We start from the raw sequence: 60,948 nt of genomic DNA on the forward strand, positions 1-60,948 counted from the left end.
TTATTAGAATGTTTATTTCGCCAAATTTTTACATAATAGTTACAAAACATGAATGATTTGGCACAGCCAGCAAAGTTAAACTTGTGCGCTAGCTGTGAGTTCATAAAGCAAACAGTACGAAATAGCCTATAGCAATACTGAAAAAAGGAAAAAAATATATACCTATGTAATAAATATTATAGTAATACTTCTTGTAAATAATACATGTCTTCTTATAAATAATACAATGATAAGAATTGAATAATTTCGTGTTAAAATCAATTATACAGATGATAACCAAAAACAAGTCATACAGCCTACATTTAAATCTTCTAAATGCAAACTAATGAAGAAGAATACAATAAAAAATGAAATTTTCAGTTGTGAGCACATCCCAGTGCTTAATCAATTTTCATAAATAATACAAAAAATAGAAAGACATTCAAAACTCAAAAGAATCATGAATAGATTTCTTAACATTTAGGCATTGTAAAATATATATTCTGCTTAACCCATACATTTATTTCCTTGATAAGTGCTTTAGTAATTTTTGAATTAATTAGTTTTATCGGAATTTTGTTTGAAAATATATTGCAAAGATAGGTGAATTGATGTCGACAAACTACTAGTTTTATTAAGTTGATATTGAAATTATTTAATGCTAATGAACGAGTTTGGTACGGTATATTTCTAATTTCTAGATTACTTCTATTCTTATTTAAGTGCAAAACAATCCTAGTTACATACATCTGTCTTAGTGTGGGAACACTTAATTCTTCAAAAAGTTTCTTGCTTGGGTATCGTCTTGGTTTACCCAGTGCTGCCCTTATAAGATGCTTTTGTAGTGTGAAGACTTTATTAAAGTGACAATCATATGCACCACCCCAAGCTTCAATCGCATATTGAAACAGCGAGTGGGCATACGCAAAATAAATTGATCTTTTTACATCCAGGTCTTTCAATTGATTTACTTTGTAGAAACTATAAATAAGAAATTTAAGTTTAGAAGATAGGTAATTCATATGAGTATCCCATTTCAAATATCTATCCACCATCACTCCCAAATATTTTATAGAATTAACTTTTTCAATTTGTTGGCACAAACAGTTCAACCCATCATTCAAGCAGTGAGGGTCAGAGTGCATTTTCAAATGCAATGAGTCCTCAGGTTGACCTGCTAGTGTCGGAGAAAAGGTGATATACTTTGTTTTTTTCAAGTTAACAGTTAGAATATGATTATCCATCCAATTCTTCATAATTTTTAAACCCTCATTAGCAGATTGGTATACTTGGTGCCAGGATTCACCCGAAAAAACTAAGGCTGTATCATCAGCAAATGAAATTTGGGTACAATGTGGCACAATGTGAAAAGCCTTTCCCGCAACTCCGCGGACGATCCGGACCCCAGGAGGACAGCTAGTGCCCGGCCAGTAGGACTTAGGAAAGTCCAGAGTGCTGGCCGCCGCAGCGTGCTGGTCCAGTGCGGGATCGCAAGAGGACGTCTAGGAAGGCCAGGAAAAGCCTTTCCCGCAACTCCGCGGACGATCCGGACCCCAGGAGGACAGCTAGTGCCCGGCCAGTAGGACTTAGGAAAGTCCAGAGTGCTGGCCGCCGCAGCGTGCTGGTCCAGTGCGGGATCGCAAGAGGACGTCTAGGAAGGCCAGGAAAAGCCTTTCCCGCAACTCCGCGGACGATCCGGACCCCAGGAGGACAGCTAGTGCCCGGCCAGTAGGACTTAGGAAAGTCCAGAGTGCTGGCCGCCGCAGCGTGCTGGTCCAGTGCGGGATCGCAAGAGGACGTCTAGGAAGGCCAGGAAAAGCCTTTCCCGCAACTCCGCGGCCGATCCGGACCCCGGGAGGACAGCTAGTGCCCGGCCAGTAGGACTTAGGAAAGTCCAGAGTGCTGGCCGCCGCAGCGCACCGGTCCAGTGCGGGATCACAAGAGGACCTCTGGGAAGGCCAGGGAAAGCCTTTACCAGAGCCCCGCAACCAACCCGGACCCCGGGAAGACACCCGGTGCCCGAGGACTAGGACTCAGTCCCGACACGAAGCCCTTTCTCACGACTAACACTGCAAGGTTCCTGTTCCCTTCTTTCCGCGACCAACCCTGTTTGGCAGTGCGAAAGCACGGCCCCTCTTTCCTAAAAGAGGGAAACATTCCTCCAAAGCACTCAAAGCCCTGTTTCAACCCCCAACCCGAGCGAGGGTGGTTGACGGACGCCCCACCGAGACTCCCGTCCCCTGCCGCGGCCCTCCCCAGTCGCCGACTGAGTTTAGCCGGCCCAGAGCGACACTGGGAACTCTGATAGAGACAGGTGTGGGCAAAAATCTACTCAGAAGATTGGCACACGAACGTGGGGCCCAAGGCAGGAGGAGAAAAACAGCAATGAGTGCAGAGGAGAAATGTAGTCGCGCCGGAGAAGACCAGGAGGCGCGAGAGGAAAACAGCGATCCAGGAGTGACCTGGATCTACAAACTCCACCGGAAAGAAGCAGTGGACCTAGCAGCAGCAGCAGGGCTACCTACAACAGGTACGATGGCGGAGCTGAGGAAGGTTCTTGTGGACCATCACAGGAAGACGGCAGAGGAAGCCAGCAACCTGAACCAGGCTAGCAATGGAGCTAGCACAAGTTACCACGAGGCGGAAGGAGCAACGTCTCTGTGGCCTCCTGTAGAGGAGGATCATCAGGAGTCTTCCAGACTCGGGAAGCTGCCCGAGGAGGCCTCACCAGCCTCCGATGGCGAATCATGCCATTCATGGGTGTATCGATTGCGGAACAGAGACGCGGTCGAATTACTCCTAGACTCGGTGCCCACAGACGGCACCTGTTCCGAGTTGCGGAGGGCGTTAGCGGAGCAGCGGCAGCGATGCCTCACGATGCTACCGCTGCCTCCCGCTGAAGAGGCGGTGATACAGCCAGCGCCACCGAGGTCAATGTCGGCGCATGTGGACGCTGGCCCACTGTATCACGCGAGACCTGCATTAGTGCGACCAGAGGAGTCGTCGGCGCACCAGTACAGGCCACGACAGGCACCGCACTCACCGGTCCGGGCTGCAGCCCACCATACACCATTTATGGACCCAGGGACGGTGTGCGATAAGGTGCGAGGATGGAGGTTGTCATATGATGGCAACGGAGACGCTCCTAGCTTCCTAGAGCGTCTCGAGGAGTTACAACAAGCCTACGGGCTGACAGGGGAGCAGCTGTTCCCGGCGCTACCAGAAATGCTAGCGGGAAGGTGTTCCTTGTGGATGCGGAACCGAAGAGGGTTCTGGCGGCATTGGAACGACTTCGTAATGGACTTTCGGTCCCGTTATTATCCAGCAACCTATGAGGAGGATCTGGATGCTCAAATCCTGGGTCGACGGCAGCGTGAAGGCGAGGCTATCGATGACTACGTAGAAGAACTTCAGACTCTCATGAGGAGAAGAGGAGATTGTTCAATCAATCACCAGCTACAGAGGCTGTACAAGAATCTTCTACCCCGGTACAAGCTGTACATTAGGGAAGCTGAAATCTATACCGTGGACGATCTACTCAAGCTGGCCAGGCAGTATGAGAGGATAAAGTCAGAGGAGAAGAGTGCTCAACAGCGGCAGAGGACTGTGAAACAGGAAGAGGTTCGTAAACCTGTGAAAGCACGCCCCGAGCCAGAGCCTACAACTTCACAACGGCGAGTGGAGCCGACTCCAGTAGGACCTACCTGCTGGCATTGCAAGAAAGAGGGTCACTGGAGGTCGGAATGCCCTGAGATTTCTCTCTGCGTGGGCTGTAGAAAACCTCGTCCCGGTTGCACCTGTGAGAAGGATCAGAAGAGGGCGACAGACAAAGCCGCAGTGGTGAGAACTAGGAACCAACTCCAATTGGAACCGGAGTCGCAGTTCGACAACAGACTGTATACCACAGTCGAGGTAGCTGGCCACCAGTATCGAGCTCTACTCGATACAGGAGCTGAATCCAACTACTTAAGCTTGGCAACGTTTGCGAGCTTAGAGGCAGCTGGATGTGCAAGGAGAACTGCGACAGAGAGAGGCGCGATTCTGGCGAATGGAACCGCGGCGCGGCTATATGGAAAGGTGGAGATCAACCTGAAAATCAGCCAAGAAATTCTTCCCACAGTGATGACGATCATGGAAGGATTATCCCCCGAATTTTTATTCGGCATGGAGTTCCTGCAGGAGCACAGGGTGAAAATCGACACCCGCGCACGCACGGCGGAATGGGAGCCTCAACTCAGGGAGAAGAGTGCTACAACTACCCAGAAAGCTGCGAAGGCCAGAGGAAGAGAGGTGAAGTCCGGTGCAGCCCCGATAGAGAGGCAAGGAAGGTGTCCACAGCCTCAGGAGACACGCGTCTTCATGCTAGTACGTGTCCGAGATGTCTGGCTGAATGCACTGGTCGACACCGGGGCCGAGTCGTCCTATGTCTCTGGAGAGGCAGCAAGGCGACTGAAGGAGTCTGGCGATTGCCAGGTGAAACCAATTAGTCATCAACCGATCTTGGTGACTGGAGAAAAGCTTCCCGTAGTGGAGGAGCTGAAGCTGACTGCCGAGGTGTGTAGTAGACGAGTCTACTGGAGAGTGGCAGTGATCAAAGAGTTAGAATCCGAAATGATTTTGGGATTAAGTCATTTAAGAGCGATTCAAGCAAAACTCGATTTGAGGCAGAGGAGGATGATATTACCTCCGGCTTTAGTGGGACAGGTGGCAGCAGTCGCTTCAGAAAGGGAGGAGTTCGAGAAATTCCTGGAGACGGAGCTGATAAAATTCAGAGATGTGCCAGGTGCGACTCACCTCCTGGTTCATAGAATCAGGCTGAAGGAAGGAGCTGAGCCGTTCCGACAACGTCCGTATCCTCGTAACCCGCTTATGCAAGCGGTGATAAACGAGGAGGTGGACAGTATGCTCGATCAGCGGGTCATTGAGCCGAGCAGTAGCCCATGGAGTTCACCAATCGTCTTGGTGAAGAAGGCTAATGGAAAGATGCGGTTTTGTATCGATTTCCGGCAGATTAATGCACTCACTGAACGAGATGCATATCCTTTGCCGAATATGACAGGCATTTTGGATAGATTGAGGAATGCCAAGTACATTTCTTCAATCGACTTGAAGAGCGGTTACTGGCAAGTACCGTTGGAGGAGCAGAGTAAGCAGCTTACAGCGTTTACTGTTCCTGGAAGAGGGCTGTTCCAGTTCCGGATGATGCCCTTTGGTCTACACTCGGCTGGAGCTACATTTCAGCGCCTCCTGGACCGAGTAATTGGGCCGGAATTGGAGCCTTGTGCTTTTGCTTACCTAGACGACGTCATCGTTCTAGGAGAAACGATGGAGGCTCACATGCTGAACCTAGCTAGAGTGTTCAGTAGGCTGAGAGAAGCTGGCTTGATAATCAATCAAGAGAAATGTCAGTTCTTGAAGCGAGAGCTACGCTACCTGGGACACATAGTGACGGAGCAAGGACTCAGGACTGATCCTGAGACGGTGAGAGCGGTAAACGAGTTCCCAACTCCGCAGCGGCTCAGGATGCTCCGGAGTTTTCTGGGGTTGGCGTCCTGGTATAGGAGGTTTGTCCCGAATTTTTCGGACCTTGCAACACCTCTTCACCGGTTGCTGAAGGTAGGAGTGAAGTGGCACTGGGGACCAGAAGAGGAGAGAGCTTTCCAGGAGATAAAGAGGGCTCTCACTAGATCTCCAGTGCTCACATATCCTCACTTTGAACTACCGTTCACGCTCCAGACAGATGCCTCTGAGTATGGACTAGGGTCTGTGCTTACTCAGGAGGTCGATGGAGAGGAGAAGGTCATCGCCTACGCAAGCAGAGGGCTCAAGGGGGCCGAGCTGAGGTATTCTACCACCGAAAAGGAGTGCCTGGCTGTGATTTTCGCCCTGAGAAAATTCAAGCCGTACATAGAGGGGTATGAGACTACAGTGATTACTGATCACCAGGCTCTAAAGTGGCTTAGAGCTATCCCTAACCCGACAGGAAGGCTAGCAAGGTGGGCCTTAGAGATGCAGCAATATAACTTGGTCATCAAGTATCGAAGAGGGAAGCTAAACGTGGTCCCGGATGCTCTCTCACGAGCGTTGCCAGGAGGCGACGTGCCGGCAAGTCCACAAGAAGGTCAGGAGGAGCCCACAGGAGCGGTAGCCGCCATCGTCATGGAAGACGACAGATGGATAAGGAGGATGAAGAACAATCTACTCCATCATCCACAGAAATACCCCGACTATATGGTAAGGGGTGAGGCGTTGTATCGTCACATATGGGCCCGTCAACAACCTCCTGATGCGCCGGAGAGTGATGGCTGGAAGCTATGTATTCCGAGAGGTGCTAGGAGGGAGATACTTCAGCAGAGCCACGATGCCCCGACAGCGGGCCATCAAGGAGTATTCCGGACTTATCACCGGATAGCCTGTCGCTATTATTGGCCGGGCCTGTATGCGGACGTCGCGAAGTATGTGAGGCGCTGTGAGACGTGCATGAAGCATAAGGTGGAGCAGCGGCCTCCATACGGACAGATGAACAGCCAGAGGAAAGTGGTGCGACCCTGGGAGACTGTTAGCACCGATATTGTAGGTCCGCTACCTCGCTCGAAAAGGGGGAATAAATACCTGGTGGTATTTCAGGACCAGTTCACGAAGTGGACGGAAGCTCGGCCGCTAGCTCAGGCAGACAGCAATGCCGTAGCGCGAGCTTTGAGGGAGCTAGTCGTCACCAAATTTGGGGTGCCGAAGCTGCTTATATGTGACAATGGAACACAGTATACAAGTAGACTTTTTAAGTCATACTGTAAGGAGAATGGCATCACATTATTCTATACCCCACCCTACACACCGAGCTGCAACCCTACGGAGAGGGTTAATAGAGTCATGAAGACTATGATACAGCTCTATGTGGGCGAGCACCATGCGGATTGGGATCGCTATGTGGAGGAATTTTGTTTCGCCATGAATACAGCGGTGCATGTAGGCACTAAGTATACTCCTGCCTTCCTCAACTTCGGAAGAGAGTTGAGAGCACCAGGAGATGCTTGTGGTGAGGAGGAAGACGATCCTCAACAGCAGCAGTAAGGTGAGTGACCAGGAGGAGAAATAATACCTAAAATTTGGAGGAAAATATATTTGGAAATATAGCCCGTTTATTTATGGGGTTTGAGATAATTGATAGCATTGGAATAGTTGAAACTAGCCTGATATTGGAGCATGAAATAATTATTTCTCGATTCAGAGAAATATGTGAACATTAGGCCTATATTTAAAGGTAGCATTCATAACAATTTTCTTTCGAGTAAATGGTCCTGTTTTAACAGAGTCGAAATTAAGCTGAATGGCAACTCAACCATCCTAGTTCAATTAAAACAGATAAGCGGTTCCTAGGCTTTTTCTGTAAAGTCGAAAAATTATTGTTGCTTTTATTTTCATCTCCAACTATATCGCCATCTTATTGTCTCAGAGCTCTTAATCCAATTCCCCTTGCCAAGCACGGGTCAAAGAGATGGAATTTGAATTATTTCATTTATCATGTTGTCGTCCACAATTTGTGAACTGTATAACGATAATTAACATTGGAGGAAATTAATTGTCAGATTTTTTCTGAATAATATTATTTGTCCATGAGGTTTTGGATTGAATATTTATTTTGATCATAAAATAAAGCCGGCGATAATTGCTTGGGTCCGTGGTAATAAATGTATTACGTTACAGAAAATAACAGGAGTTATTTTTCTGTGGATAGAAGTATATTATGTAGCAACCGATTATTCATGGTATTTGAATAAGTTGCGTGTGATTAGGCAACCGATTATTCATGGAATTTGAATAAGTTGTGTGTGATTCGGCAACCGATTATTCATGGTATTTGAATAAGTTGCATGTAATTAGGCAACCGATTATTCATGGCATTTGAATAAGTTGCATGTGATTGTAAGTCATAGTGTACTACAATCGTTTTTGTTGGTTTCAAATTTTGATCAATCTCTCTCCAATATTTTATTGAAAATGAAAATATCCATAAAGTGATTTTACTGAAATAAAATCTTCATTATTTCATTATTTCAAATTCATCTCGTTTTGAAAGAAACTGGAGCTGTATTGGTATTACAGTAGTCTATGCTTTATTGTGCTATTGTTTTAATTGTGATTTAGTCACGTTCAGTAGACAGGTCCGAGTTTCCCACGGCCTGTGCTTGTAGACATTTTCTATGGCTATATTTCTATCTTCAATAATATAATTCTAATAAGGAATTTTATGAGAAAAGGCTTGTCATCATCTCATATAGGAATTGGCATTGAGAAACAACATTTTTCCTATTATACCGTTCTGCCAGTTAAATCTGAATTTCAGTGCTACGTGCCTGTTGAGCGGTCGACGCATAGCGATAAGATAAAATAATCAATTTATTTTGTCTACTAAACAGATTATTCTCGTCCGATCCTGCATTGTTTTTCATTTTATGCAATCTAATAATTCCCGTTTATTCCTGTTTTTCCCCGTTTATGGTTGCTTCTCAAACTTCACTTAGTCAGTCCGTTGTAAGCTACCGTGTAGGCAACATCGGGTGACAGGCTACAGTAAAGCGACCTTATTACTAGTGACTTTTTGATTTGCATCTTTATTTCTTTCAACGTTTTTCACTTCAAATAACATCTCCGAATTCTAGTTCTTTTTTTTTGGTGCTTTTCCTGGAGTTGTGAGACTTGTGTTTTTTTTATTATTATCTCCAAACTTGGTCAACGCCATCACCAACTGCTCTCTTTTAACATCACTCATCACCACCTCTTATCTTTCTCCCTGTCTACGCCTTCGAGTCCTCTCAACTACCACTTTTTTTTAAAAAAAAGAGGAGAAAATGCCGTCGTTCCGGGCCTGCTTTACGGATCAGGTGCTGCGGGAAATGGAGCGGCTGTCGGTGACAGAGAAGGCGAGGTTCACGCCTTTTCAGGCGTTGCGCACCCGACACGCGAACCGAACCCCTGAAGGACTTCGGGAGGTGTTGAGGAACCTAAAGAGAGACACTCTCCTCGGGTTTCCTCTGATTCGGGGGGGAGGTATTGCCCTGGCAGTGGTGAACAGGAAAGAGGCTACTACCACCATCTTAGACCCCGGCCACAAGACATCGGCAGACGATCATGAAGCCATCCATGCCATCATGGCTAAATATTGCCAGGTGAAGAGAATGCGCTGCGTCACCAGATGGGAGGTGCAGGTTTTCCAACACAACCGGGAAGGCCTCACCCGGTGGCAATCGGAGCGTATTATAGGTCAACAGCTACTCCGGCTCCTCCAGCAGCGGACTCCGCCGGTGGATAGCATGGTAGAGGCTGCCTCCAGGGAGCTGTTCGAGGAGTTCCCCGCTCTGCGGACGAGCCGCGACCGCAACATTGTAGTCACGGTGACTCAGCCTGCTCACCAACCTCTTCCTAGTCCAGTTCGGGCCGACACTCCACTGCCATCGTCCTCTACAGTCGCTGATACCCCTATGGAGGTCCCGGAGGTCCCCACGGAGGATGAGGACACCTTACTCGAGGGAGGAGGCGGGGGCTTCTCAATCTCACCCGCATACGGGACCTCTGAGGAGGCTGTCCGCCCCGCGACCCCTCCTTTTGCCGTAACGACAACTGCGACCCCGACTGCCCCTACCCCCGTTTGGGTACGAGAAAGAGGACTCACTGAGGCTTGGGGAGCAGCCTCCACCGAACCCCGCGAACTTCCAGGGGGTCCCAGCTGTTTCCCGGTTACCAGCAGCCAGCCATCGTCACCTCCCCGTCCCGCCGCTGCCGTCCACCCAGCCGAATCCGAGGTCTTCGAACTCTCCTCGGAGGAAGAAGAGGAAGACTCATCATTGCCGCCGGCAGTTCGCCTGTCTACCACCGACTGCGGACGAGGCCTCGCCCTAATCACCATTGGGGATCGGCCTACGGTGAGGAAGGTTACCCACCAATCTTTCCGCCCCGGAAGGCGCCCTCGCGCCGGCCGTCCGAGGATCCGAGTGCGCCTCCCGGACGGTCAACGGGCTTGGGTCAAGCCGTAGGTGAGTAGTCACGGCGAAGCAAGGCAGTGTGAAAACACGGCCATGCAGGGCGAAAGCCCGGCACATGCAGTGCGCAAGCACGGCGAAGCAAGGCAGTGTGAAAACACGGCCATGCAGGGCGAAAGCCCGGCACATGCAGTGCGCAAGCACGGCGAAGCAAGGCAGTGTGAAAACACGGCCATGCAGGGCGAAAGCCCGGCACATGCAGTGCGCAAGCACGGCGAAGCAAGGCAGTGTGAAAACACGGCCATGCAGGGCGAAAGCCGGCACATGCAGTGCGCAAGCACGGCGAAGCAAGGCAGTGTGAAAACACGGCCATGCAGGGCGAAAGCCCGGCACATGCAGTGCGCAAGCACGGCGAAGCAAGGCAGTGTGAAAACACGGCCATGCAGGGCGAAAGCCCGGCACATGCAGTGCGCAAGCACGGCGAAGCAAGGCAGTGTGAAAACACGGCCATGCAGGGCGAAAGCCCGGCACATGCAGTGCGCAAGCACGGCGTCCTCGGCAGTGTGGAAACACGGCAACTCTGCAGTGCGGGAGCACGGCGTCCTTTTCGCGATGCGAAAGCATAGCGTTCCTGGCAGTGTGGAAACACGGCGCCCCGGGCAGTGCGAAAGCACGGCGTTCCTTTTGCAGTGCGCAAGCACCGCGTCCTTATTTTTGCAGTGCGAGAGCACGGCGACTCATTGCAGTGCGGAAGCACGGCGTTTCCCTTGCAATGTTATTTAGGTTCTCAGAACCTGTCTGAGGTGTTGTTCACCTCGTTTTTTGTGTTACCCGCCCCTCCTGGCAGTGCGAGAGCACCGCGATTCTCATCTGCAGTGCGGAAGCACGGCGTCCTCGGCAGTGTGGAAACACGGCAACTCTGCAGTGCGGGAGCACGGCGTCCTTTTCGCGATGCGAAAGCATAGCGTTCCTGGCAGTGTGGAAACACGGCGCCCCGGGCAGTGCGAAAGCACGGCGTTCCTTTTGCAGTGCGCAAGCACCGCGTCCTTATTTTTGCAGTGCGAGAGCACGGCGACTCATTGCAGTGCGGAAGCACGGCGTTTCCCTTGCAATGTTATTTAGGTTCTCAGAACCTGTCTGAGGTGTTGTTCACCTCGTTTTTTTGTGTTACCCGCCCTTCCTGGCAGTGCGAGAGCACCGCGACTCTCATCTGCAGTGCGGAAGCACGGCGTCCCCGGCAGTGTGGAAACACGGCAACTCTGCAGTGCGGGAGCACGGCGTCCTTTTCGCGATGCGGAAGCATAGCGTTCCTGGCAGTGCGGAAGCACGGCGCTCCGGGCAGTGCGAAAGCACGGCATTCCTTTGGCAGTGCGAAAGCACCGCGTCCTTATTTTTGCAGTGCGAAAGCACGGCGCTTCTTGCAGTGCGAAAGCACGGCGTCCCCCATCGCAGTGCGCAAGCACGGCATGCAGGGCGAAAGCCCGGCCCGCAGGGCGAAAGCCCGGCACATGCAGTGCGCAAGCACGGCGAAGCAAGGCAGTGTGAAAACACGGCATGCAGGGCGAAAGCCCGCACATGCAGTGCGCAAGCACGGCATGCAGGGCGAAAGCCGGCACATGCAGTGCGCAAGCACGGCATGCAGGGCGAAAGCCCGCACATGCAGTGCGCAAGCACCGCGTCCTTATTTTTGCAGTGCGAGAGCACCGCGATGTGTTTCTGTGTTTTTGTGTTTCTGTGTTTTTTGTGTTTCTGTGTTTTTTGTGTGTTTTGTGTACCCTGTGTTGTCCCTCCTGGCAGTGCGAGAGCACGGCGCTCTTACCTGCAGTGCGACAGCACGGCGTCCTTCTGCAGTGTGAAAACACGGCGACTCGGCAGTGCGAAAGCACGGCGTCCATTTATGTACAGTGCGAAGCACGACACTTCCCGGCAGTGTCCTGCAAGTGTGACACGGCGCTCCCCGGCAGTGCGAAAGCACGGCGCTCTCACCTGCAGTGCGGAAGCACGGCGTCCTGGGCAGTGCGGAAGCACGGCGACTCGGCAGTGCGAAAGCACCGCGTCCTTATTTTTGCAGTGCGAGAGCACGGCGACTCTTTGCAGTGCGGAAGCACGGCGTTTCCCTTGCAATGCTACTTAGGTTCTCAGAACCTGTCTGAGGTGTGTTCACCTCGTTTTTTTTTGTGTTACCCGCCCTTCCTGGCAGTGCGAGAGCACGGCGCTCTCATCTGCAGTGCGGAAGCACGGCGTCCTGGGCAGTGCGGAAGCACGGCGTCCTCGGCAGTGTGGAAACACGGCAACTCTGCAGTGCGGGAGCACGGCGTCCTTTTCGCGATGCGAAAGCATGGTGTTCCTGGCAGTGCGGAAGCACGGCGCCCCGGGCAGTGCGAAAGCACGGCATTCCTTTTGCAGTGCGAAAGCACCGCGTCCTTATTTTTGCAGTGCGAAAGCACGGCGTTTCTTGCAGTGCGAAAGCACGGCGTCCCCCCATCGCAGTGCGGAAGCACGGCGGCCTCTTGCAGTGTGCAAACACGGCGTCCCCCATCGCAGTGCGGAAGCACGGCGGCCTCTTGCAGTGTGCAAACACGGCGTCCCCCATTGCAGTGCGGAAGCACGGCGGTCTTTTGCAGTGCGAAAGCACGGCGTCTCTTGCAGTGCGAAAGCACGGCATCCCCCATCGCAGTGCGGAAGCACGGCGGCCTCTTGCAGTGTGCAAACACGGCGTCCCCCATTGCAGTGCGGAAGCACGGCGGTCCTTTGCAGTGCGAAAGCACGGCGTTTCTTGCAGTGCGAAAGCACGGCGTCCCCCATCGCAGTGCGGAAGCACGGCGGCCTCTTGCAGTGTGCAAACACGGCGGTCTCTTGCAGTGTGCGAACACGGCGTCTCAACGCAGTGCGAAAGCACGGCGCAGATCTTCAAGATCTTCTCTGAAGCTAGGCCTAGGATCTGGCCGGGTAGCTTGCTCATTTCTTCGGATGGTGCCGACGCATCACCACCGGTTGGCGAGGAACCAACCTGGCGCCCAGTTTATGTTCGGTCTATGTTGACCGGCGGAGAGGCGGCAGAATGTACTCAGGCATTTGGGACCTTCTGTCTGCCGTTTACCCCTTCCATCCTCACCCCCCCCTCTCCTCCCCCTCTCTTTTCCCCCCCTTCCCTTAGTAGGAACAGTGTGTCACGATGTATATCGTAACTAGAGAAAGGCATTGAATTTAGGGCTCATTTATTCGACGCTCGGCTATCTTACATAGAATCTGAGGGGTCAACGTTCAAGCCAGCCACTGGCCTACCGCTCAGCGTTGCTGCGCATCCTCTCTCCCCTCCCTCTCGGTCACTGAGGGAGGCTCGAGAAAGGCCAGCAAGAGGCAGTGGAGTTCGGAGAGCCAAGTCGAGCGGTCGAGAGAGGTGAGAAGGAAGCAGCGAGCAGCTAGCAACGTCACAGTACACCCGTACTACGTGAACTCCGATTTCTTCAGCGACCGGGAGTTGTGTCGAGGCTAAAGTTGATTAGCCTCTCACACAGTGAACTCCACTGCTCTACACTCGTTTGGGGCGAGTGTTAAACGACACTTAACCTGTTTGGACGACGGGTTGCCAGTTTCGACCAACGACAACACGTCAGGTTTGGTCGAAACCTGACTCCCCATTGGTAGGCCACCAGTGGGGCATCGAGGCGAGATAGGACATCCAGGAAGGTCAGGAAAGACCTTTCCCGCAACTCCGCGGACGATCCGGACCCCAGGAGGACAGCTAGTGCCCGGCCAGTAGGACTTAGGAAGTCCAGAGTGCTGGCCGCCGCAGCGTGCTGGTCCAGTGCGGGATCGCAAGAGGACGTCTAGGAAGGCCAGGAAAAGCCTTTCCGCAACTCCGCGGACGATCCGGACCCCGGAGGACAGCTAGTGCCCGCCAGTAGGACTTAGGAAAGTCCAGAGTGCTGGCCGCCGCAGCGTGCTGGTCCAGTGCGGGATCGCAAGAGGACGTCTAGGAAGGCCAGGAAAAGCCTTTCCCGCAACTCCGCGGACGATCCGGACCCCAGGAGGACAGCTAGTGCCCGGCCAGTAGGACTTAGGAAAGTCCAGAGTGCTGGCCGCCGCAGCGCGCTGGTCCAGTGCGGGATCGCAAGAGGACGTCTAGGAAGGCCAGGAAAAGCCTTTCCCGCAACTCCGCGGACGATCCGGACCCCAGGAGGACAGCTAGTGCCCGGCCAGTAGGACTTAGGAAAGTCCAGAGTGCTGGCCGCCGCAGCGTGCTGGTCCAGTGCGGGATCGCAAGAGGACGTCTAGGAAGGCCAGGAAAAGCCTTTCCCGCAACTCCGCGGACGATCCGGACCCCAGGAGGACAGCTAGTGCCCGGCCAGTAGGACTTAGGAAAGTCCAGAGTGCTGGCCGCCGCAGCGCGCTGGTCCAGTGCGGGATCGCAAGAGGACGTCTAGGAAGGCCAGGAAAAGCCTTTCCCGCAACTCCGCGGACGATCCGGACCCCAGGAGGACAGCTAGTGCCCGGCCAGTAGGACTTAGGAAGTCCAGAGTGCTGGCCGCCGCAGCGTGCTGGTCCAGTGCGGGATCGCAAGAGGACGTCTAGGAAGGCCAGGAAAAGCCTTTCCCGCAACTCCGCGGACGATCCGGACCCCAGGTGGACAGCTAGTGCCCGGCCAGTAGGACTTAGGAAAGTCCAGAGTGCTGGCCGCCGCAGCGTGCTGATCCAGTGCGGGATCGCAAGAGGACGTCTAGGAAGGCCAGGAAAAGCCTTTCCCGCAACTCCGCGGACGATCCGGACCCCGGGAGGACAGCTAGTGCCCGGCCAGTAGGACTTAGGAAAGTCCAGAGTGCTGGCCGCCGCAGCGCACCGGTCCAGTGCGGGATCACAAGAGGACCTCTGGGAAGGCCAGGGAAAGCCTTTACCAGAGCCCCGCAACCAACCCGGACCCCGGGAAGACACCCGGTGCCCGAGGACTAGGACTCAGTCCCGACACGAAGCCCTTTTCTCACAACTAACACTGCAAGGTTCCTGTTCCCTTCTTTCCGCGACCAACCCTGTTTGGCAGTGCGAAAGCACGGCCCCTCTTTCCTAAAAGAGGGAAACATTCCTCCAAAGCACTCAAAGCCCTGTTTCAACCCCCAACCCGAGCGAGGGTGGTTGACGGACGCCCCACCGAGACTCCCGTCCCCTGCCGCGGCCCTCCCCAGTCGCCGACTGAGTTTAGCCGGCCCAGAGCGACACTGGGAACTCTGATAGAGACAGGTGTGGGCAAAAATCTACTCAGAAACCTAAAAAGGAATTGAAAGAATTTTTTGCTAATGAATATACTATTATATAAAATATTTTGAAGGTTGAGGTTAGGTATATACATTCAGTGATCGGCGACCTAACGATCGACCGAATCGAGCCACGTAGAATCTGACCAAACCCCTTGGCAGAGATCTATTGCAGCAAAACGGTATGTGATTTGAAAGAATAAATGGTCACGTGGCTAACTATTAGGAAGCATGAAATAAATATTAGTATATAGAATATTAACTAGCATGTAGAGAGCATATTTAAAAAACCTAATAAAAATAATTAAGTGTATTCAGGAAATAGGAGGTTAACAAGCGCATGAATACTGAAACAATTTGCACCAATAGCACAATGGCAGTTAATAGGCGGCAATAGTATGCCAATTCAAAAATATTTATATATATTTCTATAAATGTTTGGGATTTATGTTAAATTATTGTATAGTCTATGTTATAGAGATGGCCCGAAGGCAAAGAAATTATTAAACACACAACCTAAGTAATAATTTGATATTTTTGTACGATCTATTTGAACCTTAAATGGCGGAGGACTAGGATATTCAAATTTTATGTTAATTTGAAAGTCGGAAATAAGAATTGAAAAATTGAGGAAGGAGAACCGAGACTCGCCAGCCAAATGCCACCATGAGAGGACCCTAAATATTTTAGAGCGTAATACCTTGCTATAACTTGTAAAAGCTAAAGTTAGATTGAATTATTTAATTTCTTAAAGGACTTTGTGATGCTCTTATAAAGCAGAAGTCATTTTCAATTTCAAATAATTTTGTAACCCCTTGGAAGAGACGATTCCGGCTACCATATTCCAGGACCACCAGGAGTTGGATCGACATCGGCGGCTTATAAGAAGATTTCAACACGTGAGTGAGAAATATTGAATTAGTGATGGGCGCCCTTAGTGCTTCGAATTTATCTAATAATCAAAGCTAGCTCGTCGAAAGGGTTTTCTTATGAATTAAGAATTTAATAAAAAAATACTTGCGCAAGTAAATATAGTATTAAAGGTATTTTATTAAAGGAGTAAATGAATCAGTACATTTCTGAAAATTCTATTGAATCAAAGAAGTATAAGTCTAGGCTATTAAACATATGCATATGATCATTAATTTTTGCAATAATTTGCGATAATTTGTTGTAGCTCTAATTCACTAGATGAATTGCTCTACTTATTCCATCAGGTGCCGAATCTTGCACCCTGAGATAAAATATATATTCAATACAAAGAAATCTACTAGATACTAGAGAATTTTATATATATATTTGGATTATTAGTTGCCAATTTATCAAGTTGATCTTAAGGAACCTATTTTTAATTGAATTGTCCAAGTCGACAAGTATTAGCAAGCTTATATCGCAGCTACATGCAAAAGGATGCATATGATTTAAAATAAAGGCACATGGTAATGTTTCGTGCTATAAATCTAGAGTATAATGTTTAGCCTGTGATATTTTACTGATTTCAATTATTGTTCTATTTTTATATTATATATTTTTATTGCTCTTTATATTTTTTTGCCTTGATCTTTTTTGCATTATTTGTTAATATATGTATCAAATTGTTTATGGTGTGCAATTTATTTTAATTCCTCAACACTATAGTATGAGTATCATATTTATATATATTTATTTTTTTTAATGAATTACAAGAGTTATAGGGGAAGCTCATATCTGGCCTATAAAGATTTTTGAGACTGTAGACTATTCTATTGAAAAACCACGACCTAATTTTTATAATTATATATCAATATTTCATGCTCTACTGACTGATGCCAAGCAGGAGGCTAATCGTTATTTAAATATAAAGAATAACGTGACAGTGTGTGTGTGTGTGTGTGTGTGTGTGTGTGTGTGTGTGTGTGTGGTGTGTGTGTGTGTGTGTGTGTGGTGTGTGTGTGTGTTGTGTGTGTGTGTGTGTGTGTGTGTGTGTGTGTGTGTGTGTGTGTGTGGTGGTGTGTGTGTGTGTGTGTGTGTGTGTGTGTGTGTGTGTGTGTGTGTGTGGTGTGTTGTGTGTGTGTGGTGTGTGTGTGTGTGTGTGTGTGTGTGTGTGTGTGTGTGTGTGTGTGTGTGTGTGTGTGTGTGAGTGTATGTGCGTCTGTGTACACGATATCTCATCTCCCAATTAATGGAATGACTTGATATTCGGCTTAAGGTCCTTACAATGTAAGGATCCGACACGAACAATTTCGATCAAATGCAATTCAAGATGGCTTCTAAAATGGCGAAAATATTGTCAAAAGCAGGGGTTTTCGCGATTTTCTCGAAAACGGCTCCTACGATTTTGATTAAAGTTATACCTAGAATAGTCATCGACAAGGTCTATCAACTGTCACAAGTCCCATATCTGTAAAAATTTCAGGAGCCCCGCCCCATCTATGCAAAGTATGATTTTAGATTCTCAATTATCAGACTTCAGATACAATTTAAATAAAAAATTTCGAGTGGAAAAGATTGATCATGAGAATCTCTACAATTAATGTTCAGTAACATTTTCACCTAAAATTAAAAATAAGCTCGAAATTCGAGAAAATGTGATTAACCAATTATTGCAAACTGTTGGCAGGCAACTGTTGATTCTATTAAATGATTCACTATGAAGAGATAGCAGACCTCGCGCAGCGTTATTGCCCTGTCACCAGCTGGCTCAAATCTGTGAATAGTAGACTTGAGATGCGCGGGAGCACTAGCGTCAGGTGATCAATTTTCATAACGGCAAGGAAAGTTGTGTGAGTGCGCCACACCAGTTTTTTACTCTAATATTGGCGTATGAAGGAGGCTCCTTTTCCTTTTTATATTATCCTTGAAATGCAAAATTTCCAAAAACCTTGTATATACGTTGACGCGCAATTTAAAAAGGAACATACCTGTCAAATTTCATGAAAATCTATTACCGCGTTTCGCCGTAAATGCGCAACATATAAACATTTGAACATTCAAACATTAATAGAAATGCCAAACCGTTGACTTGAATCTTAGACCTCACTTCGCTCGGTCAATAAAAATATGACGGTTATACTATATATATATATATATATAATATATATATATATATATATATATATATATATAACCGATAACCTTTATATCACTACTAAATTTGTGATTAACTGAATAATTCAACCGTTTCAAAGTACCGTAGCTCTGATCTTCCATAGTTTTCTTAGTTGCTCTTTCCTATGCTTATTTGTTGCAATATTTTTGAACAAATATACAAAAATTCGGTTGAACAGTGAGGAATATTCTTTCAATTCTGAAAATGAAATTTCCCATGCTATAAAGCCTTCTCTTATATAAGAACTGCCCTTGGCTTTACACCTAAGTTGGATACTTCTCATCTCTCACTCAAGCCCCCAGAATTGTATTGTGAAATATGCAAAGTATCCTAGACCAGGGAGTTTAATATTATGAATTCCAGTTTACAGAAGAACGATCTTGAAGATTAAACTCCGCACATTGATTGCTGTCCTTATACATGTATATATTAAAAGATATAATGTGAACTCAAAAAATAGAAAGAATTTTTAGATAGAAGGGAATTTGTTCGCACACTTCTAGTTATTTGCAATGATAATTATCTTAGAGAGCAATGTATGAATTTATTGAGAATATGGATATTTAATCAATCAATCATTTTATTCAGTAAAAAGCATTACAAAATTGGTCCCGCTAAACCTAAAAGATTTTACAGCAGGTGCCTACAAATAATAAAATACATAAATAGAATGCTAACTTTAACAATAAACTAAGGGGAAAAAATGTCATGTAACTAGGATTTCAGGAATTTAAAAAGGAGTGTGAGGTATTAGGTGAACTAAGGAGGAGTATGGGGTGGTATAGGGTTAATGGAAATTGGAAAAAATGGAAAACTCAAAAACTTCAAATCATAAAACTAAATTAAATTAAAAATAAAATAAACTTGATACTCTATATTAAGTAAGCATTGAAATATATTAATTAATCTTATTCAGAGTTAGGAATAATACTAAACAAAAAATACAATAAGTGATCGGGAGTCTCAAACGTTAATTATCCATCCATATAGTATATGAAAATTGTTTGATATATTAATATTTATATATATATATCGTGAAAAATTAGTTAGTCACTCTAAGGCGGCGGTGTTTCACAAATACTAAAATTCATTTTACCAGCAAACTAATATTCATGTAGGTTTATTTAATAGGTTTATTTTTTGTTGTAAATTGTGAAATTCAATAGCTAATCGCAGTGGTCAAATAAAATGAGTTCATTCATACGCTTGACAGAGTTCGCATTTTAATGTTAATGAAGTGGAAATGGGAAAAGTAATTGGTCGAAATGCCAGCATGTGCAGATGAGTTGCTCGATGTTGACAGCAATGGAATTTGTCAGGGGTGGAGGTGAAGAGGTTGGTTGTGATAGGGGTGGTTGAGAGGGAGAATGTTGACAACCTACTGCCAATCAATTTATTCGTGTCGTTCCACATCGCTTACGATTTCCTACTGTAGAGGCTGAGGTTTTCCATCGGCTTCTATACTTCATGCATAATTATCGACGATTTGGCACTCGGAATGTTGGGGTGACTGCTCAGTATTCATCGCTGAAATTATTCTCGTTCATGTTGTAGTGCTTGTATGGTACTGCAGCAACTCAGCAACCACCACCAGGATAATTAGGTGACACGATGTCAGTTCATTCAGTTGTTAGCGTTGATGTATCATAGAGTTCTACTCTGATAAACCTGTCAAAAATATTTGTCCTCATGCTTCAATTACTCATGTAAGAATGAACTTATCATGTGTAACCTTATATGAATTTTTATTGATTGATTGAGTACTTTATTTATGTAGATTACAATATATACTGGCTTATACACAATAGCTTACAATACAGCAAAATTATGGATGAATTTACAAAAAAATAAATTAAGAAAATAATTATTGAGCTGTATATAATATAAAAAAACAATTTGTAATAACTATAGATAAAATAGATAATATTGTTATGCATCTACATAAATTGGCGGAGCTTTGGACATATCAATGTCCATTCTTTGGAAAGAATATTCGAAGTTTTCTTCCTACTAACTCTCTACCAAAATTTGGGAGAGGAATAGCACAAGGTTACCTTATTTTTTCTCTCCCTGTCATTTTTCATGATGTACCGTAGCCTACTTATTGTATGAATCAATAAAGAATAAAGAATTCATTCAATAATATCCATATGTAATATAATTATATTTGTATTGCATAAATTCCAATATTCATCAATATTAACAATAGGCTACATTCTATTTGGGTGGAAACTGCAGGCATTTGACCAAACTGCTTCAAATTCTAATTCATAGGCCTCAGATTAACAATATTGGTAAGGGTCATTGTTGAAAGTCATTCTTAATTCTCGAGTTGACACTCTATGTATGAGAGGTATTTTTGTTCTACAGAGAGATCATGTACTTTTCTATGAACGTACAATGTAATTTAACTTAATTTCAGTTTCTTCAATATTCCCTTAAAATAGTCTCATACTTTCTTATTTAGGTCTACTTGCACGATGCACGTATACGTAAAAATTTAAAATAAAAAAGTTGGTACCCTATTGACTTATATTTTTATACAACATTGTTAGAGCTTCCAAGTCATTTCCAAATAGTGTGAATGAGAGAAATATATTATTAGTTCATGAATTACGATATTCACCGTTGTTTGTTCATTCACACTTGCAAACCACTTGAAAGTTCAAAACATGTTGTGTAAAAATGAAAAATGAATGTTGAAAGGGTACTTTGATTTTGATTTTCATGTAATACCTCATACTGTCTCATAAATTAGACGTTGTAAATAATTAATTTGTCACTGCAGTTCTTTAGTCATAGATACCATATACCTATTTCAAATCAAGTGAATTTCTATTCAAAAAAGAACGAATATACATTTGCAGGAATAAATTATCATTAATGTGAATGCTCACCACAATGAGTTCAGTAATCCCATATATCCCATCTTGTCAGATTGAAAACGTGTTATTTTATTAGTTCAAGAATTTATGGATTGATTGAAATATTAGTGCATATTACTATTAATGTCAATTTTTTAAATCATACATATATAAATAGTATTGCAGATTGAGTAGCATAACTACAGCTATGTGTTTACAGCTAAATAAAAAAAATGTTTCTGTATGAAATGTCCTATACAGTTCATATTCTTAATTGAATACAGGTAGCCTACTTATCTAAAACATTCATCCATTTTTTACGACTCTGCGCATATGCGATGAGTTGAGATATTAAGGTGATATAAATGCGATAATCCAAATTATGTGTAGAGTTGAGGTATACTGACGTATATATGTAGGCTACTGACTAATATATATATATATATATATTTATTTATTTATGTCTTTATACCTTTATTAAAAAGGTACATGTGAAAAACAAGGAAAAAGTATTATAGCTACTTGGAGAATGAAAAGATTAATATTAATACTTGATACTTGATAGATGAGTCTCTGAAAAACTTCACAGACTTGATAGTGTTGATAATTATCAGTTTCTAGACTCTAGGGTATAAACAGTCTCCTAGCAGATTGTATATATTCTAATAAAGGTACAATTTATTTGTTTGCGTTGCATACTGATAATATAGAGATGCTGTTGAAATGGATTGAAAGAGTGTGACTAGAGACTGGCACTCAGAAAATGTCAGCTTTGAATGCGCGCTTGCGCAGTTAGGAAAGGAATCGCGGACTCTCCATTGTCCAAGTGGACGGGACTCGGGACTCGGCACAGTAGTGCACTTGCCAGCCTGATTCCCCTTCTATTGTGCCCAGGAATTGGTTTCTGTTGAAATCGAATTCCATCCAATCATTCCTTGTCCGCAATGAAACCGGAGAAGGGTCACACGCAGAGAGGCGCCGTTAAAAGAAAACTCGCCAAAGAAACTGATTTTCATTCAAAACACTTACTTTTCAATGCAGCACGATTCTACTTGTTCCTACTTCTCAGCCTATAGAATTCATACTCAAGATTTATATACTTTTATAATACCCTATATCCTATCCTATTATCACAAGTTCAAGTATTTACGTATTGATTGGAGTCCTAGTGTGTGTTTACTATTATTCTTAAATCATACATTGGATGTATTTATCGATTGTGTTGTTTTCATTTTGAGAAAATAAATTTGAATATTTTTTTCTATTTATACTGCTTTATTGCAGTTCTGTTTGGAGCCAAATACATGAATCCTGTATGGTAGTCTAATATTCTTTTTTGGATTGAAAGAATGTTTTCAAAAATCTATAAAATTTCCTCTCATCCAAAGATTACCAAAATGAACTACGGTAATTTTATCTAACTCACAGTCAATACTACCTATCTTAATTTGGAATAATTATAAACTTTTACAATATGTATTGATTTTGAAACAATCTTCATTAAATAACTATATAAAATAAATAACCATTTAAAAAAATACATGCAACTTTAAAAAAATAACGGAATTCAATATAGAAAATTAATTACGGTAATGCTCATTTTCCCCCCGTATAGTATTTCATTCACAGAACATGCTTATTAAAAGTATTCCGAATTCAGATAAGTGCGACTAAAATGTACTATATCAAGACTATTCTACTGTCAAGTAACATGTAGTACAGTTTCTCAATACAGTGAGTTGAACAAACCTGAATTCTTTCTTTGGACGGTCTAAACTTGAAGGACCATTCAATTCTTATCCCTCTCAATTAGTAGAATAATAATTTTCCAAAGTTTTCAATAAAATAAACAACATTTTTATTATATTCCCTTTATCATGGAACAATATTATTACACATCTCTGACAACAATGTCCAGTTCATTAAAATGATGAAGGGCTTGAGTGAAGTTTATTAGTGTATTTATTTTTACTGTTTAATACTTATTTCAAACATCCAATGAAAGCTATACAAATAGAACTAAGGATTTCTGCTACTGCAAATATTGACTGAAGAACTAATTTAAATAACACAAGGAAATTAGAAGAATGAAAGTGTTCAAAACTGTGCCTAGACCGGGAATTGAACCCGGTACCTCTCCGTTGCCGGCTTTATTTTTATTCTAAATAGGTCTTGAACATTGAACTATTTGTAAAATATTACATGAATAAATATGATGAAATAATGATACTCTTCATTGCACATTTTAAGGTGTGAGATGATTAATATTATCCACGATGGGTGGATAGGTGGATCATGAATAATTAGTTCTCATAACTCGTGGTTGATTTCAGGCTCGAGTATCCAAACAAGCAGAGGCTTTGGTGGCTATAGATCATCCAGTTGCGGAGAGGGATCCTTACTTCGTTTTTTGGGGCCCAACTTTGTTCTGGCAGTTGTCCTCACCCTGCTCTGGGCAATAGCATGTGGTTTACAGTTTCTACTTCTCGTACAAGCTCTACTAACTGTTAAACATTCAAGGTGAGTTCTCTAATAGGTGAACTAAAAATAGTTTCATAGTAGATTATTATCTCAAATTCTGAACTCACCTCAGAGAAATCTTATAAGAAAAAATGTATTGGTCGAATAAGGTTCCTCAGAAATTCAACTGTAGAACCGGAATCAACAATTCAATAACTTGGAAGTTACAATTCAAATAAAAATAAGAGTTTTGGAAAATAATGCTGTTATGTGGTGGAGGAATTTCTTTTTGAATTACAGTATTCTCAAATTCAAGTGATAGTAATTACTTAAAACTCAACGACTTTCGTTTGCAGCTTCGGCTTGAATATTCCATGAATATTCTATCCCATGTTATCGAGCGATTGCCGTATTATGTTATTTTTTAATACAGTGTGGAAATTCAATAATCTAAGCTCTATACATCACATACCGAAACTACACAAGAATATTACATTTGTTAATTCCTTGAAGCCTACTGTACGTCTTGTAAATCCATGGACTATTTTAGTGCTCTATATATTATCTATTAGTGCTCTAAAATCTAGTCAAAAGTATGGTACCTGTAGCAACTGCCACACAGAGTATATGCTCGAATATTACCTTCAAGTATCTTATAGACTGTGTAGGATTCGGTTCTCCATTTCCACGTCTAAATTGTATTTTCTCTGTTTTATTCAAAATTCAAAAAACTTGACATTTTAAACCACTCAGAGCATTTTTGTATTGAAACTTTGAATAGGGAAAATGAAGTAGGCTACATATTTAACATGTTTGTGGAAAAAAACCTGGACCTCCTTTCCTTGGGAAGTATATCATGACAGCCCATACCCCCTGATTATGTTTGCCATCCCCCCCCCCGCCATAGATAGTAATATTGCTCCAGATACGTTGGTTTGCCAAAACTTGGAGACTATCTATTATTATTTTGAGTAGCTTATATCATCCGATTATTCCACATATTTTATCAAATTAATAAACAACCAATAAGATTATGAAATACTACAATAGAGAATAAACTAATGTTTGTTTGCAAAGACAATAAATTATATAAGCTACAAAAGATCACTTCACTTGCATGGGCTGATTTGTTAAAATTAATAAAAAAATGTAGTTCCTACCTCTTTTATTTAAAACATTTTAGGGCCGGTTTCCGAGCTCGGGATTTGGCTAAGTTCTAGACTTCAAACAGCTGGAGTTAGAAAATTGGCATACCGAAACGGGGCGTATAGTCGTAGTCATTGTCAAAGTCAAGTTTGAATTAAATTTCAAGTACAACATTTCAAAACTTTAAAATGCTTTAAATAAAAAGGGTACTACATGTTTTTATTAAGCTATAAAAGCTATAAGAGACAAAAAGTTTCAATACAAAAAAAATTATGAGTGGTTAAAAATTCCAAGTCTTTTTAGTTTTTTTTTATTACACGTCGTTTCTGGTGACCGTGAGTGATTTATCCTTGGTTATTCAAACAAAAAACTGAGACTGTATTATCCAATCATTTTTCATAATGTATAATCTACTAAATAACCAACGAAGACTGAAAAATACTTTGAAAGTACTATGTAAACTAATATAATTATAATGTGTTTGTTGGCAGAGACAGTCACACATCGTTTCTGGTGGCAGTGATTCAACTAGTGCTGTCGACTCTGACGCTGCTAGCCGTGTTACTGGTGCTTCGCATAGATTGCATCTACGACCCGGACTGACCCGAGGCGATGGGCATTCACGCCGGCGAGTACGGTGGCTCGGCCACTGGTGTCTCCATGGTGCCACTAGCCTCCAGCTCCTCTGACAAGCCTGAGCGCAATGACTAGATGCAATCATAGAGAAAATATAGCATAGAACTTATATGCTATCTTCTTTACAGTATATGGTGCAATATATTATAAACAAGAGAGATTCAAACTCACGATCTGTTCAATTCCATCAATTTTATTTTTTTAATCAATTCATTTTTTCATCCATTTTTTATCAATTTTATTCCATCAGGAACTGCGATTATCAGATAATAATGTTTTATAATTCAACAACTTGCAGACTTTCTTCAAACTTCTTGGTTTGAAAGTTAGCTTACTCACTTTGACACTTTCAAGGTATGGTACTCAAGTTGTCAGAGTAACTTTGAAAAGTTGCTCAAGTATTGTCAAATTGGCTACCAGTATCAATACCTACTATTACAAGTAATAGTAGGTATTGATACTGGTAGCCTAAAATTTGAACCTTGAAGTTTGAGAAATAAACTGCTATAGTGAGGTCCACGTTATAATGGCAGTGGATGAAGATAGAAGAATAGCGATGCCGATTCTCTGCATTAATCAATTATATTTCTACACTGTCAAAAACATAATTGGCATCGTTGTGGACCTAGAAAAGGATAGTACCACCGGTTTTGTTGAATGATAGACTAGGATAGCAAAACCAAAGTTGATCAAATACTGTCATTATAACGTGGACCGCACTATAGTCTTTTATTTATAAAAATGAGCTATTTCATCTCTACCACTGAATGGTACTAAATCAGGCCTTATCACAATATTATTAATTTTTTCAATTGTTATCTACATCGATTCAATTCCAATTGAATAATCGAAGGATTTTCTAATGAGTGTAGAGATTAAAAAATACGATCCAATCAATTTCTACCACTCATTGAGTCTAAATCACGCCTTATCACAATTTTATTCATTTGTATTAATAATCTACATCAATCTAATTTGAATTGAATAATCGAAGGATCTCTTAATGATTAAAAAAAACAATCTTCCCAATTTCTACTACACGGTACCTACTGATTGACTCTAAATCACGCCTCATCATAATTAAAAATTAGCATATTGATTTGTATAAATGTTATCTACATCAATCTTATTCCAATGAATAATTGATTATATATGTATATTATATAATATAATATTTACAAGTATCGAAGTAATAAATTATTAATTATCTATTATATCACTCTCGTGCTTTATTTACTATGGTTGTTGTTCATTTACCTTTCCATCCCCCTATTTTCTCATTTTTGGACAGGAGATTTCAGGTCATCTCAGGGTATCTCATTCATTATTGTTGCCTTTTACCATAATAAACAATTCAATTGGGGCCGTGAAGTTGCCTACAATTGAAATCATGCAATACTATAGGCTACTATAATTAATGTACTGAATTTTCTTCATATTCATTATTTTGGGGTGGGCCCCCTGGGCCCCCTTCTTATATACGCCCCAGGAACATACGTTTTGTATACTGTAGTCACACATCTATAATAATTTATATAATAATATTTCAAATATGAATTGAATACTCTCATACAATAGTATCTTACGTCACAAGGACGGGAAGGGGCCTTTTGCAGGCGAGAATGATGTTTCTAGTTGAGGCGTTACCCAAGACTAGAATTTCATTCGAGCACTGAAAAAGACATTCACGTCCAAAGAAACGTACACTATTTTTTGTCATAATAATCTAAAGAAGAATAATTGAGAAATAGAAAACATTAACTGCTTGTGCTGACACTAATACATGCATTCTATAAACATAACCTAGTTTACAAATCCCGAGTCAGGAGTTTTGTGGAAGTTGACAAAACTTCCACCTGGAGCACTGAAGGTGGTTTTTTTGTAGCAGTTTTGCTGTTCCTATTCCGGAACTAGGGAACCTACTCGACTGTAAAGAAAATATTTGGTTTCATTAAAGTAGATTAGAGTATGCTGTAATGAGAATCATATGTTCATTTGTTCTACAAACAGCTGTTTACCGGCTTAATTTCATGCATGGAAAACAGCTGAAATTGAGTGACTTTGACAAAAAGAGATTTACAAATCACCATCAATTTTGACAATTTTTTATGAACAAAAGAGCATTCCAATTCTAATAAGATACATTGAAGCAGCAAGGTTGATCTAGAAATTGAATAATATAGGCCTACTGTGTAATAAAAGAGTAAAGCAAATCTTTTTCAAAATCTTCCTTTATTTTCTATGCTATAATAATTTACTTATTAAAAGATTCTGAGAACGAACCTAATAAGTAACTTAAATAGATAACTACAACTAAATTCAATCGCATTAAAAACTTTGAAATTTTTCATTACGTCAAAAACATAACCCACAAACAGCAAGGAAATTGATCGAACCAGTCTTTTGACCGTGTTCAAATAATTTGATCGCCCATTCGGCGGCAGTCAAACTTAACCATTGGTTTGACCGTAGTTGAACGTAACTGGTGTTTGTGGAACCTTAGAATTCTTTCTAGTCGAAGGTGGAACGAATTATTGCTGATTTGATCATCGGATAAATTTTAACCAGCACATGTTCAAATGCCTTCACCAAGGTTGGTGAAACCGGGCATTAGTGCTCAATAACTCTTGATTATCCAATGTACATACTTATTTATTTCATTTTTGTATAATTTATCATAGTGAGGTCCACGTTATAATAATAATAGTGAAAACAAGATGGATAACCAACAATCAATAAAATTGTATCAGCTACCGTGTATGGAAGGCATTGACAAGACTGAGGATCAGCAAAGTTATTCTCAAATCTTTCTACACTGCCATTATAACGTGGAACTCACTATAGTATACAACTCACTATGTATTTGAATGAAGAGATCATTGAAACTGTTTGAGATATTTATTTGCGTATTTAGTTATTAATTTTCTTTTGAAATTCTGTATCGAAATAATCATGTATTACATGACCATGTTCTTATTTGAAAAAATGAACTTGGATTCAAAATGAAGCTGGATTTGAAATGAAGTTGGATCGATCCATATTTTATGACATACAGTAATCCAAGATGACGGACAAAAGTTTTGAAGCGAAAAAAGTAGTTTTTCAATTGGATTAGGATCCCCATGGAACCTTTTGCCATATCATACTCGTAGAAATATTTAGCTGTTTCCATAACAATTTTCACCAAATCTGTTACAAGTTGCGGATTTCAGTGATCAATAAAAAAGTTCATGAGCGAGCTCTTCTACCCAGGGGGTCGCTAGTTTACATGGAAGCTAATGTAAAATTGAGTTTATTTGGAAAACTGATTTTTTGCTTTGTCTGTATCATCTGCCTTCATTTCTGTAATGTGATTGATTGTACAGCAATCTTTTGTACAGCAGATAGCTTTTTGAATACGGAGACATGTGTAGAAGCGTAATGACGGATGCATATTGCCTTGCCGAGGCATGCGCATGAGGCTTGCCTCGCAAATCAATGCGTCTGTCAATACTAGAACAACAAACAATCATTGTTTAACAATGACAAGTTGAAGCACAGAATTACAAGATTACAAGTACAGAATTATAGGAGTTTTCTCTGGTTGAAGTTAGATAGTTAGTTGGAAAGCTTTGGATTCATGTGTGGAACTGGAATATAATATAGTTGTTTAATAATTATTATCCTATTAAATCAAACTTAAAAAACAAATATTCACATTTTATTGTTCGTTTATATAATTTTGTCCTATTTTTAGAAAAATTGATAAAGAGGTATGTTTTTGAAATAGTTTTCCTTCAACATAATCTTAAAAAACAGTACCGTATCGCTTAGTCTATTAATGTATGTACATTTAAGTATGTACTAATGTAATGTATGTAGTCTATGTACTATGTAATTTAGTATGTACATACTAATGTATGTTTCTTATCCCATAGAATTATCCAATAAGTTAATAACTCAACTGTTATAGGAATGTTGAATTATTGTCATGCACTCGAATATATAGATTTTATATGTTTATTAAAGCTATAATAATGTGTTAATGTTTCAAATGTGAAAGGATAGGTGAGGAGGGCTAAAGTCCAAGAGATGTTTGAGATGAGTCAACCTTATAAAAATGTTGCTTAACCATAAATCAGACTCGTATTTTTTGTCAAATACATTATTATCATTTTTTTGAATTTTATTTTTATTCACTGATTTCCTATCAATTTTGCTAGCAAACATTTGAAAAAGAACAGCTGTGACTACTAACTTAATCACTAATAAGTTGAGTTCAATCTAATAGAATCTATAGGTAAGGATTAAGTTAATAACATTTTGTTGATAATTTTGGTGTAAACTTAAAGACAAATTAAGATCCACATAGAGTTGATTCTGCCTATTCAAGGGTTTCTAAGCAGCTAAAAATTCGAAAATGTTCATTGTTTGGTGTTAGGGTTAGAAAAATTCAATTAATAAAGTTGTACTATACATAAACAATTGAAAAATAAACTCTTTGTATTGTTTTCAGAGTCTGCTTTCCAGAGTAAGGAGTAGCATGTTTGTAAGTATATACATTAGTAATTAGGCTATTATTAAACAAAAATACTAAGTTAAATGCTGTGAAACTCCCTGATGTCTTCTGCTACTGCGAATATTGACAACAGGGTTAACAGCATTTAACTTGGGATTTGTGTTCAATTATAATTATTTATTAATTCGCAACATTGGGGGTTGAAGCCAAACCCTAACAAGACAAACATCACATCCTTCCACCTTAACCAGCAGGCAAATGAAGTACCTGTTCTTAACTTTTGTCAAAAGCAGCTCCCAATGAATCACCATCCCACCTACCTTGGAATCACACTGGACAGGTCACTGACTTTCCGAGAGCATCTACAGAAATTAAGGAAAAAACTTGTCTTGCAAACTCAGCTGGAACAGTCATTTACAGCAGGTAACCAGCCGACTCTCCCGCATTTGCTTCCTGCTGCTCAGGATGAGGGGCCTGGTGACAGAGAGGTATCTCTTAATGATGTATAACGCTCTCTTCCATTGCCACATCACTTGTGCAGTCTACGCACAGGCCACAGTGCCCATGTAGGCTCATTCCATAATGTATAATATGAAACCCTAATCTAAGTACTTAATATTTTGTATTTTATATTTCATATTATTTATCATTTTTGTACTTGCTGTATTGTGGAATAAAGAAGATTCTTGATTGATTGATTGACTTTTGGATTGCTCCTGTGGGGTCATTCGGCAGGGGCTGCTGATAAGAATTATAACAGGCAGCGACCACCTTGCCCACTGTAAGCCCATCTTTTCTCGCCTTGGTGTACTGACTGCCTTCAGCCATTATATCCTCCTGTGCTCGGTGTATGTCAAGAGGATACAGCATACTCTAGCTGCCTGTAGTGACATCCACCGCCACAACACCAGGGGCAGTGAGCTGTTGGATATCCCCAATCACAGGCCAGTTACAGGATTTCAGCCCTGAAATTCTACAACAAGCTGCCTAATAGTGAGAAGCAATTGGATGAGGACGCTTCAGGAGAACCATCCGGAAGCTACTGTGTGCAAAGGCATACTATAGTGTAAACGAATTTATGGGTGATAATTTGAATTTTTATTGAGAGCGTGAGCACTGGATCACTGCCATCTGAACTGTTGCAGTTTTTTCCATGTGTTTGTACGTGTTTTGATTTTTTGACGCCATCGATCCCACAATCGTGGGTAATGGATGAAGCTGAAGTTATTAAAGGTACTATCATCCAGAGTGAACCTGCTTCAGAGATTGGTGGGTTCTTCATGAGGGAGTAGGGCTGATACCCTTAGGGCAGCAGCTTTGGCTCTCATCTACAGTGCTGCAGAGTATGGAGCTCCTGTATGGCTGGATAGCTGCCACACTCGTCAGATTGATGTAGCTTTGAACAGTGCAATGCGAGTGATAACTGGCTGCGTGATGCAGACTGAGACAGACTGGCTCCCTGTTCTCAGTAACATTTCTCCACCACATCTCAGGAGGCAAGAATTAGCTAGCAAAGAAATGAGCAAGATATGCTAGCTATACGAGCTCCCAATCCACAAAGATCTGCTCCTGGATTTGCCTACTCCACTGAGACTCAAATCCAGAAAACATTTTTGGCAGATCCCCCCCACAGGCAGAAAACCCTCAAACACATCAACTGTGGACCGAAGCTTAGCAATCTGTTTCAGTGAGAAACAAGGACATAGTTGATGATCCAACTAGGAGGGTGAATGGTTTTGAGCTGCCTCGACAGGTGTGGGTGAGACTGAACAGATTTAGAACAGGACAAGGGAGATGCCAAAAAACATGCATCGATGGGGCATATCAGACACCCACCCCTCTCTATGAATGAGGTGAGGAGCAAAGCATGAACCACATCATCACGGAGTGTTCTTTGTCAAGATTCCAGGGAGGGCTACAGAAATTGCATATAGCAGATGACGAGGCCAAAACTTGAAAAACTGGCTCAAAAACTTGAAAATACTTGTATGAATTGTTTAATTGTCTTCATCTCTTTCTATTTTTATTTGTCTCTGCCACTGTATCCATACGACATTATATATTGATTAGCATTTGAGCAATTTCTCATCTATTTCCATCTGTATATAGACTATACATTAGTTCTTCATTTTGTTTCCAAGAATCGCAATAGTTGATTTGAGTCCAATCTTGCATATGATATCCAATTTCTTTTACATAAAAAACTTCTGCTAAACCAATAACAGACACTGTAAACTTATAAACATGTAATTGTATGTGCAGGCTTTACTTCAAAACTATGTTGATTCATTGAATAATGTTCAATGTCTTTTTCACTCATTGAGTGATTTTTCGTCCCTTTGAGGAAGTACCCAGGTTTCTGCACCATATAGTACCACTGGTCTTATGACAGCGTTTTAGGATTAAGTTTTTTGAGATAAGTCGGGAATTGAGGAACTTTTTCAATGCATAATAGTATCTGTTACCAGCTGAAAGTTTTGCTTTAATATCCACTTGGACTCTGTTTTTGTGTGTTATGACAGCTCCCTGATTTATAAATTCTTCAACTTTCTCAAAGCTACTGTCTTCAACCACAAACTGTCTTCAATTCCAATCCTTAGATGGCTATACAGCCATCCGCCAATCTTCAGGCATTTCTTCTTTAGTCAGCCGGCTTTTATCATTTCTGCTGCTATATTTTGTTTTCATGTCTCATAATTTTCCTACAATCATTTCCTTGGAGATGGACTAAGATAAGGAGATGTGTTTCTCAAAGCTACTGTCTTCAACCACAAACTGTCTTCAATTCCCTTGGACATGTATTCTACTATTGTGCATGTATTTTTCCTTGGTTGTATTAATATCAAGTCTTGTTTGTTCAGATTCATTTTTCAGTTGGACAAATCCTTCCTGTAGCGCTCTTTTATTCCTGGCTATCAGAACCACATCATCCGTGTATGCCATGTATTGTAGGGTCCTATCCGTAATAGTTCCACTAGGGTTAACGGTCAAGTTCTGTATATCCCCTTGTCCACTAGACTAATGTTGAATAGCATGGCCGATAACACATCTCCTTGTCTTACTCCATCTCCAAGGAAATGATTGGAGGAAAGTTATGAGACATGAGAACAAAATATAATAGCAGAAATGATAGAAGCCGGCGGACTAAAGAAGAAATGCCTGAAGATTGGCGGATGGCTGTACAGCCATCTAAGAATTGGCTTTCTTAGATTACATCACTTGATAGCGGTTGAGTCTGATAGATGTCTTGATTGTATACCAGGATTGTATCTACAAATTTGCAGTGCTGCCTGTTTGGTATAGGCAAAGTCAATCTATGTCCTGTCCACTCATATACAGTCCAGTACTCTCTCATGCAATGTGAAACATGGGGATCTGCTTCTTGAGAGCTCGGTTATGTAGCAGAAAAAACACCATCAGTCGTTCTATAGGGATTTCAAGCTTTAAAAATTCTCACCATAAGAGAGTTGTCTGATTAATTGATAAAGGATTCATTGACAAGTACAGTAAATTACCAAGAGCTGAAATACACACCTTAAAAAAGAAAATGTGTTTCATCAAGTTTCTATTGTGAAGGATTCAAGTTGTTTTTTTGTCGTTTTGTTCCAGGTTAAATATAAGAAACAGAAAACTCATTTCGATGACAGTTGGATTGGAGCTACATGTAGTGAAACACCTACTCAACAGGCATGTATTGTTGAACAATCCACTTTCAAATTTACTAACTACAGATTTCAATAAAGTTTAATTTATTGCATCCTTTCAACTTGCCTACTGTTGATAGTATATTATGAATATGGTTTGAGAATTATTGAGACTCAGTTTTCTTTATAATCATGCAATCCTTTCATTGATCACTTTTCATGGATTTACAGTACATTTACATTTATAAACATTTACATTTGGACATAAATGGGAACAATAGGAAAAGGTCTATCATTTAAAGAATGAATTCTTGAATCTATTGATTGCTATTCTGCCAGAAATGACCAAAATAAAACCCAAATTGTAATACTGAGCAGTATCACTTTATGAGTTTGATATTCGTCTAGTTTTCAAGTGACATTAGCCTTTTATTTTGTTCACAGATCAAGATCGAGAAGCAGCAGGATGAATTTGCGACTAGCAATGTCAAAGATGATTCATCCTTACACAGTGGTTTAACTCCCAATCAGGCATGTATTCTATCTTGACTAAAATAAATATTCAGTTGAGTTTTTTTGTATTTTTTTATTAAATTTCAATAAAACATTATAGCTGAATGATAACTTATCTTCCAGATTTGACAGGAAAACAGTATGAAAACTCAAAAATGTAAAAAGTATGAGAAATCTCCTGAATTAAGGATTATAATATAATTATTGTAAATTGATGTTCTTTTCATGTAAACACAAGGAGGTATAAAGAAGTTTCAAAATCAATCATCAATGAAAATCTTTGCTGTCCAGGTGTACTGCAGAGTGCAGACGCATATCTATACAGCTATACCTCTTTGGCAAGCCTTAACGTGATTGGCTGCCCTAAGCTTTCAATTTCATAATTATTGAAAAACTAAACAATCACTATCAAACTGGAATTACTGTTATATTCATAATTCAAGTCAGTAGTCACATTCAGTAGCTGCTTCTCTTTCACAACTTACAATGTACTCATTCTTTCACATGAAGTGTTCTCATTGATATCATTGTTTGTGATGTCAATATTGCAGATGGCGACAGTCAAGCAGGAAAATGATAGCAGCCAAGAACCAGCACCAGAGTGCAGCTCTGCATGCTCTCTAATTGATGATGATTTCAGCCAACAAAATTATCTAATCCCTGGTTATAATCTAATATTCATCAAAGAGGAAGAATATGGTAAGATTCATGTTATTATTTAATCTATTTTCATTCATCAATGATGATAACACATAATATTATAATGCTTGCGAATGAAAACACAGGAAATGATTGAATGATTGTGTAGGGTAATAGCTACCAGATGTGGTTGCTGTAGGTTTCTTTAGTTCGATTAGAAATAGCTGTTTCAAAACTAACCTTATTTTAAAGAAAGGACGATTCTAAATTATATTTGTATCTCAACTATTTTTGAAGATTTCGACTCATTTCTTTTAATGACAGAGGAAGCAAAAATAGGTGTCAGTTCTATAAATTTTATCTTAAAAGACTAATTAAAACATTCAAAAAACAAGTTTGAATTTCTGAAGTGAGACTCAACAGTGAAGTATGAGATTATGTTAACAATGAAGAATGAACTATGAATAATGAAGCCAATGACACAGCTGACTTTTGAGATATGGCCTAATTAAAGATTTCAAAATAAGCGATTGCTCGAATGAATTTAGGCATCAATAGAACTTCTTTGAAAGTGATTCAAGAGTAACTGCAGGCAAGCAGATAGCTGTTTCCGCTAAAATTGTAACTCTCCGTATCTTTTTGGAGGTAACCCTCTTGCGGTGCTTGAATTATGAGTCCTAGTGGGTTCAGTTTGAGTAGAGAATCGGTGAACCTGAGCCTTTACTTGTACTCTGTGTGGAATCAGAGGTGATGACTCGTTTGAAAAGAGCACCAAAAATCTGTTTTCAATCTCAATAGCATTAATCTCTCTGGTATGTTTTTTCTAAGTTTAAAAAGCCTATTTCTAGGCGTGGTAAAATCTCCAACCTCAATAGAATTTGGCTCAAAATTAATTTCTTCATCATTGAACATTGATGAAACTCTTTCAGACTCTTCTTCTAACAATTTTATCTGCAATTGTAATGTGTGAAGTGCTTCCTCCTTGTCCTTGATTTTCAACTTTGAAGCACAAATCTCTCTCTCAGCCAGCTTCTCATTAGACAATGAATCGTCAACTATCAGAGTTCTTGTTTCTCTCTTCATTTTGAACTTTTCCATTAAAGACTCATTTTCAAAATTCACGTCGTTCAGTATATTTTTCAGATCTGAATCAACCTTCAATGATATGTCATAGTATATTACGCTACAAGCACAGAAAGTTGGTGTTTACGGTATAAGGATAGTTTCCCGGGCGAGGCTTGCCGAGCCCGAGAATATGTTATCAGATTTTCTGAGAGAGTTGTGTACAATATTTTTCGCCACACTACAGGTATAGCTGACACCAAAAAGTTAGGCGGTTTCGTGGGTCTCTTGTGCGTTCCAACAGCTGATGTTGTCAAGTAGAGTTGTCATCTAGCTTGGCTCAGGTGATGATTTTTAAATCAAAAGAGACAATAAATAGATGCATTGCATCAGCTGTGAGTAGGTTACACCATGTGACCCATGAAGCCGCCCAACTTTTTGGCATCAGCTATATAAGAATAATAAATTGAATAAGAATGTTATATGAGGGGGGGGGGAAACTGTGATGTCTCATATCTCAAGAACCAGACGTCGTAGGGTACTCAAAGTGGGGTGGGAATTTCCGATCTCACCCTCCTGAACACAATGCACTATATGGCACAGTTGTCCAAACACATTTTCAAAAAAGTTAGAATAGCAGTCTCACCTTTCTTAGTTCCGTGTTAGCGGCCGGAAAGGGTACTCTTTCCGGCCTTAGCCGGAAAGAAACCTGTTCTGACATCAGACGAGAGTCATTTGCAAACAATGTCTTTCAGATCTACGTAGGGACTGGAAAACAGCTGCTTTCTGTGCAGTGTGGCGAAATAGTTATTTAAAAGTGAGGTGATTATGGGAATAAAACCCATGCTTCGTTGGAGAATTTATTTCAGATTCCAACTAGAGTTGCATGTAGATCAATTGCAATGTCAATTACTTCTTTGTTAATGAGGCCCCCTCTCAAACTATTAATCTCTTCATCCATTCCTTGAATCTGATTATGTCGACTAGCTCAGGTACACATCACTATTCGAATACATTATAAAGATGAAGTCGCAGTGTTATTGGGAATAATAGATATATGTAAGGAAAAGGATAAGGGAGCATTTAGAGGGCAATCGAGACAAAAGCGGAGAGGGAAGCCTCTGAGTCAGGATATGTAATGATTTAGTCTTTCTAATTAAAAAAAAACCCGCCTGATAAAATGCAATTTTGAGACGAAATCTGTTGTCTGTGCCAAAAGTTCGTTGTCAGTTGATAGTAGGCAATTGTCCATTGGCGGGGTAGTCACTGCCTTGTCCTTGAACTTCTGCTGGAGGGGGACTCCCTCCGAGATACTCGTCATATATCGAAGCCCAAATTCTAATTTGGACCTTTCTATTCATGGTTTGAGCTACTATTATAACAACGCCGCTCAAACAGTAGCTAAGCTTAGAATCCTTGCAGGAGATATAAATTGTGACATTTTGAATTCGCTTCCAAACTCACACCATGAGTGCTATTTAGATATCTTGTATGAAGCCGGCGTCATTTTCTGTGTTGACAAAACTACAAGACCATCCAGTAATACAGGCTTTGATCACTATTTCTTGAAATATCCCATGAACTATGATGCTAAATCAATCATATTAGAAAATGCTATAACAGATCACCTAACTACTTGTTTACACGTTTCCCATTCCAGATCTAGATACTCCATTCCTGATAACATAAGAATTACCTATAAGAAAAACTGGACAAACATCAATAACTCATCAAGGCATCTACTGACCTATTAAAAATCAAAAAGTGGTTAGACATGAATATTCTCACCCTAAATATCAATAAGACAAAATGTCTGCATATTTTCACCAGAAGGGAGGCCGAACCAGGGGGCATGAACTGCACTTGCATGTGTGTGGTGAGCCGCAGTCGACTACCTGTAACTGCCATATTGTTGAACGTGTAGAGGAATTCAGATATTTGGGGGTTATCTTATAGTTATTTGTACAACTAGTGCGCAAAGTGACAGTTTGCTGCACCAAAAGAAACGTTTACGCACGACCTGTAGGCGAGGGCAGAATGGTTTCTTGAGTGCAGCAGAGGAACTTTGCGCACGTATTTCACATTAAGTTTTTTCCAACAGTTACCATTGAATATGAAAAGTGGTTGATTATGGGTGAAATGATGGCTGAAATCCATTTAATGTTTGTCTGTATAATTTTGTTATTAATAACACCTTTAATTTATTTTAAACTTGATAATCCAATTGAAAATTGATAATCAATAATTTATTAAAATTAAAAATTGAATTAATCCAATTAATTTGAAAATTTGAATAATTTCGAGTAAATCTTAATTTCTAAATAATTTTCCAACCAATCGATTTATAAATGAAAAAAATATTATTTGAAATCATGAATAATTAATAATATTAAAAATGTTTAATTTAATGAGTTCTCATTTTTATTTATTTGAAAATCAGAAAAATATAAATAGAACAAATTTTCATTCAAAATACATGCCAACAATGTCAACAGCTGATTGGGATGGCTGCAAGATAATACGCAAAGTATTAAGAGTATGCAAAGTAATACTCGGGGCACTAGAGCGGAAAAGTGATTCTTTGCGTTCTGTAATCAGTGCAGGAATGGTCACTTTTCAAGGTAACTGTAGGAAAAATAATAAAGTAAATTGGGTACCTCATATCCAGCACTCAAAATTAAAATAAGAAGATTACTGTAAGCATTTGGTCAGATTAGTCAGGTGTTGACTGTGGCTCAGTGCAGAACCATATATTATGCATTTGTTTAATCTTTCCTGGAATATGGCATCCTAGCATGGGGTGGTTCATCTTCAGCTGTTTTGAATCCTCTTTCTGTCTTACAGAAGGCTATTATGAAAAAATCTTCAAGAAGAGTGCAAGATATCCCACAAACTTACTGTTTCAAGATTTCCCCGTTCTACATAAGTCTTGCAGTTTATCATAAAACAGGATTCACAAACATTAAACATAACTATCCGACTAAAAATAGGTTACATATAGGTATCCAGATTCCCAGACTCATCCATCACCTAGATACATCCAACTATTTTTACCTGACTCATTGCCTTTAGCGTAACCTTCCCTGGGATATGTTGCACTCCGAGGGGGCCAGCATTGCTGTCTTTAAGTGCGGGCTGGGGAGGTGGCTGCTCAGCATTGGACATGCTGCCAGTGAACAAATAATTAGTTCACCATAATTATATTTAGTGTCAATCCTGTTTCTCATTTACATTTATCTGAAATTTTCAAATCTCCCCTCTTACTTTCTTCTCCTGTACTGTTGGATAACATATGATAGGTTCTAATAGGATATTATTTTTATCTGCACACACATAATTCATCAACCAATAAGTTTTTACATAACATGATTTATAAAACTCTATAGTGTGATTAAAGCTGATTACTTTTTAAGTAGTTCTGATTTATATACAGACATTTTTCTCAAGTGTTAAGTGCTACACAAATTGATTGACTATATTTTACACGACCCTCCTCACACACAGACTCGTTCTAGGTGTGGAGTACTATTCTTTCAAATTATTGTAAAGTTGACATTTCAAATGTTTGTAACATTTTAATTTTTGTGAATAAAAACTTTTTCATTCAAAAACAATTCATGATTTAGGTAAGGCAAGGAAAATTGTGTGAGTGTACCACACAATATTTTATCATTGATCTATTCTCTTATTCTACTTTAATCATTTACTATTTGCATTATTGGTGTTTGCAGTTGAACAAGAGGAAGAAGGAAGTTCAGTCAAGAATGAATGGGATATGTGGCCTTCAAACGGCTGCACATCTGAAACTGCCAATGCCACAGGAGTGGGTGGACTGAATGCACATTCTACCTCTCCAGTAGAAACGGGCACTGAGCAATCTGTGGCTGGAAAAAACTCAAAGAACTACAGCTGTGCTGACTGCAGCTATGAAACCACATGGTTCAGTCGAATGAAGATACATATCAGAACACATACAGGAGAAACACCTTTCATCTGTGAGTATTGTGACTATAAAAGTGCTCGATCAAGTGATTTGAAGATACATATCAGAAAACATACAGGAGAAACACCTTTCATCTGCGAATATTGTGACTATAAATGTGCTCGATCAAGTGATTTGAAGAGACATATCAGAACACATACAGGAGAAACACCGTTCAGCTGTAAGTATTGTGACTATAAATGTGCTCACTCAAATACTTTGAAGGAACATATCAGAACACATACAGGAGAAACACCTTTCAGCTGTAAGTATTGTGACTATAAATGTGCTCACTCAAATACTTTGAAGGAACATATCAGAACACATACAGGAGAAACACCTTTCAGCTGCGAGTATTGTGGCTTTAAATGTGCTCGATCATCTAATCTGAAGAGACATATCAGAACTCATACAAGAGAAACACCTTTCAGCTGCGAGTATTGTGACTATAAATGTGCTCACACAACTCTTTTGAAGGAACATATCAGATCACATACAGGAGAAACACCTTTTAGCTGCAAGTATTGTGACTATAAATGTGCTCGATCATCTAATTTGAAGAGACATATCAGAACTCATACAAGAGAAACACCTTTCAGCTGTAAGTATTGTGACTATAAATGTGCTCAATCTGGTACTTTGAAGGAACATATCAAAACACATACAGGAGAAACACCTTTCAGCTGTACATATTGTGACTATAAATGTGCTCAATCATCTAATTTGAAGAGACATATCAGAAATCATACAGGAGAAACACCTTTCAGCTGCAAGTATTGTGACTATAAATGTGCTCGCTCAACTACTTTGAAGGAACATATCAGAACACATACAGGAGAAATACCTTTCAGCTGCGAGTTTTGTGACTATAAATGTGGTCGTTCATATGATTTGAAGAGACATATCAGAACTCATACAGGAGAAACACCTTTCAGCTGCGAGTATTGTGACTATAAATGTGCTCGCTCAACTACTTTGAAGGAACATATCAGAACACATACAGGAGAAACACCTTTCAGCTGTACATATTGTGACTATAAATGTGCTCAATCATCTAATTTGAAGAGACATATCAGAAATCATACAGGAGAAACACCTTTCAGCTGCGAGTATTGTGACTATAAATGTGCTCGCTCAACTACTATGAAGGAACATATCAGAACACATACAGGAGAAACACCTTTCAGCTGCGAGTTTTGTGACTATAAATGTGGTCGTTCATATGATTTGAAGAGACATATCAGAACTCATACAGGAGAAACAACTTCCAGCTGAAAATTTGTACTTTCACTCATTCATATTTATTTTAGTGTGTTCCAATAAGAGGACAATTGTGTTGAACTTGTGTGTACACACGTCATGTTGTCATAGATTGTTGTATCATCATAGCTAAAGACTTCAAATAACATTTTTTGAGGTTCTGAGTAATGCCCTCACTTTCCTCTTCTCAAATTGTCAAGGTCGCCCTGGACTGGTTTCTGTGCAGTAGGGGATGCTGTTCACAGTGTGGTGTGCCGACCGCTCTAGTACCTGCCGATGGTTGGAATAGCCGGGTATGTGGCCTCTTGGGGACAGCTGGGCTCCTCGCAGTGGGAGTGACCTCCCGGCACCGTGTGGTGTCCTCCACATGCACCAAGGCATAGCCACCTCTAATACAAGGCACGGCCTACGATATCGCAACGTCGCAGTGTAGGCCTAGAATCTAATACATGATTGATGAAAAGGATCAGCTGGTATTTTTTCAATTTTTAACCTATCATGTATTAGATTCTAGGCCTACACTGCGACGTTGCAATATCATAGGCCGGGGCCTTGTATTAGAGGTGGCTATGACCAAGATCGTCCGCTCAAGACTGAAATTCTTTCTTTCTTAGGAGGTGATAGGTCATGCTTTCATGTCTCTCCCTTCCTAGAGGGAGGGGAATACATTGTAGTATTAGGCAACAGGTCAAAATTTGTCAGAAATGGTTTCCAGGTGTCTTCCGGATCTCAAACGAGCCTTTGTAGCTGATTCCGGCTTGCCTCTAAATCAAGTGGTGCTTGGGTGGTCCTCTTAGGGGTCCCTATGGGTCGCCACAGGTCACCTGATACCCAGATCCTTTCCTGCCGAAGCCCTTTGCTGTGATGTAGCTTGATCCTCTGATTCTCCCTCAGTAGCTCTCCTATAGTGAGTTCCATGATATAATGGCAGAAATGTACTCAATTAACAAAATATTCAATCTCAATAATTATTATGGAAATGTATTATTTAATCTTTGAAAAATATATTTTCCTGAGGATTAAAATATAATTGATCACTCTGAAGCAGTTGATTTCTGAGTATGATAGTGACCTTGTTGAAACCCTGCTCCATGCTATAGAGATGAATATTCTCTTAGTTTTGATAAATTAGTTTCAATTTACTGATTAATGTGTAGGTAGGCCTATTTAAGAATGTAAATCTACAGCATTTTTCAATCAATCATTTATTGGCATGGGTAATTTAAAAAATACATTATATTGATGTTAGGTACATTCAAAATATCACATAATAATTATTAAATAATAAAAATTAGGATTGGATTCACATAAATAAATTACACAGATCAAAACTAATGGCTACAAAAATGTGGAGGCTATCCAGAACTAACTACCATATTACAAAAAATATGTCATTGTTGAAAATGCTATCCCACTTCTCCACTATATCAATATTTGCAGTACCTACCTAGCAGAAGTTTTCGGGGCGATTTACAGCATTCAATTAGGATAATAATAATTATTCATTAATTAGCATCTTGTGAACAGAAATGATAAACAAGTAGGCTATGATTAGGGAAACAATGTGATGAAATTGAGAATCAGTTTGTTAGAGGAAATGTAGAAAAATCGTCTGGTCTAATAAGGAAGATGTTTGGTAAGCACTCTGTAAAAAGCAACATTATCAAGTGCTCTTAAAATGCTGATGGACAATAATTATGAGGTTGCAGATAGATGGAAGCAATATGTAGAAAATATTTAAAGTAAACCAGTTGACTTGTCAACTTGGACAAAGTTGAAGTCAGTCTTGGACAAACTTGAGGAAGGAGTAGATGTACCTTATGACGAGCTGGGACCACCAATCACTTATATTCAGAAAGTGAAAAAGCCTTACATGAGCCAAGACCAACAGCTGAATAACATACCTCAACCCTCGATTCAACTTGGATTATGCAGTAGGTATTCATTTAAGACCGGCGCCATCTTGAATCAAGAGTTGGGATCTGTTCTATAGTTGGTCTTGCATGAGCTAAAGTCAAGGAAAGCATAATGGCTCAGTCTCAGATGAATATACCGGCAGAATACTACACGCACTATAGTGAGGTCCACGTTATAATGGCAGTGGATAAAGATAGAAGAATATGTAAGGAGGGATGAGACGCCTCTACCAATCATGTAAGGAGGGAAAGAACTATGATAACAAAAGAGAACAGGAATACTAGAACTTAATTTAATTGGTTTCGGTTTACATGGTTGAAAATGATAAATATTGATTTTTCTCTATTCCAAAAAGGTGAAATATAAATATATATACAAACACAATACCGTATTAAAATTGAATTTAATGGGGAAACAAATCTCTGCTGCTTAAAATGATTCAATCTTTGTGATTATGAAAATTAAGAACAATGATCTTATCCAGTAGTCACCTACCTATTGAATATGGCTTCCCCCTTTGGCATCCACTGGTTTAATCGCGACTTTACAGTTACTGTTTTAAAAGAACAAAAATTAACTGAACCAATGAATAGGCTCAGAGCCCGTCTCCCTACAAACTACCGTCCGATTAGTCTACTTAGTGGTTTATCAAAGTTATGGAGAAACTTATTAAAAAGAGTTTGATGCTATATTTGAAGGAGAAAAATGTGATTCACCCTAATCAATTGATTTTTTTTCAAGAGGGGAAAAGCACGGAGGATGCAATTTCATTTTTAGTTAAAACTGTAACAAATAATTCCACTCTCAGTAGAAAATCAATTGCAATATTCATCGATCCAAGTAAAGCTTTTGATACCATTCCATACAAAACTTTTAGAGAAGCTCAACCACATCGGAATCCGTGGTTTTCCATATTAAAACTCTTTTCAAGCTACCTTGAGGGACGAACGCAAATATTATCTATCGACAATAAAACCAGTATTGAATATCTTTTTGACTACGGCTTACCTCAAGGAACCGTCCTATCTCCCATCCTGTTCCTGATATAAATAAACGATCTCCTAAGCATAAAATTCAAAATGGCCAAGCAATCTCCTTTGCTAATGATACCACGCTAATCTTTTCAGGTAATAAGTGGGAGGAAACTAGAGCTGCAGCTGAGAGAGGAATCGCAGATGTCAAAGCTTGGCTTGACTACCATACCTTAACGTTAAATCATAAAAAGTCTTCTTTCATGACATTTACTCCCAATGCTCTGCCACTCAAACAATTACTCGAATGTCTATAAAAATGCACAAGACTGGCTGCATTAATTTAGTCTCACCTAATACAAGTTGTAACTGTCCTGCCTTAGAGGACTTAAAATCTGTTAAATATTTGGGAGTAATGATTGACCGGCATTTGAGGTGGGATTGCCAAATTCAATCGTTATGCAATAAGACCAAGTATTTAACAAATTCTATAAAATATGTCAATTAAAACTGCCAAATCTTTCTATGATGATCTATTTTGCATACACTCAATCTGTTCTACAGCATGGAATAAGAGTGGGGCGGTGCAGCTAAACAACACATTAAAAATTTCAACATACAGAAACACATTATTAAGGTTGTACCAAGCAGGCCAAGGCTGTACCCGACTCAAACTTTTTTTCAGGAAACAAATCTGTGGGTAGATGACACAAGTTGATAAGTCACATTTTTGACCATATCGAGTTATGCATATGGTTGTGTTCAGAAAAATTAGATCTATAAGATGGTATAACTAAATAATAATATGTTGTATATCTTTAAATAGCTGAGATATAGGCCTTGCTCAAGCCTTATAGAGCATTTTCTTCCAAACCCCAAGTTGACAAATATTGATAAGTAGGCTACATATATCTCAACACTCTTCTACCGATTTGTATTATAATCCAATATTATCAAAAGATGGCAAAATTTGATAAGTGTATGTACTGGTAGGCTATTATAAAATCTGAAAATCAATAGCCTATATTGAGAACTACATAATCCATACAACTTTGCAAACAGTTCAAGTTTGGTTAAATTGATCAATACTTGTAAATAATATCAATTAATTGTTAAAAAATATATTCAAATTTCTGATAGTGATCAAAATTAGACTGAATAGATCAAAATTTTGATAAGTGTATGTACTGGTAGGCTATTATAAAATCTGAAAATCAATAGCCTATATTGAGAACTACATAATCCATACAACTTTGCAAACAGTTCAAGTTTGGTTAAATTTATCAATACTTGTAAATAATATCAATTAATTGTTGAAAAATATATTCAAATTTCTAAATAATCGATTTTAAAGATATTTCCTATACTGTTACATTGTGATTTGAAACATTTGACAGATGGCAAAACATGATATCTCTGACATCACTTGCAAAAATTCTCAATACCTAGTTAATTTAAATAAATGTTTTATTCCTTGATTTTATATTTAAATAGTCAAAGATCAGCTGATTATATTAGTGTAAAATGGGTGAGAAAAAATATGATAGATAATTTTTGCAGCTATGCCAAACTTTCAAATTGCTCTCCTGAAAAGTTTACAAATCATATCAGCTTGTGTCATCTACCCACAGAAATATTCTCACAATCAAACAGTTATACATAAAGAATCTAATATTGTACATAAATAAAAACAGGAACCTTTTCAACATTCGAATCACACCCTACAACACTCGTCAAACATTTAGAACATCAAACTTAACACAAACTAGTTAACAGATTCGTATAGTGAGGTCCACATTATAATGGCAGTGTACGATTGACAATACTGTTGCTGTCCTTTTCTATCATACAACAAAACAGATAGCACTATCTCTCTCTCGCTTTGCAATGTTGTCTATTTTCCAGAATATTTTATATTATTTTACTTTTGACAGTGACTGTACAAAACTGAACAAACCATATTCTCAGCTGCCATTTTTTTCCTAATTCTATCAAAATACTTGAGTACACAAGTCAAATAATTGATTTAAAAAGTATTTTTGAAACAATTAAATAATTTTTAAACATTACCGTATGAGAAACACAAATTAAAATACATGAAATGACATTTTACAAGTTGATAACTAACCATCCTAGACTTCATCAATGCTTAAGTTAGCCTACCTCTGTATAGGTTAGACCTACTCCTACCGGTATAAATAATATTGAAAAGTTATTTCAGAATATTAATCCATTGAAATCACTTATTTTTAAATAGGATTTCTATTTTTATATTATTTTTAAAGGAAATTGGAATAGAATACCTACCAAATAACTCAATTTCTGTTGTTTTGAAATTCAGATTGTTGTATCACAGCTTTTTAAATTAGCCACCATTTCAGGTTTGTAAAAAATAAAAATCTGATCTCAGTCATGAAAGCAAATTTTTAAATCAAATTATGAAAAAAATATATTTTATTGATCAATTTGACATTAAATTGATTATTTTATAAAGAAAATGATAATTATTATTAGATTAAATTCAATGGGATGAATTGAGTAACAGCTGTGTACAGTCAGTGGCAAAATGGAGAGACTTGGCAACGTTTTTCTTCCATCTTTCTTCACTGCCATTATAACGTGGACCTCACTATAGGATGCAATTCCCCTATATGTGTGATAAACTGGTAAATACCGTTCCGCCGGACGTTCTCTCATGCTGTTCAATGAATATATTAAAAAATCTTGTGTGGCGCACTCACACAACTTTCCTTGCTGTTATGAGAATAATTGATCACCTGACGCTAGTGTTCCCGCTCATCTCAAGTCTACCATTAAAAGATTTGAGCCAGCTGGTGACAGGGCAATAACGCTGAAGACACACGAGGTGTGCTTTCTCTTCATAGTGAATAATTTAATAGAATCAACAGTTTGCAATTGGATGATCACATTTTCTCGAATTTCGAGCTGATTTTCAATTTTAGGTGAAAATATTACTGAACATTTGTTGTAGAGATTCTCATGCTGAATCTTTTCCACTCAAAATTTTTTGTTTAAATTGTATCTGAAGCCTGATAATTGAGAATCTAAAATCAAACTTTGCATAGATGGGACGGAGCTCCTGGATTTTTTACAGATATGGGACTTGTGGCAGATGATAGAGCTTATCGATGACTATCCCAGGTATAACTTTAATCAAAATTGTTGGAGCCGTTTTTGAGAAAATCGCGAAAAAACCCTGTTTTTGACAACATTTTAGCCGCCATCTTGAATCGCATTTGATCGAAATTGTTCGTGTCGGATCCTTATATTGTAACAGCCTTACATTCAAAATTTCAAGTCATTCCGTTAATTGGGAGATGAGATATCGTGTACACAGACACACATACACTCATACACACACATACACATACAGACCAATACCTAAAAACCACTTTTTTGGACTCAGGGGACCTTGAAACGTATACAAATTTAGAAATTGGGGTATCTTTATTTTTTTCGGAAAGCAATACTTTCCTTACCACCTATGGTAATAGGGCAAGGAAAGTAAAAAAAGAATCTTCAGATGGATTAAAACTTCTACAGACTTATATGGTGACATAACTTAAGGCATCAGTACAGTAATTTACATAATATATCATTTCTGTAGCAGTATGGTTCATGTTTTGGGGTATTAGTTTGAGAACATTTAGGCAAGTTTAATCCTTCAAAAAGGGTAAATGCTGCAGGACAAAATATTTAGATATTTTTCTCCCAATTAGTAGTTTCTGTCAACACTAGTAGTTCCTTTTCTCTCTTTTGTTAACATACCTATTATTCATTAATCTTACTATAGTTTCTTTAGTTTTTCAAAACTCTTGTTCTTCTTCTTTTGCTTACCGTAGTTGTTTTTCATCTTTTCTATAATTTCTTGTTTGTATCTTCCTTAGGCTCATGATCAGACGAAAGTCTTGTGAGCCATTTGATTCTTTTTATATTTTTATGATGTATACAAATTATTTTGTCTTTTTTCAATTGTTGTGAAAGTGAAGAAGAATCAGATAGCTTTTTGAATACCGAGGCATGTGTAGAACCGTAATGATGGACGCATATTGCCTCGTTGAGGCTTGCCTTTTAAATCAATGCGTCTGTCAGTACTGGAGCAACGACCAACCAATGACAAGACAGGACAGCCTGTCTTATTATTAGTGTATAACTGTATATAATTTTGACCCATTTTTAGAAAAATTGATAAAGAGGTAAGTTTATGAAATAGTTTTCTTCAACATAACCTTAAAAACGGTATCGCTTATTAATGTATAAAATTCATACAATTTATTGTTTCTTATCCCATAGAATTATTCAGAAATGAGGATTTCTATCTGCATGACCAAGCATGCAGATGTGTAACAAAATCTGGTAATAGCCTGCTCACAGCACTCAGGGACAAAAGTTAGTAGCTGTAATAGGAGTGTGGAATAATATTGTCCTACACTTACATACATTTTTATGTGTTTCTCATGTACTATTTTTATAAGTTATAATAATAATATGTGTTAATGTTTCAAAGGTGAAAGGATAGGTGAGGAGGGCTAAAGTCTAGGAGATGTTTGAGATGAGTCAACCTTATAATGTTGCTTAACCATAAATCACTCTTATTTTTCGTCAAACACATTATCATTTTTTTTTTATTCAATGATTTTCTATCAATTTCGCCAGCAAACAAACTGTAATTATGGTAGATGTAGGTTACATACAAGTTAACTATTGACTGACGATAGGTTAAGTGCTATGAGGTACATAGAAGTCCCTCATTACTGTCTTGTATTGCTAAGACAATTTTGATTTTTTTGTTCCTCATTGCTATGGGTGTTTTGTGTGTTCATGATGAAATTACTGTTGAATCATACATTTTTACATACCGTACAAAATAATATATATGAGTCAGAAATGCATGTAAAACCCATGAGGTACCGTATATATGTGTACCTCATAGCACTGAGGGACATTTAATTGAATTTCATGAAAGAATAACTGTAGCAAATGGCTCAAATGCAATTTAATTTAATTTAAAAGAACATTGTTGTAACTAGAAGTAATAGTAAGATGAACTTAATTAATTATAATAAATATATATTGAGTGTTCTTCAATAAATACATGTTTCATTTGAAATATTATGCAATAGTGAGATGAACTTGAGTAACTGCTAAAGTTTAGTGAACTTTAAAAAAGATTCAGAACAAAACACTTTATTGCATCTGGAACACAAGGTTTTCACCCTTTTACTGTGGTTTTGAGCATATGCTTTACCTTTTTCTGCAACAAGTCTTCTATAGCATGTGGAGCACCGTTTACGTGTGGTTCCGTTTGTCAGCACATGTTTTGCTGCTACGGGGATACTCTCTACTATGATTTTATGAGTTAAATATTTTACCAAACTCTCCCTATTGAGTTATATTTGGATTAAGTGCAGTCACTTTTTGAAAATTATCATTGAGTTGATGTATTCAACAGAATTTCAACTGCAATTTTCCTGTACCATTTTATACATTTACGGAGTGGGCTGCTGTAGGATGACATTTGATCTGATAAGTCAATGTAACCCTTACCCTACCTTTGTTGTAGTCAGCTACTACTTGTGGTTTCGAAATAACTTTGCCATACCTAACTGTTTCAATGAAATTGTCAGTGTTACATGCACTTAACATCAGAACATATCGCTTGTCTTTCCATTTCAAAACCAAAATATCAGTGCTACTTTTTCTTGAAATTATATCTCCACGCTTCAGTTTTGCCTGAGTAACAATTTTACGATTTTTCTTTCTGTTAGCTCTTAGTGAGCTAATAATGAGAGTACATGTTGACATGAGAGAATGAGCAAGATCTATGCTTGTCTACCAGTTGTCAAAATTTGAACTTTGAATAGCGTATCTCCTTCAGGAGTATCTTCATTATTACAGAAATGTAGCAATAGGGCTGTAAAATAACCTTGAAGTCAGCTGATTCTGATTTGATGTGAACGTGTTTACAAAATAGTTTATGAAACGGAATCAGTTTATGCTTCTAGAGTTTAATAAAGCATTTTGCAATAAGATTCTATCATTTTATTTGGATGAATGAAATATAAATAAGATATAAAGTATTCAAATCCAATTTTCATTCAGTGGATAATCTTGGAACTACTTGGGCAATATCCATGGTGCTGAACGTTTTTACAAATAGTTTATGAAACGGAATCAGTTTATGCTTCTTGAATTAAATTAAGTATTCTGCAATAATACAATAACATTTTATTTTGATGAATGAAATACAGATAAGATATCTATCTATATTTATATAAAAGCGAAATGGCACTCACTGACTGACTGACTCACTCACTCACTTGCAGAACTAAAAATCTACCGGACCAAAAACGTTCAATTTGGCAGGTATGTTTAGTTGGCCCTTTAGAGGCGCACTAAGAACGGATTTGGAAAAATTTCCAAAGATACACCCAAAATCTGCGTTTTTCCAGCGTTGTTCTCAGCTTTATCGAGAACAAATGAACAGAAAATGTTCAAATTTAGTACAGAGGCTCAGCTAGGGTGTAATAATGTTGTGTTAGAAGAAAAATTTGAAATGACGCCACACATATGCCCAAAATCTGCATTTTCCAGTGGTTTTTAGCGTTTCCTCAGCTTTATCGAGAACAAATGAACAGAAAATGTTCAAATTTAGTACAGAGGCTCAGCTAGGGTGTAATAATATTGTCTTAGGAGGAATTTGCAATAACGTTAAAGATACGCCCAAAATCTACGTCTTCCTAGCGTTGGGCGAGTGCTGATCTCATTTTTGAACGATCCAGTCGGTGGTCCAGGGGGCGGAGCCCCCTGGCAAGTCGGATATGGCGAGCGAAGCAAGCCTGACGGCTAGTATATTATAAATTATTCAAATTCGATTTTCAGAGTAGGATAGAACTTCTAACCTAAACTTCCGAAGTCGAAGACAACAAGCATTGTTGACGTTGATATTCAGATTGGTCCCAAGTTAGCCGGTTCGACGGTATTCAACTAAAAATACTGTTAAAGACAAATTAAGTTCCATATAGAGTTGATTCTGCCTAATTTTTTTGGGTGTTTCTAAGCAGCTGAAAATCTCAAAATGTTCATTGTTTATATTGATAGAGTTAGAAAGATTCAATTAATAAAGCTGTGTACTATACATAAACAATTGAAAAATGAACTCTTTGTATTGTTTTCAGAGTCTGCTTTCCAGAGTATGGAGAACCAGGTTTGTAATTATATCCATTAGTAATTATTATTAAACGAAAATCCCAAGTTAAATGCTGTGAACCACCCCGAAGAATTCTGCTAAGTACTGAAAATATTGACAACAGGGTTAACAGCATTCAACTTGAGATTTTTATTCAATTATAATTATTTATTGATTAGCATTTGAATTAATGCAATTTCTCATCTATTTCCATCTGCCAATCAATCAATCAAGAATATTCTTTATTCCAAAAATTCAGTAAGTACAAAAATGATGAATAATATAAGATATAAAATACGAATAATTATGTACTTGAATTAAGTTTCCATATTATAGGTTATGGAATAAGCCTACATGGGCACTGTGGCCTGTGTACAGACTCGAGTTGAAATTTCAAGTAGGTATAGTGAATCTTCATGAAGGGGGAGAAGAAAGAGAGCCAAAATTAATTCAATTTATGGTAATTCCATTCAAATGATTGTCATAGTTTTGTATTGTAGAAAGTCATATTGTGAAGTTCGTCTGTATCGTATAAAGCCGTAGCTATATAGCCAGTCTGTATCGTATATAGCCGTATATAGCCAGTCTGTATCGTATAGAGTCAGTCAGTATTGGTATAGAGTCGGTAAAAGTCATGTTAATTTGCAGTCAGGTGAGTCCGCCGCCCGCCAAGACCAGAGCCACAGCCTCCTCACTTATTTCAAACAACCAATATTTCAATCTTTTTTAAAAATTGGAAGACTTACAGCTGAAAAATGTTATTTTGCGGAAATAATCTCTTATAACTAGTAGTTCTGTGAACAGTAGACCTCACGCAGTATTCTCATCCACAAGTACCTGATTGAAACTATAAACCTCTTGGAAATACAGCAATAGACTGGCTTCTCCACACATCTGTGTAATCACTTGTCAGCTGATTTATGATGAATAATTCTATAGTATGATTTTTACTCTAATATTGGCATATGAAGGAGGCTCCTTTTTCCTTTTATATTATCCTTGAAATGCAAAATTTACAAAAATATTGTATTTACGTCGACGCGCATTAAAAAAAGGAACATACCTTTCAAATTTCATGAAAATGTATTACCGCGTTTCGCCGTAAATGCGCAACTTATTAACATTTAAACATTAAGAGAAATGCCAAACCGTCGACTTGAATCTTAGAATCTTGAAGTCTGAAATCAAAAATGACGCCCAGATGTAAAAACCCGTTCTATAATTTGACATGTGCACGATTTATTTAAAAAGTCATTACAATTATGAATTTTAAGATCCTCTAGATTGTAATCCTTTGAATGAGTTAATGCAATTGGCAGGAACTTGGTTTTAGATATTTAGTGATAATATATTTTGATCAAGCCATTTTTTAACAATATGTAGATCAGACAGAGCTCTGTTTTTGGTTTTAAGCCAAATGCTTCCCTGAACAAGTATTAAAGTATCATCAGCGAAAAGTAAGATTTCACCATTCAAAGTTAATCTTGAGATATTATTAATATAAATTGAAAAAAGTATTGGGCCCAGGGTACTTCCCTGAACCATTCCAAAATTTATTGGTGACTTCCCTCCCTCTGCCCCACATATAGCTGTCATGTTACATATTGCTGTCTGTTTGTAAGGTAGCTGGAAAACCAGTCAATTGCTTTACCCACAATTCCTATTGCTCTCAATCTATCAATCAACTTATTCTGTCTACACTATCGAAGGCTTTTTTGAGATCAAGAAATATCATCAAAGCCTCCAAATTACCTGACACAGCACTATGCAAAGCTTTGTTCACATCAAACATCACATCAGAAACACATCTGTCACTCCTAAAGCCATATTGTCGGTCTGTAATAATGTTATTCAATGTGAGGTGAGCAACAAGTTGTTTCTTGGCAATTTTTTCTAGAATTTAGGAGAAAACTATTAGTAGAGAAATCGGTCTATAATTATTCTTATTTGAAAAACAGCCTGTTTTATAAAGTGGTAAAACTTTGACAATCTTATAAATATCAGGAAAAACTCAGTTGTTCAAACTCAGATTTATTATATGAAGGAGAGGTTCAAGGATCAGTCATGTCAGTCTGTGTAAAATATTGTCAAAATCAATAGTGAGTCCTATGCTGTAGTGATCTGTCAAGTGCGATTGTAAAACAGCTGATCGCACATTTACCATATCATTATACCGTATAAAAAAATGATCCATACAAGATTTTTTATTTTCAGTTACTCTTGTTGGTTTGTCAATACACTGAATGAGTCCTGCTCCTATCAATGTGTATAAGTAAGCGCCAGTTTTCAAAGTATTTCCTAATAAGTGAAAGTTGAAGTCACCACTCCAAATAATTGTTGTGGCTCTATTGAATTGGTTAATATAGTCGTCCATTGAGTCTAAAAATAGTTGAATGTCGCAGTCGAAAGTCCGGTAGAAAGCCAAAAGACAGTAATTTTTATTTTTAAAAGAAAATTCCAATTTTAAGCCATATACATCAGCAATTGCAGTTTGTATGGCACTCACCGATAATCTTTTATTGTAGTAAACTATAACACCGTCGGCTCTGTTTCGTCGTCTGTCAGTAATTACATAGTCAAAACCCTCTAAAGGTATTCCCTCCTCACCTTCTCTCAACCAGCATTCTGTTAGTATTATAATGTCCAAAGTTGGTAAACTATCTAGATAGACCAACAGTTCATCTACATTTTTGGAAAAGCTACGAATGATACATTGAAAAAACTTCAGTCTTTCCCTCCCCCCGTCCGAAGAAAAAAAATTCACAAATTCATGTATTGATTCAAGCTCTAAACATAAAAGGTTGAAACATGGTAAATGATCGTCATCAATCATCCGACTGAACCTCCGACGACCGCGCACAGGCCACCCACCCAACTGGTCAAAAAATTAACAATAATTGCGCACAATAATAGAAAAAATAGATCATCAACCTGAGAAATACTTGGATTTTAATTGAATCAAATGAATAAACAAGAAAAAACTTTGAGTAAATATATTAAATGGAATTGAATTTATGAAGCTTCATCTTTATCGAACTTATTTCGTGAAAAACAAATAAAACATTTACTGTACCTCCATTTATGTGTATTTCAGTTAATTTAATAAAGAGTAACAAGCTAAAACAGTTTTCTAGAATTGAACAGTCAACAATACCAGCAAGGAGCATACAGCTTTTGTTAAGTAAAGTTCGAGTTCTAAATAAAAAGTATAATGAAAGAAAAATATATTCTGTTCACAAATTGAAGTTTAAATTGCCTCAATTGTATATCTTATTCGATTAATAATAAAGAATTAGGTAGAATTTTCAATTGAAAAAATGTACGCTATAATAATGACAAATACCGAAGGACTCTTTATCAAGAGATAAGAGGCAACATTAACAGATCAAGGAAAACCAATTAGATAGTCGCCCCTTGATGACTATCACCCCTAGTATTGCCAGAGATATGAACTCGATAAGATAAGTAAGTTGAATCACCTTAATTGAAAATGAAAAACAGGAATTCTATTTCTTTACAATTCAACCTTATCATCTACCGAATAGTTCACTGGGCGAAAGGGAGAACTATTAAGAGTATTCCCAATTTTAAATATAAACATTTACAGTAAAACATCAACGGTAACAATAGAAAAAGATCCATCCTTTAAAGGATGAATCCTTAAATCTATTAATTGCTATTCTGCCAAACAGAAATCACCAAACGTCAACTACAACCCAAATTCTAATACTGAGCAGTAACACTTTCTGAGTTTGATATTCTTCTAGTTTTCAAGTGACATTAGCCTTTTATTTTTTTTCACAGATCAAGATCGAGAAGCAGCAGGATGAATTTGCAGCTAGCAATGTCAAAGATGATTCATCCTTACACAGTAGTTCAACTACCAATCAGGCATGTATTCCATCTTTACTATAATAAATATTCAGTTAAGTCTCTTGTCTTTTTTATTCACTTTCAATAAAAAAAAATAGATGGATGATAACTTATCTTCCAGATTTGAAAGGAAAACAGTATTAAAACTAGAGAAAAGTATAAAAAATCAGTAACTGATTTACACTGAGTTAAAATATAATTATTGTAAATTGATGTTCTTTTTATGTAAACTCAAGGAGGTATAAAGAAGTTTCAAAATCAATCATCAATGAAAATCTTTGCTGTCCAGGTGTACTGCAGAGTGCAGACGAATATCTGTACAGCTATACCTCTTTGGCAAGTCTTAACGTGATTGGCTGCCCTAAGTTTTCATTTCATAATTATTGAAAAACTAATCAATTACTATCAAACTGGAATTACTGTTATATTCATAATTCAAGTCAGTAGTAAAATTCAGTAGCTGCTTCTCTTTCACAACTTACAATGTACTCATTCTTTCACATGAAGTGTTCTCATTGTTTGTGATGTCAATATTGCAGATGGCGACAGTCAAGCAGGAAAATGATAGCAGCCATGAACCAGCACCAGAGTGCAGCACTGCATCCTCTCTAATTGATGATGATTTCAGCCAACAAAATTATCTAATCCCTGGTTATAATCTAATATTCATGAAAGAGGAAGAATATGGTAAGATTCATGTTATTATTTAATCTAATTTCATTCATCAATGATGATAACACATAATATTATAATGCTTGCGAATGAAAACACAGGAAATGATTGAATGATTGTGTAGGGTAATGGCTACCAGATGTGGTTGCTATAGAAACAGTGCTCTTGCATACACATTCTCATTTGATAAATTGACCTTCACTTGATAACTTGTGTTTATTACAGATTATCATGCTATTTTCAGCACAACTGATATGCAATAATGTGCTGTGTATGCTAATTGTAGTCACATTGCTCTCCTGAGTAGTCAATGAATAGTGGAGACCCACTCATCAAATTAGAGCTGCCAATTTCATGTCATTTTATTGTTCTAGTTTTGATGCTCATTTCCTATAGTTAGGGACAAAACACAGGTGAAGGTCCCTATATATTAAACAGTATTTTCATGTTTTGAAAAAATAAAGATTAGCTATCTGCATTATTTCTAGACTTTAAGTCTATTTGTATGCCAATTGGGTGAATATCACGGTCTGGACCAAGAATTATAGATAATTTTCCTCAAATATAAATAAAAAAAATGCTAATGGTAAAATGAATTCATTACTATGTTATTATCATTCAATTCCTAGTCTCCCTGACTGTCAATGATCTAACCTAATATTTCACTATAATTTGTTTCATGTACTATTTCTACAATCAGCTGTAAGACTCTTGGTTTGTATAAACTACTGTATCAATTGGTGAATAACGATTAAAGATATTAATGAAGTATGATTGAGTTAAGGCATGGAAAATCGTGTGAATGTACCACACTTGATTTATCATTGCTCTTAGCTCTTATTGGGCTTTAATCATTTACTATTTGCATTATTGGTGTTTGCAGTTGAGCAAGAGGCAGAAGGAAGTTCAGTGGCGAGTGAACCAGATAAGTGGCCTTCAAACTGCAGCACATCTGAAACTGCCAATGCCACAGAAGTGGGTGGACTGAATGCACGTTCCACCTCTCCAGTAGAAAGGGGCACTACGCAAACTGTGGCTGGAGAAAAGACCAAGAACTACAGCTGTGCTGACTGCAGCTATGAAACCAAATGGTTCAGTCAAATGAAGATACATATCAGAACACATACAGGAGAAACACCTTTCAACTGCATGTATTGTGACTATACATGTACTCAATCATCTCATTTGAAGAGACATGTCAGAACTCATACAGGAGAAACACCTTTCAGCTGTAAGTATTGTGACTATAAATGTGCTCAATCTAGTAATTTGAAGGAACATATCAAAACACATACAGGGGAAACACCTTTCAGCTGTACATATTGTGACTTTAAATGTGCTCTATCATCCAATTTGAAGAGACATATCAGAACTCATACAGGAGAAACACCTTTCAGCTGCGAGTATTGTGACTATAAATGTGCTCGTTCAAGTGATTTGAAGAGACATATCAGAACTCATACAGGAGAAACACCTTTCAGCTGCGAGTTTTGTGACTATAAATGTGCTCGATCAATTACTTTGAAGGAACATATCAGAACACATACAAGAGAAACACCTTTCAGCTGCAAGTATTGTGACTATACATGTGCACAATCATCTAATTTGAAGAGACATATTATCAGAAAACATACAGGAGAAAGAACTTTCTGCTGTACAAATTGTGACTATAAATGTGCTCGTTCAAGTGATTTGAAGAGACATATCCGAACTCATACAGGAGGAAAACCTTTCAGCTGCAAGTTTTGTGATTATAAATGTGCTCGATCAGTTACTTTGAAGGAACATATCAATACACATACAGGAGAAACACCTTTCAGCTGCAAGTATTGTGACTATACGTGTGCACAATCATCTAATTTGAAGAGACATATTATCAGAAAACATACAGGAGAAAGAACTTTCTGCTGTACATATTGTGACTATAAATGTGCTCGTTCATGTGATTTGAAGAGTCATATCAGAACTCATACAGGAGAAACACCTTTTAGCTGTAAGTATTGTGACTATAAATGTGCTCAATCTGCTACTTTGAAGGAACATATCAAAACACATACAGGAGAAACACCTTTCAGCTGTACATATTGTGACTATAAATGTGCTCGTTCATGTGATTTGAAGAGACATATCAGAACTCATACAGGAGAAACACCTTTCAGCTGCATGTTTTGTGACTATAAATGTGCTCGATCAATTACTTTGAAGGAACATATCAAAACACATACAGGAGAAACGCCTTTCAGCTGCAAGTATTGTGACTATACATGTGCTCAATCATGTAATTTGAAGAGACATATCAGAACACATACAGGAGAAAGACCTTTTAGCTGCAAGTATTGTTTCTATAAATGTGCTCGTTCATGTGATTTGAAGAGACATATCAGAACTCATACAGGAGAAACAACTTCCAGCTGAAAATTTGTACTTTTAATCATTCAAATTTATTTTACTGTGTTCCAATGAGAGGACAATTGTGTTGAACTTGTGTGTACACACATGTTGTCATACATTGTTGTATCATCATAGCTAAAGGCTTCAAATAACATTTTTTGAGGCTCTGAGTAATTATTGCCCTCACCTTCATCTTCTCAAATTGTCAAGGTCGCCCTGGGCTGGTTTCTGTGCAGTAGGGGATGCTGTTCACAGTGTGGTGTGCCGACCACTCTAGTACCTGCCGATGTTTGGAACAGCCGGGTGAGTGGCCTCTTGGGGACAGCTGGGCTCCTCGCAGTGGGAGTGACCTCCCGGCACCGTGTGGTGTCCTCCACATGCACCAAGTCATAGCCACCTCTAATACAAGGCCCCGGCCTACGATATTGCAACGTCGCAGTGTAGGCCTAGAATCTAATACATGATTGGTGAAAAGGATCAGCTGGTATTTTTTTTTAATTTTTAACCAATCATGTATTAGATTCTAGGCCTACACTGCGACGTTGCAATATCGTAGGCCGGGGCCTTGTATTAGAGGTAGCTATGACCAAGATCGTCTGCTCAAGACTGAAATTCTTTCTTTCTTAGGAGGTGATAGGTCATGCTTTCATGTCTCTCCCTGCCTAGAGGGAGGGGAATACATTGTAGTATTAGGCAACAGGTCAAAATTTGTCAGAAATGGTTTCCAGGTGTCTTCCGGATCTCAAACGAGCCTTTGTAGCTGATTCCGGCTTGCCTCCAAATCAAGTGGTGCTCGGTTGGTCATCTTAGGGAACCCTATGGGTCGCCACAGGTCACCTGATACCCAGGTCCTTTCCTGCCGAAGCCTTTTGCTGTGATGTAGCTTGATCCTCTGCTTCTCCCTCAGTAGCTCTCCTATAGTGAGGTCCATGATATAATAGCAGTAATGTACTCAATTAACAAAATATTCAATCTCAATAATTATGGAAATGTATTATTTAATATTTGAAAATATATTTTCCTGAGGAAATCAGTAATGATTGAGAGCTCGACGAGAGCGGTCGTATCGGAGTGGTTGCTGAGTCAGCTGTGCAAAGTTTAAACGTTCCGTAACAAAATATTTCGTGCTAGTGAACCGTGCTGTAGTGAATATTTTATTTGAAGATTTAAAAATGTCTTGTTTTATTTGCTCTAAATCCGTTCGGAATTCAGGTGAGCTGATTTCATGTGTCGACTGTGAAGCGAATTTTCATATAGGATGTGTGAAAATGACCAAGGACGATGCGGACTACATAAAGAGAAACAAACAAATTTGGAGATGTAGCAGCTGTTCCTCTACACGTCGCAAAAGTATGGTGAGTGAATCGACAACAGGAAACAAGGACGTGACTCTCCAAGAACTCGCAGGAGTTCTTGAGGTAATTGCAGGAAATCAGACGTCGATGAAGGAGAATATTAAGAAAATGGAGTTGGAGCTTGGGAAATCAATTGAATCATGTCATCAGGCGATTAACGACATAAATAAGAAGTTTGATGAACAAAACAAGCAAATTAGCACATGCCTCATCAACATCGATAAGCTTTCAACAGAAGTAGCTAGCCTCAGGAAAGAAAATGCAGAACTGAAGGAGCGCGTCGAGGATATGGAACAATACTCAAGATCGAACATGCTGGAAATAAATGGTATACCCAAAAAACAGGATGAAGATGTAACAGAAATCATTTGTAGAATGAGCGAAGCATTAGGGCACAAAATAAAAGCAGATGCAATCGACATTTGTCACAGACTTAAACAACGAAATGAAAACCTACCTCCACCAATCGTTGTCAAGTTCGTTCGTAGAACAGACACACAAGTAATATTGAATAAAAGGAAAGTTACGAGGCAGTTTTCTACAAAGCAGATGGGAGAAACAACGGACCATCCAGTCTATGTGAATGAAAGTCTAGCACCTACGCGAAGAAGGATTTTCACCATGGCGAGAGAGATCTTCAAAAGAGGCGACATCAAATACCTATGGATCAAGGAAGGGAAGATTCTAGCTAGGAAAGAAGACGGAACACCAGTTATTGAACTCAAGAACAGTGAACAAGTGAAAAAGCTGAGCGTGAGAAGTGCATCAAAGCAGCCAGGTAACCAAGAAAATAACAGTGTCAGTACCGTAAATAAAAATGTCATCAGAGATAAGTAACAAAGAAACACTAATTATTCATCAAAATATACGCAGTCTGCGAAGTAATTTCGATTTATTCTTAGTGCAAATGAGGAAATTAAAAAACAACCCGCTAATAATAGTCTTGACAGAAATATGGATACTAGAGAATGAAATAGACTTATATCATATAGAGGGCTATTCCGTACATGGTAATTTCAATCATAACTACAGAGCAGGAGGAACTTTGGTTTATATAAGCAGTGAGATAACGTTCAAAACAAAGACAATAGTTTTTATTTCAGCGGACTGTGTACATATATCTTGTTCATATAATAATTTTGAATTTCAGTTGTTGGCTGCTTACAGGTTGCAATCAAACTCACCCAAAATATTTCTTAACGAATTAACCTTGTACTTAGAAGAAATATTTAATATTAACGAAAACAATGAGGTCCCTTTCTTTTTCACGGGAGATATAAATATAGATCTTTTTCAGAACACCAGAATTATTGACGATTACAAATATCTAATGAATAGTTTTGGATTTGAATCACTCAATACTGATTACACTCATAGGTCCCGATTTTCCAACTCTTTAATAGATCATCTTTACTTAAAATCCGGCAAAAATAGAACAAAACTGAATAAAATTAATCTAATTCCAGAAATACTACATTTAGATATAACTGATCACAGTACAATCATACTTAAAGTTGAAGGATTGAAGAGATCCAACGAAGAAGCAGATACAAATTATAAAA

The 60,948-nt window shown here is 39.1% G+C and overlaps 3 protein-coding genes across 11 annotated transcripts; all 3 read left to right on the plus strand.

Moving 5' to 3' along the window:
* The first annotated feature begins 22,539 nt into the window (after positions 1-22,539).
* LOC111046298 lies at positions 22,540-26,618 on the plus strand. The gene is made up of 3 exons (XM_039421961.1): positions 22,540-22,564; positions 23,491-23,677; positions 25,255-26,618. Exons 1-3 carry the CDS (start codon positions 22,555-22,557, stop codon positions 25,364-25,366), a joined length of 309 nt encoding a protein of 102 aa, XP_039277895.1. The 5' UTR covers positions 22,540-22,554; the 3' UTR covers positions 25,367-26,618.
* A 2,404-nt stretch (positions 26,619-29,022) lies between these two features.
* On the plus strand, positions 29,023-58,174 carry LOC111046300 (gastrula zinc finger protein XlCGF57.1-like). 9 transcript variants are annotated; one of them, XM_039421963.1, is made up of 9 exons: positions 29,025-29,151; positions 29,895-29,927; positions 33,507-33,584; positions 33,986-34,072; positions 34,606-34,753; positions 51,085-51,113; positions 54,900-54,986; positions 55,508-55,655; positions 56,524-58,174. In XM_039421963.1, exons 2-9 carry the CDS (start codon positions 29,922-29,924, stop codon positions 58,053-58,055), a joined length of 2,115 nt encoding a protein of 704 aa, XP_039277897.1. In that variant the 5' UTR covers positions 29,025-29,151; positions 29,895-29,921; the 3' UTR covers positions 58,056-58,174. The 9 variants fall into 9 exon arrangements, with proteins under 9 accessions (XP_039277899.1, XP_039277897.1, XP_039277898.1 ...); XM_039421964.1 differs by lacking the exon at positions 33,986-34,072 and having other exon boundaries at positions 29,026-29,151; XM_039421965.1 differs by lacking the exons at positions 51,085-51,113; positions 54,900-54,986; positions 55,508-55,655 and having other exon boundaries at positions 29,023-29,151.
* Positions 58,175-59,299: 1,125 nt separating this feature from the next.
* LOC120349710 lies at positions 59,300-60,223 on the plus strand. The gene has a single exon (XM_039420238.1). The coding sequence runs from the start codon at positions 59,300-59,302 to the stop codon at positions 60,221-60,223; it is 924 nt and encodes a 307-aa protein (XP_039276172.1).
* The last annotated feature ends 725 nt before the right edge of the window (positions 60,224-60,948 follow it).

Source organism: Nilaparvata lugens, chromosome 2 (assembly GCF_014356525.2).
Source record: "Nilaparvata lugens isolate BPH chromosome 2, ASM1435652v1, whole genome shotgun sequence".
In the NCBI taxonomy this organism is placed as follows: Eukaryota; Metazoa; Arthropoda; class Insecta; order Hemiptera; family Delphacidae; genus Nilaparvata; species Nilaparvata lugens.

What these genes read in the sequence shown, in the direction of transcription:
- LOC111046298 (XM_039421961.1), top strand. An exon ending in CTAACTGTTAAACATTCAAG is followed by an intron (nt 23,678 to 25,254) that starts GTGAGTTCTCTA and finishes GTTTGTTGGCAG; the next exon opens with AGACAGTCACACATCGTTTC.
- LOC111046300 (XM_039421963.1), top strand. An exon ending in GTGAAACACCTACTCAACAG is followed by an intron (nt 33,585 to 33,985) that starts GCATGTATTGTT and finishes TTTTGTTCACAG; the next exon opens with ATCAAGATCGAGAAGCAGCA. An exon ending in TCCAGAGTATGGAGAACCAG is followed by an intron (nt 51,114 to 54,899) that starts GTTTGTAATTAT and finishes TTTTTTTCACAG; the next exon opens with ATCAAGATCGAGAAGCAGCA.
- LOC120349710 (XM_039420238.1), top strand. Translation starts at nt 59,300, where the DNA reads ATGACCAAGGACGATGCGGACTACATAAAGAGAAACAAACAAATTTGG.